Below are 65,254 nucleotides of genomic sequence, written 5' to 3'. Positions count from 1 at the left end.
CGGGAAAATTGCTAGAATTTGTAATTAATGAAAAGGGGATCGAAATCGAGCCGAATAAAGTCAAAACTATATAGGAGTTGCCTCCGCCACGCACTCAAAATGAAGTCCGAGGTTTTCTAGGAAGACTAAATTACATTGCTCGGTTCATTTCACAACTGACCGAGAAATACAACCCTATATTTTTTCTCCTTAAGAAACATAATCTAGGTGTATGGGATGAGGAATGCCAGATAACCTTTGATAAGGTCAAATATTACCTGTCCAATGCCCCAGTGCTGATGCCATCTAGTCCAAATAAGCCATTGATATTGTACTTGGCAGTATTTGGGAATTCCATGGTATGCGTGCTTGGCCACCATGATGAGTCAGGAAGGAAAGAAAGAACCATATATTATCTCAGTAAAGAGTTCACTGAATGTGAGATACGATACTCGCTAATTGAGAAGTTGCGTTGCGCCTTAATCTAGACAACCTGAAGATTGAGAAAGTACATGTTGTACCACACAACTTGGCTCATATAAAAAATAGACCCTTTAAAGTACATGTAACACCTCTAACTCATATCCGTCGCCGGACTAGGGTTAAATGTAATATCCTGATTTTGGGCCTAGTCGGAATAACGGTTTCGTGTCCACAAAATCTAAGATAGAAATAATTATTTTATGATTATTTTGAGGTCTCTGATATGATTGCATGATTGTGTGAAAATTTCGTGAAGAAATTTTATGCATAAAGTGCTTAAATTGAAATTAGGGACTAAATCGAATAATTTGTAAAACTTGCATTCTAGAAGTTTCTAGTATGAAATTGTTTTGAAATATTAATTAGGAGGTCTTAAATAGCAATTTTACCAATTTATAAGTCTATGGACAAAAATTGGACATGGATGGAATTTTTGGAAAGTTTAGTAGTAAGGGCATTTTGGTCATTTAGGGGTAAAATGAATTAAAATACAAAATTAAAAGCCAATTTTGCTCATCTTCAACCCCATGGCCGAATATAGCAGGGAGAAACCATGGCTAGGGTTTTTCAAGCCTCCAATCTCGATTGTAAGTCTGTTCTAGCCTCGCTTTTAATGATTTTTACGTTTTTGGAATCCCGGTAGCTCGATTAAGCTTATGCTAGCAATAATTCAACCTAGGGTTCATATTTGGAAAAATACCCATAGGTGAAATTTGTGTATTTTGGTGTTTTATGATAGAATATGAGGTTTTAAATTATGTTAGACAACTTGTACTACTCGGTTTTAAGTGAACGAGAAAAAGGGCTTAATCGGTAAAAATACCTAATAATCATAAGTACATGTTAGAGTGAGAATTTGATGTTACCATAGAAGGGAAAAATGATCAGAATGTCATAAAACATAAGAAAATAGGCTGAAGTTTAATTTACGAGCTTTGGGGCAAAAGTGTAAATATGCAAAAGTTTAAGGGCAAAACTGTAATTTTGCCAAAATATGATTTTGGGTCAATTTGTATAATGTGAGTCCTAATTAGACTATATTTTAAATGATAGAGCAAGGAAAACTAAAATTCGGGCTAAAATGGGGAAAATACCAAGTTGTGGACAAAATGGTAAAAGTAGCCATTTTCGCATACGAGGTAAGTTCATGTGTAAATAATGTAGCATAATTGTTATTTTTAAGTTATTGATATTAATTATATGATATGCTGATTTTTAATCGTGAAATATTATGCTTTGTGGTTAATGTTGAGTAATATGCAAATTATGTTTACTACTTGATAAATATGAATTGCTACTGAGTATCGGTTTCGATATTCCATGGAAGATGGCAAATGTGAGATTGAGGGAACAAAGCCCGTTTGAACCTTAGGAATAGATTAGGATACAAGTGACATGTCACTAGGATGGTTGAGCATCCGAACTCGTTGAGTTGAGTCCGAGTTCACTTATGGATGCGAATGTCCGAACTCGTTGAGTTGAGTCCGAGTTCGAGAGATGTAACTAGGCATCCGAGCTCGTTGAGTTGAGTCCGAGTTCACTTATGGATGCGAACACCCGAGCTCATTGAGTTGAGTCCGAGTTCACTTATGGGCGGGTTACATGGTAGCTTGGCTACATATTTGGCACTTATGTGCAAACTTTCCATGTATCCGAATTATATTCCGATGTGTTCAACGGGTAAAATTCTACTCAAATGGAGGAATACTCGAGATGAAAGGGATGTATTGGTAAGTGTTGTGAAATAAATACTTTGAACAGGTATGTACTTAACCCTCGGGTTGAAAACTCGATATAATAACAATATGGTAAGATGATAAATGAAAATGTGATATGAATGTCTCGGTGATGATTATGCAAATGATGTTTTATGTTTGCGTATATAGTTGTGTTACTTGCTATTTGCATGTGAGCTTACTAAGCATTTATGCTTACTCCCTCCTTTTCATTCCTTGTAGTGTTGACAAGCCAGCTCGGAAATCGGGAACGGCCGGAGGCACACTCACACTATCTGTATACCATCTTGGCATAATGGCTTGTATATTTTGAGTTTGGCATGTATAGCATTATAATCATTTTGTATATATGGTCTTATGATATGGTTATTGAGTGGTATGGAAATGCTTGGTAATGATTAGCCATTGGAATGGCTAATCATGATCATTTTTGGTGTTATGTATGCTAAATTGCTAGCTAATCCATGGAAACCATGAAATAGGTAAAATTTACCATAAAATAGATTCAGACAGCAACAGTGATGTGAGTTTGAAAAATCATTAAAAATATTATAGATACAATTAGATGATGAATAAAATATGGAATTGAAGAATTATGAGCCTATTTTCATATGGATGGAACAAAACAGGTATATGAGTTATATTTTATGAGATGTTTAAATTTTTGTGAAACAGGTCCAGAGCGATTTCTGGATCCCCTGTTCTGACTTTGGAAATTCACCATATATTTTTAAAAGATAATTATAAGTCATTATTTATATGTACAGATTCCTTATTGAGTTTAGTTTTATTAGAAACAAACAGAATAGTCATTGAAACTCTGTACAAGGAGATATCTGATTCGTAATACACAGAGGTCAGAGTAGTCAAACCCTGAAACAGGGGAGAATTTAACTAATAAACTGTACTAATTTGCTAGACCAAAAATTCTAGAAAAAAAATTAGTAAATAGATATATGAGTTTAGTTTTAGGGAAAATTTATGGAATTGGATTTTGAGTTTTGAAACTCGAGATATGAATTTTTAAGCGACTGTGACGCAGATTGCTAGCTTGACTGAAAATTTTAAAAATAAATTGTTTGAGCTGTTTAAGTAATGAATTAAGTCTGTTAACACCTCGTGTTCGACTCCGACGACGGTCTCGGGTACGGGGCGTTACATTAAAGGTATTACTGGACAAATCAGAACATTACAAAATCATAAATCATGCATCATCATATCATAGAAATTCATACACAAATAGTCCCTTTATAAGGTTTACGTGACTTAAACATGCTTTAGAAAGGGGTCGAGACAAAACAGAGCTTATACAAAACTTTTCGTAAATTAAACATTTTTCAAAGTTACAAAGGTCACACGCCCGTGTGAATAGGCCGTGTGCCTCACACGGCATTAGACATGCCTGTGTGTTTAGACCGTGTCAAATCAGAGCATACATATTGACTTAATCACATGGCCACAAGACATGCCCGTGTGTCTTGGCCGTGGTCGAAACTGACTTGGGTCATATGGCTAGCCACACACCCGTGTGCCTTGGCCATGCTCAAGACTGGCTTAAAATTGTAGGGTTTCCCAGGGGACACACGGCCGTGCAACATGACCGTATGTCGTACACGGCTGAGGCACACGCCTGTGTCTCTGTCCGTGTGGACAAAAATAGGCCATTTGAAAAGCCAATTTTCCACCCCTACAAACATCAAACCAAGCACATTTACACTATAATTTCAGCCAATTTCAATACTAAAACATACGTCATTCATGCCATATTATTATCAATCAAATTCATGCTTATAAACTACACTCAATCATATCAAATCATAAGCCAAAATCATATTAAATCATATGTTTCATAACCCCAATTCACCTCATTCATTCACATGCCAAAACCTTACCAAATTGACCAATTTCACTAGGCTATTCAAAACACATCATATTGTTCATATAGCATCACATGTTTCATACCAAGAACTCATTCATATACACAACCATAATCAAGCTAAATCACATGGCTAGATATATACATCACAAAACATAATCAAAGTACTTCTAGCCTATATATGCCATACTTCAATATTTACACTTTCAAGTTGTACCAAAATAGAGTTTGATAGTATGATGATGATCCTTGATGATCCCTGAGCTCCTGATAGCTACGATATCTATAAAATAATGCAAACACACACAAAGTAAGCTTTCAAAAGCTTAGTAAGCCATAAGCAAATAAACTTAACAAATAACATCAATTCATTCATATAATTTGAGGCAAAATACATTCACTTAAACATATATCTCTTTTATTTCATTTGAATATGATTCACATATACATATAATAACTCATTCTCATACTTATATCATATATTCATCAAGGTACATATACTTACCTTTCAATCTCAAACATGATATACAATTCAAACGTACCTGAGTCGGATACAAATTCACATAGTTATCTATTTTCTCGGAATGCCCTTTGAATCGTTCGGAATCATAAGGATACACGGATAGCTTGGAAAGTTCATACAATGCCAACGTCCCAGACATGGTCTTACATGTAATCAAATACCGATGCCTCTGTCCCAGGCAGGGTCTTACATGAAATCAAATACGATGCCAACGTCCCAGACGTGGTCTTACATGTAAATCATAAGTCGATGCCAACGTTCCAGACGTGGTCTTACACGATAACACATATCAGATCCTATGTCATGACATATGTATCCTAACTATTCCTAAGGTTCATACGGGGCTTTTTGGACGTCGGAACTTTGTTGAAACTTTCTCGGATATCTCATTCTCAACACATATAATCATTCAACATTGTTCAAAACAAGGGCGTAGCTAGGGGGCTGGCATGGGCCCCGGCCCCCTTAAAATGTAAAATTATATTTTTGGCCCTTTAAATTTTTTAAAAAATTTAAATTAGTAAAGGTAAAATTGCACTTTGGCCCCCCTTAAAATTATAAAAATTTGATTTAATCCTTTACAAATTTTAAAGATATAAACTATAGAAAATTAAAATTTCATCCGCCCCGCCTAAAAATTTTTTTTGGCTTCGCCCCTAGTTCAAAAGCATATAATCAATAATAATTCAATTCAAAAAACATTTATTTGTATATAAACTTACCTCGTATGGATTTGGACAAACGGAATCAATTACTCGACGACTTTCGACTTTCCCCGATTTAATTCCGTTTTTTTGTTCTTGATCTATATAAATTCAAATTTAACTATTTTATTTACGAAATTATTCAAATCAATCCACAAACACACATTTAGGGCATTTTACAAATTAGCCCTCATATTTTTACATTTTGACAATTTAGTCCCTTATTCACAAAATCACAAAATACACATAATTTCTTTGCACACATAACTAGCCGAATTCTCATACTATTCATATAGGTCCATATATTTCTTTTATTTCAAATTTTAGTCCCTCAATTTACAATTTTCATAATTTAGCTCGTTTTACTCAAATTCATCAAAAATCCAAAGACAAAATATACTAACCTAACACATATCTTTCATTTTCTATCATTTAACTTCACAAAGCTTATAATTTCATCAATGGCTCAACTCAAAATCATCAAAAAAATCAGAAATTGAGACACGATCTTAATAGTATACAAATCAACGATTACAAAAACATAGAAATTATCAAAAATCAAGTCAAAACCATACCTTAATCATAGATTTCCTTAGCCGAACCCTAGATTTCTTTTTCTTTTCTTTTGTTCAACAATTTTCGGCAATAAGAACACATAATAACCTTATTTCATGCTTTTAGTTTATTTTAATTAACATTAATATGCAATTTACCCATGTATTAAAACATATCATTCATATAAATAAATGGTCACTAATGTCCATTCATACTTCTAATGGTCTAATACCAACATAAGGACCTCTCAATTATAAAGACATATCAAATAAGCACTTTAGCAAATAGAAGGCCACTTTTACAATATACGCGATTAGGTCATTTTTACAAATTAAGCACACGAATGATAAAATTTTCACACGAAATTTTCAAACATGTCAATTCACATATCATAAACACAGAAAATAATATTAAAATATTTTTGACTCGGATTTGTGGTCCTAAAACCACTATTCTGACTCGGGTCTAAATCGGACTGTTACAGTACATGATAAAGTCGACTGCTCTAAATAGAAGGATGGCCAGATGACAAATTTTACTTTTCGAGTTTGATATAGTCTATGTAAACCAGAAGGCAGTAAAAGGGAGTGCAATAGTAGATTTTCTAGCTAGTAGAGCTATAGAAGATTACGAGCCTTTGAACTTTAATTTCCCAAATGAAGATATGATGTATGTTGCGACTACTGAAGAAGGTGCTCAAGAAGAACATCTTTGGAAACTGAATTTTGATGGGGTTCAAATGTTATGGGTAACAGAATCGGGGCAGTCCTAGTATCCCCAAATGGAAAACATTATCCCTTTACTAGTAAATTGGATTTTGAATGCACGAATAATATGGCAGAATACGAAGCATCCATCATGGGTATCTGTGCAGCCATAGAATGCAAAAGCAAAGTACTACAGGCATATGGGGATTCTGCATTAGTGATCTATCAACTCAAGGGCGAATGGGAGACAAGAGATCCCATGTTTATTGAGTATAGAGGGCTGGTCATGGAGTTAATTAAAGAGTTTGATGACATCACCTTCTGCTACCTCCCGCGAGATGAAAATCAAATGGCTGACGCACTGGCTACCTTAGCTTCTATGGTCAAAGTGAACAAACAAGAGGATGTAAAACCTATCCAGATGAGTATTTATGAGGCTCCGACCTATTGTTACAACATCGAGGAAGAAGAAAAGGATGACCACCTTTGGTATCACAATATACTGAGATATGTAAAGAACCATAAATACCCGAAGCAGACAACTGATAATGATAAAAGAATGCTAAGAAGACTGGCCAATAACTATGTCTTAGCCGGGGAGATCTTATATAAAAGAAGAAAGGAGCAGGTGCTACAAAGATGTATGAATGCTGTTGAGGCCAAACAAATCTTAGAAGAGGTCCATAAGGGTGTTTACGAAACACATGTTTATGGTTTTATAGCGGCCAAGAAAACCATGAGATTCAGATATTATTGGTCCACCATGGAAGGGGATTGTATCAATTATGCCAAGAGATGTCATAAGTGCCAAATTTATGGAGACAAAATTCATGTGCCTCATTTACCTCTTCATGTTATGACTTTTTCATGGCCTTTCTCTATATGGGGTATGATGTTGTTGGGTCGATCTTGCTAAAAACTTCTAATGGGCATCGATCTATCTCCGTGGTCATCGATTACTTCACCAAGTGGGTGGAGGTTGCTTCATATGCCAATGTCACAAAGTCGGCAGTTAGCAAATTCTTGAAGAAAGAAATCATATGTCGTATGAGATGCCAGAAAAGATTATATTTGACAATGCTTTGAATTTGAACAACAGCGCGATAGTAGAAGTCTGTAGTCAATTCAAAATCAAACACCTCAACTTGTCACCATATCGCCCAATAATAAATAGTGCAGTGGAGGCAGCCAATAAGAACATTAAGAAAATCGTGGGGAAAATGACAGAGACTTATAAAGATTGGCATGAGAAGTTACCATTTTCCTTCTATGCTTATCGAACGTCTGTCAGAACTTTCTTCGGGGCAATGCCTTTCTCTTTGGTTTATGGAATGGAGACAGTTTTGCCCATTGAAGTCGAGATTTCTTCCCTCTAAGTTTTGACAGAACTGAAATTAGATGAAATAGAATGGATCCAATCTCGATATGATCAGTTGAACTTGATCAAAGAAAAGAGGCTAAGAGCTATTCGTCATGGTCAAATGTACCAAAAACGAATGATACGAGTTTATGACAAAATAGTTCACCCCAAAGAATTCCATGAGGGGGACCTAGTATTGAAAAAGATCATTCCCATACAAAAGGACTTCAGAGGAAAGTGGATGCCAAATTGGGAAGGACCTTATATGGTAAAGAAAGCTTTTTCTAGAGGAGCACTGATTTTGACCGAGATGGATGGAAAAAACCTGCCTAATCCTATGAATTCGGATTCAGTCAAGAAATACTTCACCTAAAAAAAAGGGAGAGGCCAAGGTGAAAACTCGCAAAGGGCTTCTTGAGACCAAAGGGGTTTTGAGTTGAAAACTTAGAAAAAGGCAGCTCAAATTTGGATTAAAGATTGAACATGTGATGGTCGAGTCTTCTCAGAAGGAAGAGTGTTACATCTTGGGGTATCAACAGAGTACTTTAGATCTCTTAAATACATATCAGGCTCAAAAGAGTCCTCGAGAAGTTAGCGTAGAGAAGCTCATGCTATGATATCTAGGGCACCTAGTTTTATCTTATTCATTTTGTATTTTTAGCAACGTTTTCTATTTTGATTAATCCATTCATTTCGAGCCTTACTCCCAATAAATTTCAATATTGCCATTGTTACAATCTTTTTCAAGCATTTTTACATTGAAATAACGATTAATGGACTAATAATATTCAAGTTAAAGGAGTTCTGAATATTACTCTGAAAGGTTTTCTAAATAGTACAAGAATCTAAAACAGGACCACTAGTCAGAACTAACCAAATTTAAGAGTTGGAACTATTTGGGAAAGAATAATCTAACTTGTAATTATTTCTTTAGGTTTTCTGTCAAAGATACCACCTGAACAAGAGGGCAGGGTAATACGTCAGTGATAGAACCTTGGTAAACAACGAGCAGTGTCAACCTAAGCATTAAAAGGGGATCATTCTCGAAAAAAATGACATTTTGCATTCATGCAAACATCATTTATACACATTTAGTTAAGAGCATTTGATTCATTCTGATCATAACATCCTAATTGCTTGGCATAAATAAAGGCCCATGAAATGGTTTCTACAGATCATGTTCCCCAGAGAACGGTGTAACAGATCAGTGAAACCACATATCCTATACCCTGAAGTTGCAATAGAACGGATTGAAGTCATCATGACCAATCTTATCTCCCTGAAGTTGCAGTGGAGCAGATTAAAGCTGTAAATCTTATTTCCCTAAAGTTGCAGTGGAACAGATTAAAGTTACAAGTTATAAATCTTATCTCCCTGAAGTTGCAGTGAAGCAGATTGAAGATAGCGAATCTTATTTCCCTAAAGTTACAGTGGAACAGATTAGAGCTACAAGTTATAAATCTTATCTCCTTGAAGTTGCAGTAGAGTAGATTGAGGATAGCAAATCTTATTTCCCTGAAGTTGCAGTGGAATAGATTAAAGCTACAAGTTACAAACCTTATCTACCTGAAGTTGCAGTGGAGCAGATTGAAGATAGTGAATCTTATTTCCCTAAAGTTGCAGTGGAACAGATTAAAGCTACAAGTTATAAATCTTATCTCTTTGAGGTTGTAGTGGAACAAATTAAAGCTATGGGTTATGAATCTTATCTCCCTGAAGTTGCAGTGGAGAAGATTGAAGATAGAAAATCTTATCTTTTTGAAGCTGCAGTAGAGCAGATTAAAGCCGCAAATCTTATCTCCTTGAAGTTGCAGTTGAGCAGATTGAAAATAGCAACTCTTATCTCTCTGAAGTTGCAGTAAAGTAAATTAAAGCCACAAACCTTATCTCTCTGAAGTTGCAATGGAGCAGATTGAAAATAGTAGATCTTATCTCTCTAAAATTACAGTAGAGTAGATTAAAGTTACAAACCTTATTTCCCTGAAGTTACAGTGGAGTAGATTGAATATACGAATCTCATCGCCCTAAAGTTATTGTGGAATAGTGATAAACTGTAATATATACATATTTTTACCCTATGCTTGGCATATTTATGGATGATTTTTCCTTGGTTTCATTGAATTCAATGCTCCTAATCCTTTAAATTCATGTTTTATACTTAGGCAAACATTGGAAGGCGAAACGAGCAAGAAACGGGCCAAAAACGGACAAAATGGGCTTAATTCAGCATGGCACACGGCCTGGGCACTTCCACATGGGTGATTCACACACGGGTAGACCACATGCCCGTGTGTCATGGTCGTGTTGACACAAAACCAAGTCAGAATTACACACGGCCTGAGCACCTTCATACGGGCGTGGCACACAGCCGTGTCCTGTCAGCCTAAGTCTAATTCTACTCGGAAAAGGCCAATTTTGGGCTAATTTGGGCATTCCAAAGTCTATTTAAAGACCCTAAAAGAGGATTAAGGGGGCACACAGAGTAGAAGGCAGGAAATACTCAATAACAGCCATCAGGATCAGCTTAGAATGGGGATTTGCATCAAGACTGAAGATTTCTATCCAATTTCCTAAAAGTTTTTTGGGTTTCTTTATGTTTTGTTGTTTTCCAATTTTTTAGATGTTTTCCATTATTATGAACTAAACTCCCTAAATACCTAAGGGAGATGAAACCTAAGGCGGATCTTATTATTATTTGAGTTATATGATAAATACTTATTCTTATTCTTAATTGTGAAATTAACTCTTGCGTTAATATTCCAGGATATTAATTTAGGTTTTTGATGTGCTTATTCAGTGGAGTAAAAGTCCCTGTTTAAAAGTAGATCATTCATAATTAAGCGGAGTTGCATGCAATCCTAGAGATAGGACGACATAAATCTACCGGATTAGAGTCAAATCTAATAACGGAATCCATAAATTGAGTTAAAACGACAATAGGGGTTTTAATTAGAAAGAGATTTCAATTAATCAACCTAGAATCAGTTATTTTTAGTCTCGAGAGAGATATTAACATAAATCAAGGATTTCTACGGATTAAGGCAAGTGTATAAATCGTCTAATTCAGAAGTGATAAGTGAAGTCTAGGTGGATTCTTCCTTGGGTATTGTTTTCTCCATCGATTTTCCAAAAGTATTTTCAAACTTTTATCTTTGTCGTAACCTTAGTTAGTTAGATAGTTAATTTTAGTTTTAGAACATCTCTTCCATTCTTAGGCTAGATAATAAAAAGATAGTAATTTTTAGTACTTTTAGTCCTCGTGGATACGATATTACCGGTCTCACCACAACTGTACTACTGTTCAATAGGTGTGCTTGCCTTAGTCAAATTTTTAGTTAGTTTTACGACCATCAAATAGACTAAAGCTACAAGCTAGAAATCTTATCTCCCTGAAGTTGAAACGGAATAGGTTAAAGATACGAATATCTCCCCGAAGTTGCAGTGGAGTAGATTGAAATTAAAATTCCTATACCCTTGAAGTTGCAGTGGGTTGGAATGAGGCTACTTGAAGAAGAGAAGCACCAAATAAGTCGAGTTCGGCAAGACCAGGAAAAATTGACACTTTTTAAAGTCTTTGTTCTATTCCCGTTTCACAACAACGAGTAAAAAGAGGCAGCTGTAATAGCCCAATTTTGCCCGGGCCGAAACCAAACCAAATAAAAATAAAAACAAAAAAAATTTAACTGTCCAAGTCTAATTACAAAAGAAGCCCAAATGACCCAAAATAAAAGAAACCTTAACGGCCCTAATGGCCCAAAACACTTAAACATTTTCAGTAAAACAAAAACCCTAGACCCCTTGGCGCCGTTCATCAGGCCACATTAGCACGCTACTTGTCTCGAGGCCTAATGCGCGTCTACCGCCTTGCATCAAAACGGCAAAGGGCGCATCTTCTCTCCCATTTGTTGACTCCAAAGACACCTGCAAATACGAAAAAGCAAGAACAACAAACACGCAATGGCAACAAGAATAGTAGAAAAAAATAGAAAAATAACATTGTAAAAAGGCTATAAAAGCCTAAAAAACAGATTGAAACCCTCTTTTTTTTTTTGAAAAATCGAAATAAAAAAAAAACAAAGCAATAAAAAAATTCAAAGGTGATCTCTTTTTATTTTTCTTTGAATCTATTATTATATATATAAAAAATAAAATAAAAAGAAAAGAAAACTCACCTGGTGTTCATTTTTTGCCGTCAAAAGTCGAAGGGTTCTTTGCCTTTTTGGCGATTTTTTGGTCAGCTTTTAAAAAGCCGACCCTAGATTCGAGCTTAGGGAGCTAAAACAACCAAAATGGAGGTTTTTTTGTGTTTTTCGGCCACCGTGGATAGTAGAGCTGTCGCCGGCGACCGGTGGTCATCACGATGATGGCTCACCGGAACCAAAGTAGGCCGAAAAAGGTTGGAGAGAGAAAAAAGAGAATGAAGAGATTTTTTTTTTGAACTAGTGTGAAATGATTTTGTTTTTTGGAATTTTTTTACTTATATAGGCTTCCAAAACGACGTCGTTTTGGTGCGACCCGTGGCCCGAATCACTCCGCCTTTGGGATCTGCGTGTTTTTTCTTAAGAGGGGATATTTTCAGTTTTAATCCTTTCGCTTTTAAATACCCTTCAATTTAGTCCTATTTTCAACTTTTTTTTCTCTTTTAAATTTATCTACTTAATTTTTTTTTTATTTCAGTCCCCTAGAACTGTGCGTTTAGAGGATAACGGGATAGTTTTCTAGTTAGTCCCTCCTCCTTTTCACGCTTTTCACTTTGGTCCTTTATTTTGTTTTATTATCATTTATACTTGCAATTTTATTTAAATTTTGATTCAGTCCCTTATTTATTTAATCTTAGCCTTTCATGAAATTTATTATTATTATTATTATTTACTTATTTATTTATTTATTATTACAATTTCAGCCTTTCATGCATTTTTTATTTTACTATTATTTACTTATTTATTATTGTCTTACTTTTTATTTTAAATTTTATGTTGTTCATATTTGTATATATTTTTCACTCTTTATTATATGTTTGTACATTTTTTGCTCGTTATTTATTTATATTTTTTACATATATACATATTATTTATATTTACATTTGTTATTAAGCATATTTCATTTTTATTTTTACTTGTTTTAAATTACCTTATTTATTTTATTATTATTATGATTTGATTATTAATATTAATATTAGTACTATTAAAATACATTAGTATTATTATAGTATTCCTTATTCATTTCTCATATATAATTCTAATATTCTACCCATATAGCCATTTTATATTATATCATCATCATTACATCATACATTATGTTTAAATATAATTGGTCTGTTTTTATATTATATCCCAAATAAGATAAATACGCATTGTTTTAAATGTAACATTTGTTATTACTTAATGAAGGAAATTTTAAAATTAAGGCAATGTCCCGTATTTGGAGATTCGAGAAGTCGTGTCCTAACTTACGGGGTTCAACTTTCTCCTTGAATCTAGATAACTAGACACCCCTTTTAAAATTAAAACACATGAGATTTAAATAGTAATTAAATAAAGAGTAAGCTTATTTTTAAGGATTCGAGATGTCGTATCCTAACTTACGGGATATGACATTTTTGTTACTTCGAGATAAGAGGGCCTTTTACACACGTTTAGTTATTCAAGTGATTTAACTAAAAACAGCATTATGCAAAGTGGAATCATGTTTTTTTTTTAAATTCTCTTCAAATTTTCAATTCTCGACACTAAGACATCAAGTAATCAACTAGGTACCAATTTTGGGCGTCACGAGGGTGCTAATCCTTCCTCATGTGTAACCGACTCCCAAACCCATTTTTTGAATTTTGTAGACCAAAAATCATTATTTTGGTAAATCAAACCTTTTATTAAAATGATCAAATTACGAGGCGATCCAATCACACCTCATAAAAAAGGATTGGTGGCGACTCCATTTTTGTTTGTTTCAAAATAAAAGTCGATTTCAATAAAAATGGTTTCGAAAAACATGTCAAGAATTTACATAGTAAGCCTCACATGAACTTACCTGAAAAAAACAAGAAACAAATAAGACTTTGAGGATTAATCTATAATTTTTCATTTTCCGTGATTATCCACTGATTGGTTTAATGCTCGATCTATATGATAATTCATTTCAATTTATCAATTCCAAACATATTATAATAGTCTATTGTAGTCATATATTAATTCAATTTCATTTTTCAAAATCTCTCTAAAATTTTACATTTTATGCAATTTAGTCCCTAAAATCGAAATAGCTATATCTTTCAAATTTGAGCTTTAGTTTATAATCTTATTTCAATTACTTCCTTCTACAGCCCTTTATTATCTATAATTATAGAAATTTAACATCAATTTCAAATTTTACACACTTTAGTCCCTATGGTCAAAACTAACAATTAAACTTTATATACTAGTCCTTTTACACATCTAAGCTCAAAATCTAAAAAATTAAAACCAATTTCATCAAGCAGTCATCAATAGATTTTTAAAAACTTTAACAGTTTGAAAAATAATATACATGCTAGCTAAATCGAGCTTCCACGATCTAAAAAACATAAAATTTACAAAAAAACGAACTTTGAAATCCTTAGTATGCAAGACTATAAAGATTGAAGCTCCAACCCTTGTTTCCTCTCTAAAATTCGGCCAATAAGATGAACATGGAATAAAGAGTGACTATCTTTTTTTTTTCTTTTTAATATACATATGTTTATTCTTTTAATTAATTAAACTTGAATATAATTAACATAAAAAACCCCATCAAACCGTCCACTACTTCTAAATGGTCTACTTACTAATTTAAACTTTGATTTAATTACTATAGTAGTCCTTTAACAATTAAAATTCTATAAGAATTAACTATTACCACTTTTACAATTTAATTATTGTGCCTTAATTAGTCACTAATTTGGAAAAATTGTCTACCCAAAATTCATTTCACCTATATAATAACTCCATAAATATTTAACAAAAATATTTACGGGCTTGATTTACGGAAACAAGGTCCCGATACCTTACTTTCGACACCACTGACTTAAGGATCATTATGCTTGTTCCTTAATTAACTATCTAATTAACAAAATTACAGGACCAAACTCTAATTAAACTTCATACTTACAGACTCAAACATCGAAAATAAGATTCTGAAACCACCGTTTCTGACACCACCGAAAAAAAGACTGTTACAGATATCACCCGAAGATAAGATTAAAACATTTATAAAATTAACCCTCAAAGTCAATCCAATTGTTTATTGCAGTTAAATTGTCAACTATTTTTCATAATCAACACCATATTCAGATAAAGTAAAAGGAAATAAATATTAATTGTTGACCTAAACCAGTCGATAATTGCAAGAAACAAAGTATGACCAGAAATGACAGCAAAAATGGGCACATTTGCTGGTACTATGAAAAACAAAACAAAAAATAGGGGACAACAAATTGATTACACAGTTCGGTTTTCCTACATCTTCAGAGTCTAGCTCAGTGAGATGAATCAATTATATTTGAAATGAATACAATCAATGAACTTTATTCTAACACATCCAAGTGAAAAATCCTCACTCTTGTATCTTAAAGACTAAACCTTTCACCACTAGATTCTCTTCGTGAGAATTTAGTCTGAAATGCACTCATAAATCAACGTTCTTCTATGAACTGATAAGTACACTCTACTTAGTTCTAACTTACACAACCCTCTAATATATAAAAGTTTAAGACTTGCTAAGATAAAGATAAATTACAATCAACATCCCACTAAAATAGCCTCATAAAAAGACTTTACAAATATCCTTATAGAGTTCGGAATAAAACAAACATCTTCAATATAAGTCTTTTAACCAGTACTAATTCAATCTTCATATTTTATGGGATTCGACTACTTGATTCATTCTAATCCAATCTTCAAAGATTTGTTACTCCAAATTGACCTTCAAATATGGGTAAACACACGCCCACAAAATCATTAAGTTATATCCAAATAAGACAAGTTATATTGACTGTTGATGTGCTAGTAGAAGTGACTACTTCTATTGATACATCGACAACCACTTAATAAAAACATTTGCCTTGACAATAAAACCTCTATCAAAGTTGAACAAGCCTTCCATATTTAAAGCAAGAATCCATATTCACCAGGTAATATTTACTCCATCTTAATTTTTCCAAATCTAATCAAATCAATTATCCTTAATATAAGAATACAAAAGACTGTAAAATCAACTCATATCTTCATGGATTGCATATATCAATATATAATCAATTATCCTTAATGTAAGGTTACAAAAGAGCATAAAGTCAGCTTATATATTCATGGATTGCATATCTTAATACATATGATAAGTGGACCATATACGAATCCTTGAAAAATAATCTTACTTGATTCAATCTCTTTTCCAATGATATACACAAGATTAATTGCACATAATCTTCAAAAAGATGAGTAGTAATAATGGAGAGAATTATTTTCATTGACATATAGACAACCACTTCAAAAATTTGATTCAAACATCAATAATTTTATTTATTCTCTTAATTTTTTATTCACAGAACTTGTAAATTCCGTGTAACTTTTCAATTCTTCCTACATCAAGTTTTCAAGTTGTTCTTTTCACTCAAATGTCAAGTTTTTTGGTTGGTGTGATTCGACATCTTACGACACAAATCACCAGTATTTCAATAGGAGTCTAACTTTCATTTACTTAACCCCTCAACAGCATTATTAACACACCAGTGAGAGTGCAATGTATTAGGGACCTGTTCACAATAACATTCATGAATTCTCCTAATTTTAATATCAGATTATTCCAATTAAAGCAAAAGCTCTTTTCTCCTTTTTTTTTTTTTTTGGTCTTTTCTTCTGACTTTCAACAATACAGAGTCAAATTAACGATTCTTAATTTATTCTTAAAGCAAATCCTTAATATCTTACCCCGATTAAGGGGACTAAACTCTCAATTTCATAAGGTAAAAAGAAAAATTATCACAAATTTCTTACAATATTTACATATTCATCAATTTGATTCTAATTCTCAAAAGTCATCTAAAAATTATAAAAATTAAAAAATATAATTTTTTTAAAATATATAAAAGAACTTTAACTTCAAATATATGGAAATTAATTTAATTTTTTATAAAATAAATTATTTAATATGGAAATTGGAGTAAGGAATTTTTTTTAACCAAAGAGTGAAAATATTCCATAAGCACATAGCAACAGTAATGACTCAAAAGAAAAGAACATCCGCTGTACCATCTTCTATTGCGGTGGTAAAAGGTCCCCATAAAATTGAAATTTATTTAATAATTTGAATGCTTTGGTGACTTTACCATTTCACTTAAGGAGCTAGGTATTTTACTTTTTTTAAGTATCACTATTCAACTACTTTTAAGGGGTGATTTCAAAGTAGAATCATGGACAAATCTTGGCCATCCAATTTTTTTTTTTTAAAAAGTTTAAGATTAGGGTTTTATATTTTAAGATATTAAAAAATTTAGGTTTAGATTTTATGAATTATGAGTCGAGCATTTAAATTTTAGGGTTTAAATGGAAAACAATAAAATGATAATGTAACCCTATCTATGATGAATACATATTCATATTAATGTCTTTGGTGGAATCTATGAGTAGAATAAATAAAGAGCAGCCACTCAACCTGGTGACAGATGAATTTGTGAATAATGGTCAAAAGAAATCAAAGGTAAAAAGATTAAAATAAAAGAAGCTTGATCATCAAGTTGTTTTCATAATGGAGTACAAAGTGTACCAATATAGCATATTTTATATTTTAGTTATTTAGAGCAGACTGTTCGTCAAACTTGTTTTTCAGTTTAAAGTACACAAAGGTTCAATCTTATCCCAACCTAAATTTACCCTTCTTATATTGCTATTTCTTTCTATAAGTTATTAAAGTCGAAGTCGTCATATCATCCCATCATCCTACAAGTTGAATGTAATTTTATGTATTATGTTGCACAAATTCTTGAACTAATCTGTGAGTCTTTCGTTGTATTGATAAAGATTTGAAGTATTGAATTTTTTAAAGTTAAAAAATTGGAGTTTTACTTTGTAAAAAATTATGTATGTGATAAAGAGTGATAACGATTCGGTTTGATTGGGCTTTTTTTTTTAGATTTTTTGAGTTGTCCATTATAATCGATTTTTTCAAATTATTTTTTGGTTTTCAATTTTAGATTTGTTTTAACAATATGAGCTTAATTTGTTTTATGGCTTTTGAATATTATTTGACAAATTTTAATATATTTTTCATAAATATTTTGTAAAGACCAATATTTTTCAAGAACTTTTAAATTATTTTTATTATTTTAAATATAAAAATAGAATTGGTTCGGTTCGGGTCAAATTTGATTTTTCTTGCTTAGCCCTAATGTCTAAGCTAATTAGTAGGTTAATTAATTAGAGTTCAATTAAGTTATTCAATTAAATGTTTATAATGATGATGGGGAGAATATATTTGATGTACCGTCAGCATGAGTTTTATGCAACATAAATGAATAATAACATGACATATCATCATTATTGAGTAAAATAAAAATAGTGGGTGTCTTATAAATAAATACTAATAATTTTATTTAAACATAATTACATATTAATTAATTATAACTATTATAGATAAATATCAATAAATCTGGATTTAGGATTTAGGATCTTGAGTTTAGAATTTAAAGTATTAGTATTTATATATAATGTTTAAATAAAATTATTATTTATTTATAAGTTCTTTATAATTTTCTTTATTTAATAATAACTCATTATGTTATTAATCGTATAAGCCGAAAATTTTTTGGGGGCGAATAAAATTTTAATTTTTATAGTCTATATATTTATAATTTTTAAAGGATTAAATTAAATTTTTATAATTTTAGGGGGGCCAAAGTGCAATTTTACCTTTACTAATTTAAAATTTTAAAAAAAAATCTAAAGGGCCTAAATGAAAATTTTCTATTTTAGGGGGGCCGGGGCCCATGTCTGCCCCCCTGGTTTCGCCCCTGTTATTAATCACATATGGTACATGAGATTCATGTACCAACAATGCATCAAAAAATATTCTAATAATTTCTTTTGAGAAAAAATTCTATTAATTAATTCTTATGGAAATTGATAATATAGCTAATAAGTTATAATTTCAAAAAATATATAAAAATTTCTCCTTGTTTCTTTCCTCGGTTTCTCCTACTTCTTTTAGAGGGGTTAATTTGCTTTTATTCTATGTTAGATACAGAAATTTCAAGAAGGGTGAATTCGTATTTAAAAAATTGATACATTTTAAGTACAAGGTATAACTTTTACCACTCTATCTTTTTGTTAAAGTCTAAAATAGAATCTCTCCCCTGATTTTTGTGGTTAAACTAGAACTCTCTAACTTTTACAAGGCTCAACTACTAACCCTTTAAATCCCCTTAATCTTTTCTACCCAAAACATAATCTTAATTGTTTCGAACATTCTATTTTTGGAATGAAAATATTTACAAAATTCCCATGAATAAAATCAAACCTTATTCCATGGTAATTACATGAGATTCCTCTTTCTTATTCTTAAGCAGATCCCCGAGAGGGATGTAACAACCCGATTTAGGGCATAGTCGGAATAGTGGTCTCGGGACAACAAATCTGAATTTAGAGAGATTATTTTATTATTAAAATGGAGTCATAGCATGTTCATAATAGTGCACGAAAAATTTGGTGAGCTAATTTTAACGTTTGTAAACCCAATTGTAAAAAATGACTAAATCGCATAAAATATAAAAGTCCTAAATTTATAGCTAGAGGTGTCAAATAGTTAGAGAATAAAAATTGGGGGTCTTAAAAGGGCAATTAGGCCCTTTTAAAAGAGCTTGGCCGGCCATGAGACAAAGAAGGGTAATTGGTCAAAGTGTTCGGTAAGTGATGACATGTTATGTGATAAAATAATACCCTAAATGCCTAGCTGTCATTTTTTTTTCATCCATTCTTCCCTATTGACCGAAAATATCAGTCAAGAGAAGGGTTTTGAAGCTTGAAAATTTTAACAACTTATTCCTTTCACAAGAAGTGATTTCCATGTCCTTTGTTGATGATTTTTGTATTTTTGAGACCCTTGAAGCATGAGCTTTCAAATGAGGGGTATATCTTGCAAAATGGTTGAAGGTATAGGGTTTTTCCATGAGAGCATTTAGGGTGTTTTCTGAAATTTTATGGAAGAATATGAGTTTTAGTTGTGTAATAGACAACTTTTGTGAAATGTGTTACCATGAAAACACCTAAATGGACTATTTTGCACAAGTTGTAAAATGAATGATAAATGTGTGAAATAGAGAAAAATTTGGGTTCTATAAGAGTAAAAAGAGTTCAGCTAGGCTTAAGATGCGAAGAAATTCGATAAAAATTAATTTTCGAGCATAGGGGAAAAATTGTTATTTTATCGAAGATGTGAATTTTTAATTGCTTAAATTTATTTAGTGATTAAATGAGTGCGTTTTGCTATTATAGATCAAAAAATACCGAATTTGAGCCTAGACAGGGGAAAAACCAAGCAAATCGACTAAATTGACTAGTCGCCACATTTTGTAATCCAAGGTAAGTTGTATGTAAATAGTACAACTACATTGCTATTATATGTGCTTGAATCATTATAGTAGGAATTGCTTGACTGTGGAGTTGAGAATATTTAATGACATTTGAGATAGTAGAATCTTCGTTAGAACATTAGGAAGTACATTGTGTGACATCCCTAATTTGATCCTAGTCGAGATGTGGTTTTGGAACCACAAAATCGAGTTATAAAATTTATTAAATATTAAAATTCATATCTACTATGTGTGATAGTGCATGTGTGAAATTTTGATGCTTATATACTGTTAGTTGAAAGTGAATTTTAGTCAAAGGGCTTATGTGAGACATTTGTGAAATAGGTTAGGTAAATATAAAGTGATCTATTAATGCATGTATTCAAAAATGTGGACTTGCATGTCAAAATACCCATTTTTGGGATAGTGGCCGGTCATGATATTGTTTTATATATAATATGTATTTTTGATTTAACATTTTATATTACAAATGAATTAATAAATAAAAGGGAGATATTAGATAATAGTTAGTGGGAGGAGAAACCAAAGTTGGTTCATCCTTGTCCTCCATTGCCGGAGCTCAAAGTGAGGGAGAAGAAAGTTTTGTTGTTTGATTTTTGGCTTAGATGATGGCTAGAATGAGGTATGTATTGAATAATTCTTGAAAATTTATGCATAATTGAGATGATTAGTTCAAATTTTACTTATCCCATAGATTAAACTTAGGTTTTTGAGGTTGGAAATTCGGTCAATAAGCTTGAAACTCATAGTAGATATTTTTTTTGTGACATTAAGATGGTTGGTTATATATTGACTTATTAGCTTTGAAAGTTGAATGACATTGGTTAATTTGTTCATGTGGGTATTCGGCCTTGTGAATGTTATGGAATAAGTTTCAATTATGTACATATGTGATTTTTTGAATAATCGGTCATTTATCTAGTATATGTGTAAATGGTAAATTGTTTTTAACTTGAAAGTTGAGATTAGTGTATTTAAAGAGAGTTGCCGAATGTGGTCCTTGAAGTTGTTTTAATGAATAAAATGTGTAGTTGAGTTATAACATTCGGTTAAGGATTAAGGGTTCTAGCAAGTTTGGTATAATGTATAGTTGTAAATCACCTTGTATTTGACGTTTTTTTTAAGGATAGGAAACGGCTAATTAAGATGTTGTTGGATAAAATTCTAGTTAGGTTATGTTAAAGCATTCGGCATTTCTTATAGTATTGTATACGAGAGTGGGAAAAAATTGGTAATTATTCTAAGTGAGTTATGATCTTAATAGGAGCAAAATAGAATCGGCTATAATTATGATGGAGTGATTCGGTCATTGTTTGGCATAGGTGAAACCATTATGAAATTGCTACTTTGATCTTGGAATGAAAATTTTAAATGGAGGTTAAATTTGTTTGGTTAGGGCCGAATAGGGTTTATAAGTTAATGGTATGCTATATATATATATATATATATATATATAGTTAAATTTGTGTATATGAAAGCGTGGTAAGTAATGTGAATTTTTGTTTGTGCATGCGAATTAGGTATTGGTATAATAAGCATAAAAGTTAGTCATGGCATATTTTATAAACATATTATGCATTGAAGTTATATGATTGTCAAATGTGACTATTAAAGAAGTAATGTTGAATAAGTAATTAAACAAATTCATTTTTTAATTAAGCTCATGAGCAAAGAGGATCTAAATCAGATAAAGGAAAGGAGAAAGCAATCGAGTAGCCTATCCCAGATTGTTCAAATAAATCCGAGGTAAGTCTTTGAGTAATGGAACTTAGCTTAAGATTTGATAAACGATGATATATATTTATATGAACATAATAAATAAAATGTGACCTAATGGTTCTACTTGTATTACATATTAAAATAAATAAGTTTCTAGCATATAAGTTTAGTTATAATGAAGAATGATATGGAATACGGGTAAAGATGGGACTATGAATTGGTGTAATTACCTATAGTAAAATGATAAGGAATAAGTTACTTCTATGAGCCTTAGCCGATTGGTTATTAGAAAAGTGATATTTAAATTATGATTTGTATGTGATAATAAGAAGTACTTATATATGATGATATGTTTTAAACTCAAATGGTAAGTTCTTAAGTGTTTGGACTTGGAAATTTAAGAGCAAATTGTAATAATCTGCTTAGGACAGCAGTAGTAGCGTGATTTTTGAAAATCACCATAAATTGTTGGAGTGGAACTAGAGACTGAATAAAATATGTAATCAAAGATCAATGAGTCTAGTTTCTTATAAAATAAACAGTGCAAGCAAAGGAATTTCCTATAGAGAGATATTTAAAGTTGTGTATGATAGTGTCAGAATGAATCTGAAATCCCCTGTTCTGTTTATAGAAAATCATTATAAATAGTACAAAAATTTTTATAAGATAAAATTTATATTATTAGACTCCTTAATGAGTCTAGTTTCAAATGAAATAAACAAGAACATATTTTGAAATCTGTACAATGAGAAATTTGATTCGTAGTGAAGAGTGGTCAGTATAGTCAAACAGTAAAATAGGGGAAATTTTAAGAAAATTCTGGTTTTGATTGGCCAAACCAAAAATCCTGAAAATTCTATGGATAGAAGATATATGAGTCTATTTTCGGGAAAAATTTACGACACTTCATTTGGAGTTTCGTAGCTCCAGTTACAAATAATTTAATGATTGTTGCTCAAGAAAACAGCTTGTAGTGAATCTGTGATTTTGTTGTAAACATTGATGAAACTAATTGAGTTGCTTATAAGCTATTGCTGAATTGATGTACAAGATAAATATATAGGTGGTGAGGCCAAAATGGCTAAAATATAAATGTGTGCAAGTTATCCGAATGGCTATTTTATAAACGTAAGCAATGTATATGTAATATGTGTTGATAGTTTTATAAATTGAAGGTGTGGTGACTTATATGTTGTTTAGCCGAGTGGTTGTCATGAGAAGAATGTAAGTCATGTGTGTATTTTCTTATTTAGTTGGAAGTTTATTGAAAGGGATATATATATATATATGTATATATAAATATGTGTTAAAGTCGAATGCTATTATGACATGAAGTTAAGGTACATGCTATACGCTTATATTCGAATGAGGTTAATGAATTACAATGGTGATAGTTTGTGTGAAATGTGGTAACATGTGATTAAATATACATGGAATTTGGAAAGTATCCGGGTTAAGACTCGCTGACTGCGTGATGTGGCCTAATGGCTCTTGTGAAATGAGACTAGCTATATTGAGATACGAATAAGTTCGAATGAAGTGATACCTTATTAATTTGTTTCCGTGTTGGAAATATCGAAGGTATGTGAATTGATGTGTATACAACTTGTGAATTAACTAAGATGATATATCCGGCTTAAAGTCCCGCAGCTTGGTAATCGTAACTGGATTCGGATTTTTTAAAACCTAGCGAGGCTATGACTAAGTGCCTTGAATTATTTCAAACCGAAGACCATTTGTATATCTTTAAGATAAGGATTTAATTAGTTTCATAAAATTTACTAATTTGAGTTGTATTCGCAGGATGTGCAAATACAAGGTATGGATTATGTTTGGTCATTTATGTATATGTGATAAGGAATATGTTTGGTCCTTTATATACATTATCTGAAACTTTAATACTTGTCATGATTTGATTATTTGAAATATTAATGTGAATATGAACTAAAGAACTAAGCTCCTAAATACATATATACAATTATGTATGTGCACGAAATGAGTGCATATGATTAAGTGGTTAGAGGTATTGAAAGATTGAATTGGTAATCGGTAACTATGGAAACGGTAAGTGTACAAAGGTTAAGTATATGGTAAGTGATACTTACTTGCTATGTGAACTCGATTTCGTTTGTATTACAAATGTACTTGGGGAATCACTTATGAGATGGTTATAAGTTATATTCAACGAGTATTGACTCTATCAAATTGTTTATGTAAGATGAAAACATGAATATGTGCTTCCAAATATGGAAACCGAATGTGATTATAGTGTTATGTTTTAGTTTGGCTGATTAAACTAAAAGTAGCATTGATGTTTTTAAATGCAAAAGGGGTATATACTCTTAAATTTGGATGAAATAGATGAATTACATGTGCATACATAGGGTTTAATCTATTTGACCGAATGGTGATATATCTTGACATTTCAAAACGTGATTTGTGTAAGGCCTAATCTTAAGCGACTTAGTAATAAATCAACAATTACGGATGATCAACACATTAAGTTGGCCAGGTATGTATTATGTACTTGTGTAGGCTTATTAAGCCCATCGAGACTTCACTTGGATTTTGTGTAAGTTATAAATGTATTTAATCCAGCAAAGTTAATTGTTTTACTTAAGACTTACTAAGCCTTGAAAGCTTACTCTGTTGTTACGTTTCTGCTTTTATAGATTATCAAATTTGGCCTTTGCTCGGGGATCGTCAACAACTCGTCACACTATCACTATCCACCGTTTGGTACCGCTATGTTTTGGATTATTTTATGGCATGTATAGAATAAACTAGTAGCGGAATAATATTCGTTAATGTATATAAGCCATGCGAAAATGGCATCTTTTGAATGTGTACTTATAGAAGTTTAATTTTATCCTGGGTGTATTTAGCATTTATCTAAATGAATGATCTTTATTCCAAGAAAAAAGTAAAAAAAAAATTTACTGTTCTGACATGAGTTACAAGTCTGGTAATACCCCTTTCCTATTCTGACAACGGTTACGGGATAGGGGTGTTACACATTGGATATTGATGCTGTCGAAACCATTTTTTTGAAAAAAGGCATTGACTTAATTTTGAAAATGAAAACGAAAAAAAAAGGGAGTCGCCACCGATCTTTATTAGGTGTGATAGGATTGCCTCGTAATTTGATTGTTTTAAAACGTTTTGTTTTACTAAAACAATGATTTTGGTCTACGAAAATTGAGAAAACAGGTTCGGAGTAGGTTACGTACGAGGAAGGATTATTACCTTCGTAACGCCCAAAATTGGTACCAAATTGATTAATTAATGTCTTAATGTTGAAAATTGAAATTTTGAAAAGATTTTAAAATACGATCCCTTGTTTATTAATGTTAATTTTACAAAAATATTTGAATAAATTGAAGCGGATGCTAAAGACCTTCTTATCCCAAAGTAATAAAATGTCACATCCAGTACGTTAGGACAAGACAGTTTAAACCCCGAAAATAAGATATAAATAACATATCAAATTTTAAAATTAATAGTAATAGAAAGATTTATAATAACTAATAAAAAGAATTTAACACGTTATCATATAAAACGATATAACTAAATAACATATAAGAAATTTAAAATAAATGATATAAATGTATATATACATAATAATTTAAAATACAAAGTATATAAAAATTTAAAATAAATAATACTTATAATAGTTTAAAAGAAATAATATATGTAAAATATTTAAAATTGATAATAATCTAAAATACATTATATGTTTAAAATAATAATAATAATAATAATAATAATAATAATAATAATGAAAATGAAGGATGATAATAATATAACAACAATGTAAATAATAATATAAAAGAATAATGATAGAAAGTGGAATATGCATGATATATAAAAAATGATAAACGTGAAAGTATCAAAGGAAGTAAGTGACAATGAAGAATATAATAATGATAATAGTAAAATTTGGCGTAAATAAGAGGTTATAAACAATTATATTTTTAAAAGAACATATATAATAATAATAAACAAGTAACTAGCTAAATAATAGATAAATGGAATAAAAGTATGCGATAAAAAACATATATAAAAGAATACCCATAAAAACGAGCTATAAAAATAATTAATTAATTAAATAAAAAATTAATGTAGATTCTATTTTAAAAATGAAATGAAACAGACACATAAAAAGATTAAATAAAATATTAAATAAAACAACCCTTTTTAAAAATAAGAACAAAAATAAAGTGAAATGAAAAAGAAGTTAAACTGACTAAGGATGAAAATGAAATCAAAATAAAATACGGGGTATAAATTGCAAATGATAAAAAGAAGCAAGGCCCAAAATAAGGCACGCTAAAAAGACAGGGACTGAATGGGACAATATCCCTTTTGTCCACATGCGCGTGACTATCAGGTGGACCGAAATGGAATAGAAACAAAATTAAAGGGATAAATTAAAAATAAGAAAAAACTGAATTAAAAACACTTAAAAATGCGGAAGGGCCTAGATGGCAAATAGACCATCTAGTCTAAAACACGTGAATCCTAGGCAATTCGGGTCGGGTCGATTCGGTCCAGCTTAAAACGACGTCGTTTTGGCGCTGCAGGCAATTGACCAAAACGACGTCGTTTTTTACCTTTATAAAAGCCAATTTTTTTTAAAAAAATTTTATTTTCTCTCCTTTCTCAAAAAAACAAAATCCCTCCTCTTTTGTTCTCTCTGAAAATCTGAAGTGTCGGCCAGACTCTGATGGACCGCCACCGGCGCCAGTGCCGCCTTATACGACGTTCAAAAGGTAATTTTTTTCCTTTTTACTCTTATATACATATATAAACAGTTTTGAAAAAAATAAAAAAATAAAGAAATATATGTATATACACAAACAATTTCGAAAGAAAGGAAAATAAAGAGAAAACATAAAAAATAAAAAAGACCTACGCTTTGAATTTTGTTTTTGTTTTCTTCTCTGTATTTTTATTTTTTTCTCTTCAAAATCTGTCCAAAAATTACATCCAATTTTCATGGCTTTTATAACCAAATAAATACAATATATTTCATTACTTTCTTTCATCTCTGCTACTGTTTCTTATCTACTCTGTTATTTCTTTTTCCTTTTCTTTGCCTTGTTTACAGGTGCAGCAAAGTAGGTTTCAGGTCTCAAGCGCCGAGTGCGCTGTGGAGGCACATGGAGGGCGTGTCCCAGAGTGGTTAGGCTGTGTGAACCACACGGGCTATCAATACGAACATGTCGAAATGGTCATATGGGCGTGTTACCCTTCCACACGAACGTGTGCCCTGTTTTAAAGGCAATTTCTTAAGGTTGGTTTAAGGACGCGGAATGGTTTTGAATAGTTCTCAACGATCGATTTGGGACTCGTAGGCCCATAATAAGAAGATTAAAGTAGAAATTGAAAAAGTTTTAATTTGGACCGAGTCTCGATAATTTAAGATTGGTTGTATACATGAGATCAAGTTAGGTAATGCTTTGTACTCTGCCTTGGCGTGAGTTACGGGTATAGGGTGTTACATTTAGTGGTATCAGAGTTATGGTTTAGTCAGTTTTAGGACTAACCTAGCGAGAGTACGAATCTAGCTATACATGCCATAGTATGATAATTTCTGACGATTATAAATTATGTTTTTATATAGTAAATAGATCCTGATAGAGCCACAGCAGGTGACGTGGAAAGTAATGCGCCGGCTCTCGCTAAAAGGACTGCACCAGTAGAGAGTTAGTCCGCAACTATGGGCCAAGGTGGAAGGGCTAGAAAGCCTACCTCCGTATGATGGACGCTTGGTACCTAGAGTTTGTTCGTGCGAATCCGAACACTCCACTTCCCCCACCTCCTCTAATTCCTCAGTATGCCCCAGTAGCTCCGCAAGATGCGGACATGTTTAGAAGAAATAAGCCTCCGGTAGATAAGATCCGGAAACAAGGGGCCAAGGAATTCCGAGCTAGCATAGATGATGACCCGGAGTGAGCAGAGTTTTGGTTAGAAAATACCATTAGGGTATTTGATGAGCTAGCATGCACATTGAAAAGTGTGTAAAATGCGCAGTGTCACTTCTACGGGATTCGGCTTGTCAGTGGTGGAACATTCTCGTGTCTGTCGTGCCGAGAGAGAGGATCACATGGGAATTCTTCCAAGAGGAATTCAGGAAAAAGTATATTAGCCAAAGATTTATAGACCAAAAGAGGAAGGAATTCCTAGAGCTAAAGCAAGGCTGAATGCCAGTGACGGAATATAAACGTGAGTTTGTGAGGCTTAGCAAGTATGTACGGGAGTGCGTATCTACAGAAGCCACCATATGTAAGAGGTTTGAGGATGGACTCAATGAAGATATCCGAGTGTTTGTTGGCATCTTAGAGCTGTGGGAATTTGTAACACTTGTTGAAAGAGCCTGTAAGGCTGAAAAGCTGATTAAATAGAGGAGGAAAGTAGCTTTTGAGTCGCGGGATTCAAAGAAGAGAGAGATGGGAAAATCACATCAGTCCTCATCCAAAAGATTGAGGGAGTTCACTACCTGATCAAATGCTTCGGTGGGGTATTCGAATAGGGACAAAAATCGGCAGAACATAACTTCTGAAGCCCAGACCACTTCGATCGTAAGTGACGGTAGCACTCGACCAAATAGGCCAAAATGCTCACAATGTGGTAGGCGTCATTTTGGCGAGTGCCGAAGGAATGAAAGAGGCTATTTCAAGTGCGGATCATTGGAACACTTCATCCGTGATTGTCCTGAATTAGATGAGAGATAGAGAAAATAATATGTGAAAGTGAGTAGTGCTCATTTGAGGGGTAGGCCTTAGAAGAACCTCGCAAGTGGGGCTAGCAGTAGAGGCACGCCAAGTGATGCTGCGGTGAGGTCCAAAGGTAGAGCGCCTACCAGGACTTATGCTATACGAGCTCGGAAAGAGGCAGATTCTCCTGACGTGATCACTGGTACCTTTTCTATCTATAAAATATCTGTTGTTGCTTTAATTGACCCAGGATCTACCCACTCTTATATTTGTATAGAATTGATACCTCATATGAGTATGTTAGTAGAGTCGATTGAGTTTGTAATAGAAGTGTTCAATCCTTTAAGCAGACATGTATGTAAAAATTGCCCTTTGACAATTAGAGGTCATTGTTTTTCAGTTAACTTGATGTTATTTCCATTTAATGAGTTTGATGTAATCCTTGGGATGGATTGGTTGACTGCTTATAGTGTTGTAGTAGACTGCGGGAAAAAAATAATTGAGTTGAAATGTGAAGACAAAAATGTTCTTCGAGTCAGACCGGATGAGTCGGATAATCTGTCTGTAGTAATATCGTCTTTGACTACCGAGAAATATTTGAGGAAAAGATATGAGGCTTATCTAGCTTTTGTGTTGAATACTCAAGTGTCTAAGTTGAAGATTGAATCGGTACTAGTGGTTTATGAGTTTACAGACGTGTTTCCGAAAGAATCACCCGGATTGCCTCCGGTGAGGGAAGTAGAGTTTGGAATTGAGTTGGTCCCCGGTACGACACCCATCTCGATCGCTCTGTATAGGATGGCTCCAACAGAGTTAAAAGAGTTAAAGGAACAGTCGCAAGAGCTAACAGACAAGGGCTTTACGAGACCAAGTTTTTCCCCATCGGGTGCTCTGGTACTTTTCATGAAAAAGAAAGATAGGTCGATGAGGTTATGTATGGACTATAGAGAACTCAATAAGGTAACAGTGAAGAAAAAGTATCATTTGCCAAGGATTGACGACCTGTTTGATCAATTAAAGGGAGCCACTGTATTTTCCAAGATTGACTTGAGATCCGGATACTACCAGTTAAAAGTAAAAGAGCTAAATGTGCTGAAGACTGCGTTTCAGATAAGATACGGGCATTATGAGTTCCTCGCCACGTCCTTTGGTTTGACTAATGCCCCGACAGTGTTTATAGATTTGATGAACCGCATTTTTTGACCGTATCTAGATAATTTTGTCGTCGTCTTTATCAATGACATATTGGTTTATTCGTGTGATGAAAGCAAGCACGCAGTTCATTTGGGAGTTGTATTGCAAACTTTAAGAAACAAGAAATTGTAGACCAAGTTCAGTAAGAGTGAATTTTGGCTTAAGGAGGTTAGATTCCTAGGACACATTGTATCTGGAGAAGGGATCCGAGTTGACCCAAGCAAGATCTCGGTTATTGTGGAGTGGAAACCGTCGAGGAATGTGACAGAAGTCCGAAGCTTTTTAGGTTTGGCTGGATACTACAGATGGTTTGTAAACAGATTCTTTATGATAGCTATGCCGATAACAAGGCTACTGTAAAATAATGTCAAGTTTGAATGGACAGAAAAGTGCCAGCAGAGTTTCGAGAAATTAAAGGCTTTGTTAACCGAAGCCCCAGTATTAGTACAACCGGACTCGGGTAAGGAGTTTGTGGAATATAGTGACACCTACTTGAATGGTTTGGGGTGTGTGCTTATACCAGAAGGTTAGGTTATAGCTTACGCTTCAAGGCAACTGAAGCCACACGAGAAAAATTACCTGACGCATGATTTAGAGTTGGCTGCCATCGTATTCGAGTTGAAAATTTAGAGACACCATCTGTATGGTGAGAAGTGTCGAATGTTCACTGATCATAAGAGCCTTAAGTACTTGATGACTCAAAAGGAGTTGAATCTAAGGCAACAACGATGGTTAGAGTTAATAAAGGATCACGAGTTGATTATCGACTACACCCGGGAAAAGTGAACGTGGTTCTGATGCATTGAGTAGAAAATCATTATTTGCGTTGAGAGCAATGAATTTCAGTATGGCTTTGTCTGATAATGGTTCAGTTCTAGTAGAGTTGGGAGCTAGATCGACGTTTCTTCAAGAGATCCGTGAAGCCTAGAAAGGTGATGAGAAACTATAAGCCAAGAAGACTCAGTGTGAATCGAGAGTTGAATTAGATTTTCGTATTAGTACCGATGGTTGTATAATATTCAAAGATAGAGTTTGTGTACCCAATGACAATGAACTTAATCAAAAGATTTTGAGAGAGACACATAGTGGTTGTTTGTCCGTCCACCCAGGTAGTGTGAAAATGTACACCGACCTTAAGAAAATGTATTAGTGGTCAGGTTTAAAAAGAGACATTTCAGAGTTCGTGTTTAAGTGCCTAGTGTGTCAGCAAGTGAAGGTTGAACACCAAGTACCTTCGAGTCTACTTCAGCCTATCATGGTCCCCGAGTGGAAGTGAGATCGGATCACTATGGATTTTGTAACGGGTTTGCCAGTGATCTCGAAGAAAAATAATGCTATTTGGGTTATTGTAGATAGGCTAACAAAGTCGACACACTTCATACCTGTGTGTACTGATTACTCCCTTGAGAGATTAGCCGACTTGTATGTTTCTGAGATTGTGAGACTACACGGGGTACCCATATTGATTATTTCAGACAGAGACCCGAGATTTACCTCGAGATTTTTGAAAAAGTTACAAAAGGCATTGGGAACAAAGTTGAGTTTTAACACAGGTTTCCATCCGCAAACTGACCGTCAGTCAGAGAGAGTAATTCAGATATTAGAGGACATGTTATGGTGTTGCATCCTTGAGTTCCAAGGCAGTTGGGAAAAGTATCTACCGTTGGTTGAATTCGCCTATAATAACAGTTATCAGACAAGTTTGAAAATGGCGCCTTAGGAGGCTTTGTATGGGCGAAAGTGTTGAACGCCCTTATATTGGATTGAGCTAAGAGAGAGTCAGATTCACAGGGTCAATTTAGTCAAAGTGGCTGAAGAAAAAGTTAAAGTAATTTGTGACTGCTTGAAAGCTGCCTCGGATAGACAGAAATCCTACATGGACTTTAAATGAAAGGAAATTGAATTTCAAGTTGGTGATAAAGTCTTTTTAAAAGTGTCCCCGTGGAGAAAAGTACTCAGATTTGGTAGAAGAGGCAAGTTGAGTCATTATTTCATAGGGCCTTATGAGGTTATCGAGAGAGTAGGTCCAGTTGCCTATCGATTGGCTTTACCACTAGAGTTGGAAAAGATTCACGACGTGTTTCATGTGTCCATGCTACGTCATTATAGATCAAACCCTTCGCATGTGATTACGCCGTCAGAGGTTGAGATTCATTCGGACATGACATATGGTGAAGAACTGGCCAAGATTTTAGCTCAAGAAGTCAAACAATTGATAAATAAGAGTATTGCACTTGTGAAGGTTTTGTGGCATAGATATGGAGTCAAGGAAGCCACATGGGAACCCGACGAGACTATGAGAGATCAGCACCCGTACTTATTCACCGGTAAGATTTTTGAGGACGAAAATTTTAAAGGGGAGAAATGTAACAGCCTGATTTAGGGCCTAGTCAGAATAGTGGTCTCAAAACCATAAATATGAAGCCAGAGAGATTATTTTATTATTAAAATAGAGTCATAGCATGTTCATAATAGTTCACAAAAAATTTGGTGAGCTAATTTTAACGTTTGTAAACCCAATTACAAAAAAAAGACTAAATCGCATAAAATGAAAAAGTCTTAAATTGATAGCTAGAGGTGTCAAATAGCTAGAGAATAAAAATTGGGGGTTTTAAAAGGGCAATTAGGCCCTTTTAAAAGAGCTTGGTCAGCCATGAGACAAAGAAGGGTAATTGGTCAAAGTGTTAGGTAAGTGATGACATGTTATATGATAAAATAATACCCTAAATGCCTAGCTGTCATTTTTTTTCATCCATGCTTCCCTATTGACCGAAAATATTAGCCAAGAGAAGGGTTTTGAAGCTTAAAATTTTTAACAACTTATTCCTCTCACAAGTGATTTTCATGTCCTTTGTTGATGATTTTTGTATTTTTGAGACCCTTGAAGCATAAGCTTTCAAATGAGGGGTATATCTTGCAAAATGGTTGAAGGTCTAGGGTTTTTCCATGAGAGCATTTAGGGTGTTTTCTAAAATTTTATGCAAGAATATGAGTTTTAGTTGTGTAATAGATAACTTTTGTGAAAGGTGTTACCATGAAAACACCTAAAGGGACTATTTTGCACAAGTTGTAAAATGAATGATAAATGTGTGAAATAGAGAGAATTTGGGGTTGCAATAGGAGTAAAAAGAGTTAATCTAGGCTTAAGATGCGAAGAAATACGATAAAAATCGATTTTTGAGTATAGAGGCAAAATAGTCATTTTACCGAAAATGTGAATTTTTAATTGCTTAAATTTATTTAGTGATTAAATGAGTAAGTTTTGCTATTATAGATCAAGAAATACCAAATTCGAGACTAGACAGGGGGAAAGCCAAGCAAATCGACTAAATTGACTAGTTGCCACATTTTGTAATCCGAGGTAAGTTGTATGTAAATAGTACAACTACATTGCTATTATATGTGCTTGAATCGTTATAGCATGAATTGTTTGACTGTGGAATTGAGAATGTTTAATGATATTCGAGATAGTAGAATTTTCGTTAGAACCTTAGGAAGTATATCAGATATTCATGCCATGACATTTGGGATCATTTGTGTATGGGCTAGTGTAAGGCATGTCTGGGACATGCATCGGCCTCGAGACGTAAGCCAGTGTAAGACATGTCTAGCACATGCATTGGCTATGAAATGATAGTCAATGTAAGACCATGTCTGGGACATGGCATTGACTTGAGATGTGAGCCAGTGTAAGACCGTGTCTGGGACAAGGCATCGGCACCTTACCCATGTTTGAGGTTTGATGAATACCTAGTAGTATTCCGAATGGTTCAACGGTAAAAGCTATGTTCCTAAACTAATGAGCAAAGTATAACCATCTTGTGAGTGGCACAGGTACCTAATTGGTATGTATGAGATATGAGTTCATTGTATAATATGTGACTTGTTTATATGGTAATGAGTAAGTTATGTCTTTGCCTACCTTGGTATTATGAACATGTTGATTATTGATATATTGTTGTTGTATATTTACTTATATGCAACTTACTAAGCTTTTATGCTTACTTCCTTTTTTTTTCCATTTCCTTATAGTGCCGCCTAACTAGTTCAAGGATCACAGAAGTCAGAGATATCGATCACACTATCAACTGAAGTATTCGGTATAGTTGGATTTATATTTTTGAATATGGTATGTATAGGACTTAGACTTTATTATTTTGTGTCTTTGAAAATTGGCCAAATGTGTTGGCTTGGGTTGGAAACCCTTCAATTTGTATTAAGTTTTGAATAATAGTTAATATTCATTTTGAATTTATAAAAGATGCATTACCATGGTTAAATGAATGTCTATTATGGCTGAATTGGTTATATGAATTGTGCTTGTGTTGGTATTGGTTGACATGTGTATGAAACTAGGTATGTAAAGGTGGCAATGAGGCTTGGTAAATAGCCTTATATTGTCTACATGGGTAGACACACAGGCGTGTATCTAGGCCGTGTATGACACATGGTCTGCCCCATGGGCGTGTAGTCCGGCCGTGTGTCCCCTGCACATAAAAATTTCAAGTCAGTTGTATGGTAATAAATACACGGGCAAAGACACAGCCGTGTGTCTCAACCGTGTGAAGGACACGGCCTAGTATACGGGTGTGTGCCTTGGCCGTGTGACATCTTGAGCATGCTGACGTCAGAAATAGAATATCCATATTTTTGCACACGGGTTAGGACACGGGTGTGTCGTGGCCTTGTGAGGGACACGGGCCATTGACACGGGCATGTGCATGGCCGTGTGAAAACCCCTGTAGGTGTGAATTAGAAATTAATTCTACAGGGGTGTGGGAAACGAGCGTGTCCCAGAGTGCTTCGGTTGTATGAGCCACACGGGCCATCAGCACGACCATATCAAAATGGTCACACGGGCGTGTTACCCTTCCACAGGGACGTGTGACCTATTTTAAAAACAATTTCTTAAGGTTGGTTTAAGGATCCGGAATGGTTCCGAATAGTTATTAACGATTGATTTGGGACTCATAGGTCCATAATAAGAAGATTAAAGTAGAAATTGAAAAAGTTTTAATTTGGACTGTGTCTCGGTAATTTGAGATTGGTTGTATGCATGAGATCAAATTAGGTAATTCCTTGTACTCTGCCCCGGCGTGGGTTACGGGTATTGGGTGTTACAAGGTATTAATTGATCCATGATTGATGTTACAACTTTCATTTCCTTTTCGTTTGTTTCGAGAAATATATTGATCAATCCTGATTCTTTCTTTTCCCATTGATTCTTTTCAGATCAAGATGTATGGAGCCATGAATCTAAATATGTGTCTATATCGATCTTGTTCCTGGATTAACGAAAATGTGCTAAAGCTCTAATTGTCTTTTCCATTCTATTAGTCTCTTCCTTTTTGCATATGGCATCGCCATTCCTTTTGCCGTCATCCACTAATTTAGAACTTAATTTGAAAACCATATTTCGACCTAAATGTTTTCAGGGTGCCCCTAATAACCAACTAATGGTAATTGATTTTCCCTGTGTCTACCCAAAAATCTTAAGTGTGCTATTTACTACAAAGAGAAGATAATCAAACAATAATTCAACCTCTAATAGTCATGTGTTTGCAAGTTGAAGATCTAAATTCAAAGAAATATGAAAGATGAATAATTTTACAATAAGCTTCCAAAAGTATGTATAAGAGAAAAAGAAGAATTGAATAATTTTCTTTAGAAAACATTTTTCTTGATTGTTTCTTTCTTACATCTTGATGTGTCTTTAAGTTGTATTTATAACAAGTTATGAGTTTGTGGGCATTTATAGCCATTGGGGGGTGAAATAGAGCCTTTGAAAACATTAAATTTGAGTTAGAAAAGTGCCCTTACAACTAAGGTCTTGAGGCTTACCAACAGGGTCTTGATACCTCTCATAAAAGTAGTCATGTATAGTCATTATAAGGCTAACTCTTGAGACTTACAAGCCAAGTCTCAAGACTTGTAAGACTTGCAAGTTAAGTCTCGATGTTTGGCTCTCTAGAATTGGATTAAGGATACTAACTTGCTAGTCTCATTACTTGCAATGTTGGGTATTGAGACTTGGCTGTCAAAATGTATTAAAAACATTTTAAACACCTTGGAACACTTTGGTATTGACTCAAAAATAATTGGTTAATTATGAAACACATTTGGGAGATGTTTTTGAGTATTTGCAAGTCTTTGAAATGCTTTGAAAATGTTTGATCACTAAATGACTTGGTTAATCAAATTTTATCTTAAATGTCGTTGTTATATCAAAAGTTTGAGACATCAAAGCTAACATCTTAAGTGAAACCACAAACAAGAGGCAAATCTATCAAATATCGATGTGAAATGAATGTCAGATTTTTTGCTCAAGATCACTCTTTTTTTTTTCAATTTCTTACCCCAAGTTTAAGTATTTTTCCTATTAAAAATATTAAGTTTTAAATTTTTTAAATAAATATAAATAAAAATAAGACTACTAAATTATAATTTTAATTAGACCAAATTTATAAAAAAATATATAGTTCAAAATTAGTTTCATATGATAAGTACTAATAGGAATATTAGGCATTGCATGGTTTAATTTATTTATTTTAATATAATGATATTCTTATAAGGATACTAGATGCATAAATAGTTTACTTTGATCTAGAACTAGTGGATAAGGCAATTCTCCAATGGTCACTACTATGCTATTCAATAATATACCACCATCATTGAACAGACATTAGCATTTTATAATGGTATTCTTAGGCACTCCCTTGTATATGGACGATGTTACCAATTTCTAAGTTGTACCTTTCTTCAACTAAAGTTTGTGTTGATATTGAAATCATTATATTAATGATACATCGTTGCCTATAAGACTAGTTAATCCTAGATTCATTTACTTTCTATTAATAATTTGTGTTGATATTGAAATCATTATATTAATGATACATCGTTGCTTATAAGACTGGTTAATCCTCGATTCATTTACTTTCCATTAGTAAACTTTCTACTTTCTTAAAGCACCACTAATTGATTGGCTCAAACCTTGATGGCTATGTAGTTCTTATGGTTGATTTCTTAGTATTGTGAGTATGGAATTGTTCACCAGTATTTTTGGAACTTTGTTTATTTATCGGAGCATGCTGTGGTTTGATTTGGTTTATGTCCATACTATTGGTTGAATCACTATTAAAAATTTCTCTAAATTGTTAAGTATGAGTTGTGGACATGATTTGATGGTTTATTTATGCTATTAATACTTGAGTAGCATTTTAGGCTTGTGTAAGTACCCTAGATGTGTTTTTTCTAGAAACTCTACAAGTATGGCAAGAAGTATTAATATTTCTAGCCTTGTATTGGTACTCTACAGGATTTGTTTTGGTACTTATGTCCCAGCGTACTAGTACAACGTTGATAATGAATTGTTTGCGACTTCAAAAGTCGAGGGTATCAAAATAAGGGCTTAGGGTATCGATACCCTAGGCAAAATTTTGGTACCACAATTTTGAAATATCGATACTTCTTACTTGAGAGCTTAGTGTTTTGCTTGTATCAATACCCTCGACCCTGGTATCAGTGCTTGGCTCACAAGGTCACTTTTTAGGGCCACCAACAACATTTATAAGACATGTTTTAACTCAAAAGATGTTGATTAATGTCCCAATAGCTTGTAACATTTCATACTCAAGTTGGATCATCAGACTGAGTATGTGGTGTTACACTTATACCAAACCTTCTTAGCACGTTAACATTGGGACACTCTATTATACCTATTCAGCCCTAATGAACAAAAGGTAGTGTGCATGACCTTGGCATTAAGTTGAGCCTTCTTTTTGTCACATTCTTCCTACTCATCTTCATCATCAAGCACCTTCAAATCTCCATTTGAGATGATCCTCTATATATGGTAGTGATTGGTTTGAATGAATAACATCATCATTGTCTTCCAATATGAATAACACTCTCTATTGAAATAAGGAAGTCTAACAACGGATTAACCCTCTCCCAAACTAGTTGAAACAAAATTTTGTGTCATTTTCAAACTTGGTATTTTCTCCTTGAATCACCTTTCTTGGTGGTGAAACCTTTGTTGGAATACTAGCTCTGATATAAATTGTTAAGCTTCAAAATACCAAGAGGGAGTGGATTGATATTCTGAAAATTTCTACAAAAAAATTCTAAAATAAAAGAACAAGAGAGAATAGCTTGGGCATTTCGATTTATAGTGGTTTTGGCCCAATTTCCTACCTTAGCTTTCCACCACTAAAGATTTCCTAATTCACCAACTTTGAATTGATACCTTTCAAGGAAAAAGTATAGCCTTTACAATGTCTAACTTTTAAAAAAAAAATCTAAGATAAAACATCCCATCTAGTTTTTGTTGCTAAACTAAAACCCTCTAACTTTTGTGGTTCAACTAGAAGCCCTTTATAATCCACTTAAGATTTTACACTTCAAAAACTTTAAAGGATATTCTTTACAAGAAGAGAAGATGAGCAAAGTAACAATGAACCCCAATTAGGTGTCTGTTCGGAAATTGAAACTCGAAATATAAAGATATGAGAGAAAGAAAAGATTTGACAATAAGCTCTTAATGGATATGTATAAGAGAAAATAAAAAAAAAATGAAGAACTAGAAGTTTTTCTCTTGATTAGGATGTTTGGATATTAGTTTCTTAAGCCTTGAAATGTTCTTGATAATTATTTATATCAAGGAAGTGATTTATAGTTGTTTATAGTCGTTGGAGATATTTTGGAGCCATTCGGAGTATTAATTTGGGTATTAATTGCAGTTGCAAAACATGTTTCGATACATTGTTGCTGGGTATCGACACCTGTCTTTAAAAATATGATTGTTAGTCTCACATTTATTGGAATTTGAGGACATGTTCTGATACCTCATGGATTGGTTCTGATACCTCATAGCTTATGTACCAGAACCTTGCTTGAAATTTGCATTCTAAGGCTACTGACTTCATATGTTCTGATACACTTAAATAAGTATCAATATTGATATTAGACTTGTATAAAATCTTTTTTAAATATTTAAAAACATTTTAGCATTAATTCAAAAATATTTAGATAAGTTAGAACATTTTTGAAACAATTTTTTTAAATGTTTTGCTAGCCTTTGAAATGCTTTGAAAATATTTGATCACCAAATGACCTAATTAATAAAATTGATCTTAAATGTTTGATCACCAATGCATTCTTTGTTGTAGGGGTTATGAAAATAGGAATCATCTCCTTTTTTTTTTTTTAGTGTAATTTTCCTAAGAAAGTTTAGTGTGAAGTAGTGATTGCTTGGTGTGCTTATATTTACTTGATTTGGAGCTGGGAGAAGAATAGAAGGCAGTTTTTATTGACTAGGGTATTATAGAGTAATTGCATTGTATAAAGTGGTGAAACCAAAAAACATTTTGGGGGGCCGCATGAAATTTTAGTTTTTAATAGTCTATATATTTATAATTTTTAAAGAATTAAATTAAATTTTTATAATTTTTAGAGGTTCAAAGTACAATTTTACCTTTATTAATTTAAATTTTTAAAAAAATATAAAAGACCTAAATAGAAATTTTCTATTTTAGGGCATCGGGGCACTTAGATTAGCGTCTGATTGAGTAGGATATAAGCTGATCTGTTTTTCTTTTACAAATTGATTTTTGTACAGACCTATGCTTCTTTTGTATATTAAACATATGTAGATTATACACAGCTTCAACGTCTAAATATCACATTTTTTTTGAAAAACTGAAAATTAAAAATTAAAATGATATTTAAAATATCTTAATTTATTGAATTAAATATATAATAAAGAAAAATTATAAAAAAACATGATTATTTATATTAAGGAAAATTAAAAGACTAGTTTATCCTTAAATTATATTAATATTATATTGAATATTAGGGTGGGTTTAGATGGGCGGTGATGTACAGTGTGGTGTGTTTAATTTACTTTTTGTCTTATGCTACAGTATCGTTATAGTATCTAATCTCACCATCACTACTGTTTTTATACTAACTTCAAATAAACGCATCGCTCATCCAAATCCATCTTCATCGGTCGTCCAAACCCGGAAATGTTCCTAAGAAATTTAACTGGCAAATTATAATAACCTAATTGTGTAAACGAGCCTTACAGGATTTTCCACCATTTTCAGGCGAAACAAATAGAAAGAAGACCAGAGAAACAATACTGATTATTAAAACAGTGCAGTATTTGTCATGTCCTTTAGTAGGAAATAAAGATTCTATGCTTCTCTTTACTCTTTGCCTGTAAATTCCAAAGAAAAATGGAACATAACAAAAGGAAACGGAAATGGAAAAGAGATTCGATTGTTGACCTAAAAACACAAGTTGCAAATAATACACAGGCGACAAAAGGGACAGACATTATCAAAGTGTCACTCTCAGTTTAATACTTTGAAATAACCTTAGTTTATGTCTTGTTAAACTTCCAAGTCTTATGGGGGCACGTGGTTGGCTAACACAGTGTCAAAGATGGGGGCACGTGGTCGGCTAACACAGTGTCAAAGTTCTCTCCACCTTTCGATCAATGAACCAGCAGTTGACGTTTGACAAAAAATTACTGAAGTGGAGAATGGGATGCTAATGTTGTTCCCTTCATATTCGTTGCCGTAAAGACAAGTGGGATATTGAAAATCTTTAATGCCTTAGTTTTCTAGGGTCTGTTTGTTGCTGCCTTGAACACGAAATCATTGAACAATGTGCCATTATAATTTGTTTTGTATTGTCACGATTAATAAGACAAGTGACATAGACTAAGTCAACGATTATGTTATGTAATGCTTATGAGGCTTATGCAATGGATAACCAAATGACTTAGGGTAAAAAAGAGGTCCGAATCACACACATCACAAATCCACATGCATGTTGTAAGTAGGATACCCGACCCGACCCGTTTCTTTTTTGTGACGAGAATGAGATAAAGATGGTGACAATGTCGAGAACAACATATAAAACAAAAAATAATGGTGTTGTGTCTCTCAACCGTGAAGAAAACATTAAATGAGAATAATAGTGTAGATTTTTGTTTAGTCTATAAGTCTAGTTTCGAGGCATCTTTATGGTAGAGAGGCCCAAGCGTTGAAAAGAGATCTCTTTCTGTCCCAACAATTGTAGTTAAGCCCTGTGTTAAATGTTGTTGTGAATATGAAAGTAAATAGTAATTAAAAAATATCGAACAAATTGCAAATTCATATGGTATTCATTGCATAGACAATTTAAAGTTTAAGAGTCTTTCATATGCTTAACCATTAGTTTAGGTGATAAATGTCACTTGAATTTGTCAGGATCATATTTAAAACAATGAGCCAAATTGTAAAATGTGTTATTATTATATGTATAGAAGTGTCAATAAATTTTAGAGAGCTATTTTTTTTTTCTTTTTAATATGTTATATTCAAGTTGTACATACAGTAGGTACAAATATATTTATAATTTAGTCCACATGTTTTAAATATGATCGGCATCATATCCGAAATGATATTTAACATCTAAATTGACAGTTACTCGATAGAAAATTTTATTAATATAAAACTGATATTTCAAGAGCTATATTATATTTATATTTACATAATTTAGTAAATAATCCAACAATAACATACAATAATTTGATATACCGCAATTTTTTCACTTGATTTCTTTGTTGAAAATTGTCCCAATTTTGTCAAGTACGTGAAAAAATAGTTAAAAAAATTTATTGTTATTGATTAATTAAAAATAATTAAAAAAAAAACCTTATCTGGTCTTCTTTTGGTATACATGGTAAAGTCGACAAAGGATTATATAATAAATTTTGGGCTCCACTTTCTTTGGCCAATACATTATATTAAACTCCAGCTATTGAATAAACCATTTGATTAATAATGTAAAAGCATAAGTGGCTAGAATTACAGGGAATGGGTTTACCGACGGTATGGTACGTGATTATGGAAAAAATTGTATCTTAGAGTTTAATTAATATTTAGGTTGATACACACATTTCGAAGCTGAACTAGGGTATTTTAGATGGGATATTTGTTTTGCTAAGTAAATGTTATAAACAGGCCACAATAAATCTAATAACCCAAATGTGGTCAAAGCCTTGATTAGTAATGGGTTAGAAGATTTAGATATTACAGTGCTTAGAAAGGTCCAGCAAATTTTAAAATCTAAAGGATAATAGTGGATTAGGTATATACCTAAAGAAGACAATATAATTGAAAATAGTTTGCTAAGCAGGATTTAACATGGAAGTCATGCTTACATGTCCTAATAAAATTAATTTTTTAAATAAAATTGTATTTGAAAACTATAAATGAATTTCAAAGTATATACATTACAAAACAAATAACTTATCTAATTAGCTACATCACCCTTGAACCCTACTATCTAATTTCTTCTTAAATTATATTATTAATTAATAATTTTATCAAAAAAATTAATGGTGAAAGATTGAAAAGAACAAGTCCTAGCACCACAAATTGGATAATCTATTTTCCTAGTCAAAATAGAAGCTTCTTGCACAAAAATTCTATCTCAAACTTCTTTTCTTTTTATATAGTAAAACATTAAATATAATGATCTCTTAAATTTTTAAGTGGGAAAGAAAAGCCACTAATAGATTCAATTAAAGAAGGCATTCTAGAAGATGCATGCTATAAGAATATAGAATTATCATTAAGGGATGATAATGAGAGAATCGGGTTAAGTAAATCATAAAAAAAGAAAAGAAAAGAATAAACTACTAAAATAATTAATTTTGTTTCCCTCGAATTACATTTTAGTTATTTATATTTAAAATATTACGTTTTAGTCACTTACGTTATCATATTGTAACATTTTAGTCATTGAGCATTAATTGCTATTAACGGTGTAACAGTAAGCTGACGTGGCACGTTAAATCATCATTTCAAGCGAAAATTTTCAATTAAATTATACAATTGGTCCTTATATTTTTTTTATTTTGAGGAATTTAATTTTTTTTCTTTTACATTAAAAGAGATGGAAAATGGAGGAAAATAGAGGGAGGAGCATAAGAGAATGGAAATTAAAGAAAAAAAGTTAAAAGAACATAAAAGAAAAAAATAAATTGATCAAAACGAAAAAAGATATGGGGATCAATTATATAATTTAATCTAAAATTTTTGTTTGAAATAATAATTTAACGTGCTATGTCAGCTTACTGTTACACGTTAATGGAAATTAACGACTTAGTGACTGAAACATAACATTTCAAACGTAAGTGACTAAAATGTAACCTAAAAAAAACAAAAGTGACTATTTTAACAGTTTACCAAAAAAAAATCATAAGGCATGTAACTATTTGAGGGATAATTAAAAATATAATGCGTATATCAATTTTTAATTTTATTTGTGAAAATAAAGAAAATTTAATTGGTTTATTCTACGTAAATCATGTGTGTATAGATCAATTTTGGTATAAGACAAATAAATTAATAATAATTAACTCTAATTATAGTTATTCTAATATAATATTTATAATTACAATTATGATTATACATGTAACTTAAAAAAAAACCCTCGCTTATGTTGATTGAAAACCATATTATTTTTAACATGAGTATAATAAAATATAATGTAATTTGTTATTATTTGTAATTATATAAAAATCAACTTGGAACTGAAAAAACAAAAGAATGGGGGATTGTGGCCTTGTAGCCCATTAGGTCAAATCTTTATAAAGCCACCAAATAGATTGAAAGGCCTTGACAGGCCATTACAAGGATGAGTTTAGTGGGTTGTATATATCATATAAAAATTAAAGGTAAAATACAGAAATGATCACTAAATTATTATCCGCGTTTTATTTTGATAATTAAATTTTTAATTTTTTATTTTGGTCACTGAGTATTAATAGACATTTGAAATTTTACTGAAATATTGATGTGAGTTTTTTAATGATTTAATAATAATTTTAGTTCTATAATGTTTATAATTTTTTAGTTCAAATTCTAAAAAAAATTTAGCCCTCAATAATTATAAAATAAAAATATATATAGAATGTAAGACAATTGAAATAAATGAAAACATTTGTAAAGAAAAGAGAATAAATTATATGAAAGAAAAATTAAAAAATTTATATAAAAGTCCTCCATCGTAGCACCATTGTCAACACAAGATGGCTGATGAGGTCAATTTTCCACTTTTTTCATTTATTTTACTTAGAAATTTTATGAGGAAGTTCTTTAATTTAGAAGTATTATTAATGTATGAAATCTCATAATTTGCATGCTTGGCCTGTTTCTAAAAATGGAACTTTTTTATTTTTTAGGTCAAGCCGAACTAAGATTTATATAATCTTGGAGTTCATTACTGGTGGTAATTATTTGATAAAATAGTAAGTATTGTAAATTAAAATCGATTTTTTTTTACTAATTTTATTATAAGTTCTGATTATATATGTTTTTTTTTGACACAATGATTAGAACTATCCATAACTCCTCTCCAACTCATAAATAGTAAAATAATGCGTTTCAACGCACTCGAACTCATGTCCTCTTATATTGACAATAACATTCATGACAATCGAGTTAAGACACAGTCAACAAAATCAATTTCATTTTAACTATAAGATTTTTTTTGTTTCAAGATGATCTTAGTGAATAAATTCTATAATTTTTAAAACATAAAAAAATCTATCTACAATAATTATATAATTTATTCCCTTTTTGTCTTTTTTTTTAACAAATCTTTTCTTTTATTTCAATTGTCTCTTTTTATTAAAGGCATCCTATTAAAATTGTAACACCCCAAACCCGGCTTAGACGTTATGGCCGAATCTAGCGATGTTACATGATAGTGCTTTAGAAATCGCAATGACGTTAAGACCATTTCTTCGTAGGTACCTCTTTTCATTATCTTATGCTATCTTCTAAAACGTGTCATTTGTTTTCAATCATTAACCATTTTTTAAAACGTTAAACTTTGCGGAAGCTTTTAAAACCATTTCGTATCCATGGTAGTTTTGTAAAACATTTGATTCTTTTGAAAACCCGAGTTTTCCTACTACTAGCAGTAAAAACCGTAAAACATTGCAAAATCCCAAATTAAGCAAAAATCCGTAAAGGCCTTAATTATATCAAATTTTCCCCAACTATAAATTAAATCATAAGTAAACAGAAAATAGTCCAAGTGGAAAATCGTGTGGTCACCGCTAAGTCCTCCGTTGCTTCGATCCGTCTATTACTAGGGATTACTTGAACAGATAAAATAGAAAAGAGTGAGTTTTTGCAAACTCAATGTGTAATCCCCACAGATAAAACATGCATTCAAACATACATCAGAATACAGTCTGGGGCCGGAGCCTATTACAGAACCAGTCTGGGCCTTAGCCCACTCAGATACAGATGTAGAATAGATCATCAAAGTCCTACCCACTAGCCTCTACACGCCATCTCCGTCCAACCCTACACACCATGTGGGGATAATCAACCCACCCATCCCTACACACCAGGCTGTATCGAAATGCGGCATATAATCAGATAATTGCAGCTGAGCTGGCAGATATCAGGCTTAAAAGCTTTTCAGAATACTTCCGCCAATACAACATCAACCCAACCCCGATGCAGTGCAACATTACATAAATGGCATGATAAAATGCAGTCTATCAGATTACTCAAACAGTTTAGATTTACATGCTAAGTATCATATGTTTAAATCATACATCACATAATCAGATCACGAAATTAGGGGTCTAAGTAATGCTTACCGACCCTATGACAGGTTACAGTCGACTTAGGAGACCCGTGCAACCTTACAGAGTTTTCCAGAAAAATGGGCTCACATCCCCATGTGATCTGCCCGTGTGGGCCCACACGGCTTAAATTGGCGTTGGTCGTGTGGATCACACGGCCCAATTGGTTGAGCCCATGTCTTGTACTCGGCCTCACCAATCATCACACGATCGTGTCATATGCCCGTGTCTTGTGCGCATGACCTGGCTCATCGGTCACATGCCCGTGTATTGCTACATGGCCTACCACACGCCCGTGTGGCGTCGACAAAATCATTTTTTGGCTTTCGCTGATTCTTGTTTTCTATGTTTTCGGGTACACACCTGTATTGTTTTTGTTGCCTAAACAATCCCGAGCACTCCAAAACCTATATTTGATCAACATTTCACTCAGTTAAACACTCAATCATCGAATTAAAGCCAACCCAAACGAATTACCCAATTAAGGAGCGATTGAAACTTATGCCAATGCTTCAAATTCGGTTTGCTACTAAGCAGTACGAGAAAAGTCCTGATAACAGAGGTATGATGCTGTCAAATCATTAGAATAAATAATCCCAATCAAAACTTAGCCTCATAATTCACAACCCCACAAGAGACAAGTTACCGAAGTTACACAAAGAAGCATCACCGATGAGGGAGAGAGTATGATTGTCGTCCAAAACAAAGTAGCAAAAGAAGGATGAAGAGAAAGGAGAATTTCGGCTGGGGAAAGGAAACAAAATGACAAAACGGAAAAAAAGCAAAACTAACGTCAGTTTAGGGAAAAATTAAACAAAAAATAATATTCTGATAGGTATTCAGGGAATCCCTTACCTACTCATCCACTAACGCACTACTCAGAGTTTTAGACCAACCGTAATTCCATCTGATAATCGAGAAAAAATATAAACTCCCTTGCTTGTGTAAGGATTTAAACTCCAAACCCCCAACATACATCTAAACCACCAGACGAACATACCCATTCTGATATGGTTTTACAAATACTTAATTATAAGCCTATTGAACAAAGTTAAAGCTTTATTCAGAAAAATCCCAAAATTTGCCAAATGAAAGGCTTGAACTTGAGACCTCTCACACACACTCGGAACACTTAACCACTGAAGCAGATACATAATTGTGTGTCATAAATTCACAAAAACAAAAACATAAATTTTTGGGGCGTTACAAAAATTTTGTTGGAAAAAATCCAATTTGAAAACAATTTTCTTGTACAGCGAAAAAACAAAAATTTGAAAATGGAGTCGGTTAGTAATATTTATAGTAACAAACTTTTCTTGAAAAGTACTTGTGCTTTGTCCAAGATGAATCATTGACGTTCTCAACTTTCAAACGAACGGTCTTCTCCGTTGTTCTCATACCACAAATCTTTTCGAGTGTGTGCTCAAAAAATTACGAATAAAACACAAAACCAGAAATATTTTTTTTTTTGCTTTCAGTAAATTTGTATATTTTTAATCCTACTAGTGTCATCTATTTTTAAGGAGAGATAGACGATCCCTAGTTGAATTAGTAGAATACAAACAATACTTATTTAATAGAAAAACCAATCCCCTAGTTGAATTAGGAGAAAGGGGCGGCTAACCCTAGTTAAATACACTAGGATTGTTGCCCCTCGTACATATTATGAGGGGTTTTGGGTCTTTCCTGTATCGAGTCTAATTATACATGCTTCTTAGATTTTTAACCCAACACTTTATAATTTAATCCAACGCGATGCATTTATTTTATTTCAAAAATAAATATTATTAAATTAATTAATTATCCAATTAAATAATTTTTTCAACTCAATTCTAATTCACTAAAATAATAACAACTTTACCGTAAAAGAATTATGAGAAAATATATTTAATTTCTACATTCAATGGATTCTCAATGAACAATTATTTTAATTCAATTTTCAAAATTTAATTATTTACTTAAATAATAATTCTAAAACTTAAATTAATTCTCAAGTCATTTCAATACTTAATGGAGAACCACATTTATTTTCGAATGTAACACCTTTCTTTAACTTTATCATTTCTATCTATTTTTGTTCATTTGATTTTAAATGCAATTCATTTTTTATTTTAATAAGCAAATGGAGGGACCCATTAGACATATGTAATTAGGGCTCAAACGATTTATAATTAAGTTCTAGTTTTTTGCCTATTAATTATAAACTTGGCTTTTTACTAAATAATACAAAAAATAAAATTAATAACTAAAATGGTATGCCCATGAGAGTATGTTTGCTACAATGTTTTGCTGGTGCCGCTTGACAAATTGGCGGCACCAAACTAAAATGTAATTATCTAAAGTATTCAGGGATCCGATACGCAAATTTTTCATTTTGAGTGGCTGTTGGGAAAAAAAGTGAAATGTTTCTGCCTGACAGTGTGGTGGCACCAAACCTTAAATATGTCTAATTGTCTTGTAAACCCTCCTTACTTATTATTTTCTTTTTATTCCCCTTCAATTCACTACATTGTTTTTAAACAAGCCCTTATTCTATTTTTGTAGTTAAATAAGCCCTTAATTTATGATTTTTACTCATAAAAGCCCTTTATTTTAATATTAAAGTAAATATATTTTACCCATATTAAAAGGCTTTTTAGTATATTAGCCCTGCCAGACTGTATGTTGTTGAACCTGGCACCTGCATTGCAGAAATTGTTTGATTATTTTCAATGCTTAAGAATCGATGAAAATATAGATGGAACCCTAACATACTAAAAAGCCCTTAAACTATTATACTTTGTTTAAACAAGTTTCTGTACTATTTTTATAGTTAAATAGGCGCTCAAGCTATGATTTTTACCCATGAAAGTCCTTAATTTAATATTAAGGTAAAACTATTTAAAAATTATATAAATTAATTCACATTTTATGCTTATGTGAATTTGATAAGAATAGTTTATTAAATAAAAAATAAAATTTAAAAGTTCTTGAGCGTAATTATATACATGACATTCTGTGACAGCCCTATTTTAACCTTAGTCGAAAAGTGGTTTCGGGACCACAAAACCGAGTCATGAAAATAATTGAATATTATATTCTATGTTTCTTATATGTGAAATGTCATGTGTGAAAATATCGTGTTTTGATTTCTGTCATTTGGATGTGAAATTAGTTAAAAAGGACTTGTTTGAGAAACCTTGAAAATGTGATAGACAAATGTGCAGTGGCCAAATATTATATGTTTTAGTATTATGGGGGACTTGCATGTCAAATGGACCATTTTGAATATAAATGGCCGGTCAACACATGCATGCAATCATGTGTTTTCATATCATTATTTTAGTTGGTGGAAATTATATATTAAATAAAGAAATAAGCATTTTATTATAATGGTTTTATATTGTGAAATAATAAATTTATAATAGAAAAGGGTGATAAAAGCAAAGTTCCACCCATCCTTTCTTCCATTTTGTCGAAACCATAAAGAAAAGAAAAGAAAATGAAGCTAAGGCATTCAACTATGGTGAATGTATAGATTAAGGTATGATTTCATGTGATTCTTTTGAATTTTTTTTTGTGGAATTGAGTTGGTTTTGATGCTCTTAACATGACCCATGTGCTAATTTTTGAATTTGTGATGCATGAAGCATTTGGTTATGTTTCCTATATGTTAAATTGTTGATGTTTTGAAGTTATGTGATTAGAAATGGTTATAGATGAGTATGAACTAAGTAAAAATTTCTATGAATGGTTAATATAGACAAAAATCTCAATCGGCTATTATGGAGTAAGGTGAAATTATGTTTAATTTTTTTTGGAAATAAATAATTTAATTGTTAGTAAGTGTTTTATGGATGCCGAATGTGGACTTGAATTGGGAGGTTAATAATTTGTTGTTATTGAGTTATATATATATATATATATATATATATATATATATATATATATACATTCGGTCATGGAGTATTTGAGATGAATTTAATTATTGTTTTAGTTAAATAATAAGATAAACATGGACAAACTCAATTAGGTAAAATTTAAGCTCTTGGATTTAATTGGGAGGATTGAAATACTCTAGGGAGTATTCAGTTAAGGTATGGGAGATAAAATGTTGAGGTAAGTTGGGTTGTGTCATTACCGAATGCACTTGATATTAAGACATGGTTTAGTTAAATGTATTTGACATGAAAAGAATTGAGTTGCCGGATATGTGATAGTGGGAAGAGAAATTTAATTTGCTTGACTACAATTAAATGAATGTCCAATCTAGGTTTGGTATGATGTTACTATGAAAATGTTATGACAAGCTAATCGAATTTAAGAACTATGTGCAGTCAGTCATGTTATGTGTTTAATTCATCAATGATGAAAGTGTCGTATGATATATGTGTTTGAAATTAATAGATTTTGGGTTATGATGAATTGATAAGATGATTGAATTAGTTTATTTGTTTAATTAAACTCAAGATCAAAGAGAGCCAAGTTCGGATAAGGGGAAAGCAAAGGCTGTTGAGTAGTCGATCAGAGCTATTTGTTCGACAATAAGGTAAGTTCTAAGCAATTAAGACTTAGATTACTATGTATGCCGAGAGTACACATAGCTCATGAGATGTAAATTCTATATGTGGAGAAATGTCGAATAGATAATGTATTATTGAGCCGATGGCATTGAATTAATAGGATATTTTTTTATTTTTTATTTTATTTATTTTATTTTTGTTATACTATGTGTACATATATACATGAATGAAAAGGGCACTATGTGTGCGAATGGGCAGCACTATATGTGCGTATGGAAAAGCTAGCACTATGTGTGTGAATGAATATATGCACTATGTATGCGAATTTATTAACCGAGCACTATGTGTGCGAGATCGATTGTGGGGGGCACTATGTGTGTGAAATGAATCAGGGAATATGATCGTAGTAGGGTGTGAAATAGAACACTGATTACCATCATAGGTAATTAAGAAAGTGAAATGTGTATGGAATTTATATGTATAATGTCTTGGAAGAAGAAATAAGAGTATGGGGTATACGGTATCATGAATGAATAATGTAGACAAATTAGATTTAAATGAAGTTCTGTTGTGATTTATTTATTAAATTGCTTATGACTTACTGAGTATTATCTCATTGGAATTGTTTGTTCATCTTTATTTAGATTTTGGATCCGTTGTGAGCTCGGGACTATCACTGAAGTTATCACACTTATCGTCATCATTTTGGTATCTTTAAAGAAGCTTTAAGTTTAAAATGTGGCATGTATAGGATAGACAAAGATGAGTTTTGTATTTTGAATGATGTAATTATCATTTTGATGAGCCACGCGAAAATGGCACATGATCTAGTTTTGTGATCTTATAATGTTATAATCTTGTTAACTAGCATGCGTATTTATGATATGGATGATATGTTATATTTATATAAGCAAAGTACCTTTGTATGTTTAGTAAATTATATTAGAAATTGAAAGTGATTCCTTGAGGTTTGTATAATGGTTTGAATGTTGGTTTTTTTTTTTTTAGTTTAAATGTTAAAGGATTTTTATACTTGGTAAGCTTGGTTAATTAAGTTCTATAATAATAAGACTTACAAATGTTTTTATTAGTTGAAGTACTATTTGTGAATGAATGAATCTTATGCTCAAGCGGATCGGCTAAGGGTAAGGTTTATACCAAATGAATAGTAAGATTTATATTTGCATGATGCTATTCTATGAGATCTTGACTATATATATTTATATATATGCGCATACTCTAGTATATTGCTTATTGGATTTTGGTTGTTAGATATGAATATTTGATTATATTGGGGCTGAGTTAATTTCTTATTTATATGTATGTAAAATGTTCTAAAGTTGAGTTGTTTTCGTAATGCCTTGTGACCCTACTCTGGCGACGGTTACGGGCATAGAGGTGTTACATTTTAATTGGTATCAGAACTACGGTTTAGTCGATTTTAAGACTAACGTTGCGCGTGTGAGTCTAGCTATACATGCCATATGTGAATATATGATTGTGTGATGACTTCTGACAGTTAAACTTTTGTTTTCGTTTAGTAAATGAAACCTAATCCCGAGCGAGCCATAGCGAACGAAGTTGAGAGTATAGCGCCTACTCCCGCGCAAGGGACAGCGTCTGTTGATTCTCAACCATCTGCGAGCAATCAAAATGATAGGGCTAAACAAGCCTTCTTTTCTATGATGAATGAGTGGGTTGCTCAATATGCTCGAACAAACCCGGCTGTATAACAACCCCCGAACTTGAATAATCCTCTTCCGGTACCTGTAATACCAGTGACTACCGACCCTTGGAGATCGAGTAAACCCCCTGTTGGCAAGATCAGAAAGCGTGGGGCCAAGGAATTCAGAGCCACAGCTGCTGATGATGCCGAAAAGGCCGAATTCTGGCTTGATAATACCATCCGTGTTATTGATGAGCTGTCCTGTACACCCGATGAGTGTCTAAAATGCGCTATATCTTTATTACGAGATTCGGCCTATTATTGGTGGAGAACTCTGATTTCGATTGTTCCGAAAGAAAAGGTTATATGGGACTTCTTTCAGATAGAGTTTCGCAAGAAATATATTAGTCAACGATTCATTGATCAAAAGCGTAAAGAGTTTCTTGAACTTAAACAAGGTCGTATGACTGTATCTGAATATGAACGTGAATTTGTGAGACTTAGTCGTTATGCACGGGAGTGTTTTGCTAATGAAGTTGCCATGTGTAAAAGGTTTGAAGAATGATTGAATGAAGACTTAAAGCTACTTGTGGGTATTCTTGAAATAAAAGAGTTTGTAATACTTGTTGAACGAGCTTGCAAGGCTGAAGAGCTCGGAAAAGAGAAAAGAAAAGCTGAATCTGAAGCTAGAGATTTTCGTAAGAGAACGGCGAGTAAAACTTTTTTCTCGGCTACGAAGAAGTTCAGAGATGATAGTAACAGATCAAAGAAGACTGTGGGGATTTCTATTCGAGAGTGACCGTCAGTAGATTCTCGAGCTACTTCAGTTGCTAGTGTTGGCAACAATCGACAAGATAAACCAGAGTGTCCACAGTGTGGTAGACGATACGTGGGCGAGTGCTGGGGCAAGTCTAATAACAGAGCCTGTTATAGATGTGGTTCACGAGACCATTTCGTTCAAGACTGTACGGAACCTGTTGGGAGAAATAATATACAGAGTGTGAGATCGTGGTGCAATAGTTAGGGGTAGATCACCTAGAAATGCATGAGGTAGGTGTGGTAATCTGAGAGGGACTTCTGACACAACAGTTCGATTCGAGGCTCGTGCACCTGCCAGAGCCTATGCCATTCGTGCACGGGAGGAGGCATCCTTCCCTGATGTTATTACTGGTACATTCACTCTCTATGATACTAATGTGCTTGCTTTGATTGATCCCGGTTCAACTCATTCATATGTATGTGAAACTTTGACATCCAGTAAGACTCTCCCTGTTGAGTCTACTGAGTTTGTGATTTGAGTGTCAAATCATTTAGGCCGTTATGTATTAGTCGATAGAGTATGCAAGAAATGTCCTCTGATGATTCGAAATTCTTATTTTCTGGCCGATTTAATGTTATTACCATTCGACGAGTTTGATATCACACTCGGTATAGATTGGTTAACTGTGCACGATGCTGTAGTGAATTGCAAACGAAAGATAATTGACTTGCGATGTTCAAATGATGAAATAATTCAAGTTGAGTCTTCTGATCTGAGCGGGTTACTAGCAGTGATATCTTCGATGTTGTCTCAGAAGTATGTGAAAAAGGGCTGTGAAGCTTATCTTGCTTATATACTGGATAGTAAAATGTCAAAGAAGAAGCTTGAGACTGTACCTGTGATTTGTGAATATCCGGATGTTTTTCCCGAAGAATTACCGGGATTGCCACCTGTTCGAGAAGTTGAGTTGGGTATAGAGTTAATACCAGGAACGACTCTGATATCGATAGCTCCGTATCGTATGGCACCAACCTAGTTGAAAGAGTTGAAATCTCAGTTGCAAGAGTTGACAGACAGAGGTTTTGCATGCCCGAGTTTCTCACCTTGGGGTGCACCAGTGTTATTTGTGAAAAAGAAAGACAGAACTATGATAATGTGTATTGACTATCGATAACTGAACAAGGTGACTATAAAGAATAAATATTCGTTGTCGCAAATTGATGATTTATTTGATCAGCTAAAGGGAGCTTCAGTATTTTCAAAGATCGATCTACGATCTGGCTATTATCAGTTGAGAGTCAGAGACTCGGATGTGCCTAAGACTGCTATCAAAACGAGATATGGACACTATGAGTTCTTAGTGATGCCGTTTGGGCTCACTAATTCCCCTGCGGTTTTCATGAATTTGATGAATCGGGTGTTCAGACAGTATTTGGATCGGTTTGTGGTCGTATTCATAGATGACATTTTGATTTATTCTCGCGATTAGAATGAACATGCCGAACACTTGAGGCTTGTACTACAGATTTTGTGTGATAATCAGTTGTACGCGAAGTTTAGTAAATGTGAGTTCTGGTTGCGCGAGGTTAGGTTTTTGGGGCATGTTGTATCCGCATTGGGTATACAGGTTGATTCAAGTAAAATTTTAGCTATACTAGATTGGAAGCCTCTAAGAATGTTTCTGAAGTTCGGAGCTTTTTGGGGCTTGCTGGGTATTACCGACGATTTGTAAAAGGTTTCTCGATGTTAGCATCACCGTTGACAAAGCTGCTTCAAAAGGATTTCAAATTTGAGTGGTCTGAAAAGTGTCAGAAAAGTTTCGACCAGCTAAAAACTCTCTTGACGGAAGCTCCAGTATTAATTCAGCTAGAATCCGGTAAAGAATTTATGGTTTATAGTGATGCCTCATTGAACGGTTTGGGATGCGTTTTGATGCAAGAGGGTAAAGTTGTCGCTTATGCCTCGAGACAGTTAAAGCTTCATGAACGAAATTATCCGACGCATGATCTCGAGTTAGCTGCTATTATGTTCGCTCTAAAAATTTGGCGTCACTATTTATTCGGAGAGAAATGTCACGTCTATTCCGATCATAAAAGCCTCAAATACTTGATGACTCAAAAAGACTTGAATTTGAGACAACGGCGATGGCTTGAACTACTGAAAGATTACAAGCTTATCATTGATTATAATCCGAGAAAAGCTAATGTGGTTGTTGATGCCCTTAGCCGAAAATCAGTGTTTGCTTTGCGAGCGATGAATGTACATTTGTCTATGTCCGCTGATGATGCATTAATAGCGGAACTAAAAACGAAACCAACATTGATACATCAAATCCGGGAGGCTCAGAAAGTTGATAATGATGTGGTAGCAAAACGAGCACAGTGTAATTTGAATGAAGATTTAGAGTTTTGGATTGATGATGATGATTTTTTGAGATTTCGAAATAGATTGTGTATTCCGAGAAATTCAGAGCTTATTTCGACGATTTTGAATGAAGTTCATAACAACCGAATGTTAGTTCATCTAGGTAGCACGAAAATGTACAATGACCTGAAATGTCAGTATTGGTGGCACGGTATGAAACGAGACATATCTGACTTTGTTTCTAAATACTTGTTATGCCAACAAGTGAAAGCTGAACATCAGGTGTCTTCGGGTTTGCTACAGCCGATCATGATACCCGAGTGGAAATGGGATCGTGTCACGATGGATTTCATATCCGGTCTTCTGTTGACATCGAACAAGAAAGATGCAATATGGGTTATTGTTGACAGATTGACAAAGTCATCTTACTTTATCCCTATTCGTACAGACTTTTCATTAGATAAGTTAGTGGAATTGTATGTTTCTCAGATTGTGAAATTGCACAGGGTGCCGGTTTCTATTGTTTCGGATAGAGATCCCAGATTTACATCGCGATTCTGGAAGAAATTGCAAGATGCTTTGGATACCAAGCTGCATTTTAACACTGCTTTTCATCCCCAGACAGACGGCAATCCGAGCGAGTTATTCAGATACTTGAGGATATGTTAAGATGTTGCATTCTTGAGTTTTGTGGCACGTGGGAGCGATACTTGTCTTTGATTGAATTCGCATACAATAATAGTTTTTAATCGAGTATCAAGATGGCACCATACGAGGCTTTGTACGGTCGTAAATGCCGTACACCATTATTCTGGACCGAGCTCAGTGAGAAAAAGATATACGGGGTAGATTTGATCTAATAGGCCGAACAGAAAGTGAAAGTAACTTGTGATAGTTTGAAAGCAGCATCGGATCGACAGAAATTTATGCAGATTTGAAACGAAAAGACATAGAATACCAGATTGAGGACAAAGTGTTTCTTAAAGTTTCACCATGGAAAAAGGTACTCAGATTTGACCGTAAAGGCAAATTGAGCCCGAGATTTATTGGACCGTACGAAATTACAGAACGGATTGGGCCGGTTGCTTATAGATTGACTTTGCCACCTGAACTTGAAAAGATTCACGATGTTTTTCATGTTTCAATGCTCCGTCATTATAGATCCGATCCCTCAAATGTGATTAGTCTGTCAGAAATTGAAATTCAGCCTGATTTGAGTTATGAGGAAGAATCGGTTCGTATTTTGGCTCACGAGGTGAAAGAATTACGGAATAAGAAAATTTCGTTAGTTAAAGTGTTGTGGCTCAAACACAGAGTTGAGGAAGAGACTTGGGAGCTTGAAGATTCAATGAAAGAACGTTACCCTGACCTTTTCACTGGTAAGATTTTCGGGGATGAAAATCCCTAAGGGGGGAGAATTGTGACAGCTCTATTTTAACCCTAGTCGAAAAGTAGTTTCGGGACCACAAAATCGAGTCCTGAAAATAATTGAATGTTATATTCTATGTTTCTTATATGTGAAATGTCATGTGTGAAAATATCGTGTTTTGATTTCTGTCATTTGGATGTGAAATTAGTTAAAAAGGACTTGTTTGAGAAACCTTGAAAATGTGATAGGCAAATGTGCAGTGGCCAAATATTATATGTTTTAGTATTATAGGGGACTTGCATGTCAAATGGACCATTTTGAATGTAAATGGCCGGTCAACACATGCATGCAATCATGTGTTTTCATATCATTATTTTAGTTAGTGGAAATTATATATTAAATAAAGAAATAAGCATTTTATTATAATAGTTTTATATTGTGAAATAATGAATTTATAATAGAAAAGGGTGATAAAAACAAAGTTCCACCCATCCTTTCTTCCATTTTTTCGAAACCATAAAGAAAAGATTAAGGTATGGTGAATGTATAGATTAAGGTATGATTTCATGTGATTCTTTTGAATTTTTTTTTTTGTGGAATTAAGTTGGTTTTGATGCTCTTAACATGACCCATGTGCTAATTTTTGAATTTGTGATGCATGAAGCATTCGGTTATGTTTCCTATATGTTAAATTGTTGTTGTTTTGAAGTTATGTGATTAGAAATGGTTATAGATGTGTATGAACTAAGTAAAAATTTCTATGAATGGTTAATATGGACAAAAATCTTAATCGGCTATTATGGAGTAAGGTGAAATTATGTTTAATTTTTTTTGGAAATAAATAATTTAATTGTTAATAAGTGTTTTATGGATGCGAATGTGGACTTGAATTGGGAGGTTAATAATTTGTTGTTATTGAGTTATATATATATATATATATATATACATTCGGTCATGGAGTATTTGAGATAAATTTAATTATTGTTTTAGTTAAATAATAAGATAAACATAGACAAACTCAATTAGGTAAATTTTAAGCTCTTGGATTTAATTGGGAGGATTGAAATACTCTAGAGAGTATTCAGTTAAGGTATGAGAGATAAAATGTTGAGGTAAGTTGGGTTGTGTCATTACCGAATGCACTTGATATTAAGACATGGTTTAGTTAAATGTATTTGACATGAAAAGAATTGAGTTGCCGGGTATGTGATAGTGGGAAGAGAAATTTAATTTGCTTGACTACAATTAAATGAATGTCCAATCTAGGTTTGGTGTGATGTTAATATGAAAATGTTATGACAAGCTAATCGAATTTAAGAACTATGTGCAGTCAGTCATGTTATGTGTTTAATTCATCAATGATGAAAGTGCCGTATGATATATATGTTTGAAATTAATAGAATTTGGATTATGATGAATTGATAAGATGATTGAATTAGTTTATTTGTTTAATTAAGCTCAAGATCAAAGAGAGCCAAGTTCGGATAAGGGGAAAGCGAAGGCTGTTGAGTAGTCGATCAGAGCTGTTTGTTCGACAATAAGGTAAGTTCTAAGCAATTAAGACTTAGATTACTATGTATGCCTAGAGTACACATAGCTCATGAGATGTAAATTCTATATGTGGAGAAATGTCGAATAGATAATGTATTATTGAGCCGATGGCATTGAATTGATAGACTATTTTTTTATTTTATTTATTTTATTTTTGTTGTACTATGTGTACGTATATACATGAATGAAAGGGGCACTATGTGTGCGAATGGGCAGCACTATATGTGCCTATGGAAAAGCTAGCACTATGTGTGTGAATGAATATATGCACTATGCATGCAAATTTATTAACCGAGCACTATGTGTGCGAGATCGGTTGTGGGGGGGGCACTATGTGTGTGAAATGAATAAGGGAATATGATCGTAGTAGGGTATGAAATAGAACACTGATTACCATCATAGGCAATTAAGAAAGTGAAATGTGTATGGAATTTATATGTATAATGTTTTGGAAGAAGAAATAAGAGTATGGGGTATATGGTATCATGAATGAATAATGTAGACAAATTAGATTTAAATGAAGTTCTGTTGTGATTTATTTATTAAATTGCTTATGACTTACTGAGTATTATCTCATTGGAATTGTTTGTTCATCTTTATTTAGATTTTGGATTCGTTGTGAGCTCGGGACTATCACTGAAGTCATCACACTTATCTTCATCATTTTGGTATCTTTAAAGAAGCTTTAAGTTTAAAATGTGGCATGTATAGGATAGACAAAGATGAGTTTTGTATTTTGAATGATGTAATTATCATTTTGATGAGCCATGCGAAAATGGCACATGATCTAGTTTTATGATCTTATAATGTTAAAATCTTGTTAACTAGCATGCGTATTTATGATATGGATGATATGTTATATTTATATAAGCAAAGTACCTTTGTATGTTTAGTAAATCATATTAGAAATTGAAAGTGCTTCCTTGAGGTTTGTATAATGGTTTGAATGTTGGTTTTTTTTTTAGTTTAAATGTGAAAGGATTTTTATACTTGGTAAGCTCGGTTAATTAAGTTCTATAATAATAAGACTTACAAATGTTTTTATTAGTTGAAGTACTATTTGTGAATGAATGAATCTTATGCTCAAGCAGATCGGCTAAGGGTAAGGTTTATACCAAATGAATAGTAAGATTTATATTTGCATGATGCTATTCTATGAGATCTTGACTATATATATTTATATATATGCGCATACTCTAGTATATTGCTTATTGGATTTTGGTTGTTAGATATGAATATTTGATTATATTGGGGCTGAGTTAATTTCTTATTTATATGTATGTGAAATGTTCTAAAGTTGAGTTGTTTTCGTAATGCCTTGTGATCCTACTCTGGCGACGGTTACGGGCATAGGGGTGTTACACATTCTTAACTATTCTTTTGAAAATTTTGATTACTTTTTTAGATTTTATGTTGATGTTAAAGTGTATATAATTTTTATTGCATCAACAAGAAATTAAGATAAGAGGTTGAAATTCAAAATATATTTACTTTAATATTAAAATAAAGGGCTTTTATGAGTAAAAATCATAGGTTAAGAGCTTATTTAACTACAAAAATAGGTTAAAGGCTTATTTAAACACAATGTAATGAGTTGAAGGGGAATAAAAAGAAAATAAATAATGAGGGTTTACAAGGCAATTAGCCACATTTAAGATTTGGTGACGTTACACTGTCAGGCGACACCCTTTCACTTTTTTTCAGCAGTCACTCAAAATGGAAATTTTGCATATCAAGTCCTTGAATATTTTATATCATCACATCTCAGTCCAGTGTCGCCAATTTGTCAAGCGGCACTAGCAAAACACTGTAGCAAACATTCCATTTTGGTAAATAATCTCATGGGCATGCTATTTCAGTTATGAATTTTATTTTTTGTATTATTTCAATAAAAAAACATATAAACGCATTTAGTCACGAAGTCATTCGACTATAGTGTCGTGACTGAGCTCTCCCCAATTACATACCATTACAAAAACTCCTCAATTAGCCCTCAATATTTTATCTCATGGTAACTATTACATTTTTCTTCATGAAAAATCAATTATTATCAAATAGTAATTAAGTCATTTATCACAAAGACAAATAACCTATGACCACATTTGCTTTTCATCTATCATGTAACGTCAATGAGAGGATATCATTTACCCATTTCTTGGGCTATGAATTCTATTATTGTGAATGATGCTACATACTACAGAAGTCATATACCAAACGCACCAGCTTTCGGTTCCTTATTTATTTGAACTTAGGCTTTTACTTACATAAATGTATACAAGTCATGCATACATAGTCCATCATCCACTTAGGATTGAGGGATGTCACACTATAAACGTCACAAGTGAATAAATTCATAAACAGATCCAAAATCTATCCTACTTAGGTCATATCCCATGTATTGATAGTCCAGTCAGTCACATTTATATTTCTATCTTCTGGGAGCCATCCGCTCTAATGCTTAAGACAAAGCATCTCCCAAATTGGACTTGACAGATGATATATTAGTTTTTCAATTGGTTTGTTCATTTCCAGTTAGACTAAAGACATGTTTAGGTTCATCTACTAATATAAGTTGTCTTTCCGTATTACGATCCAGCCACATAATACCGCTTAGTATTAATTAAACATTAGATAATCAATGAGCTAATATTTGGTTCCATTTTGCTTTGCATGCAATAACCATTGAGGACAATATACAAAAGGGAATTTATGCAATTAATGAATAATTTTATTAAATCAATCTATCCGAAAAAATATAATTATACAAACAAATATACGACACTTACGGTACTAGATCCAACAAAATTATCATTTTGTAAATTTTAAAAGAATTACAAAATTTTTAAAAATAATTATTTTTATTTTTGTAAATGTTGAGAGCTAAATTTATTGAATTTATTAGAATTTGAACTAAATAACAAATTTTGTAAACATTGAGGGCTAAATTTGTTGATTTTTTTTATATTTAAGATTAAATTGATAGAATGTGTAAACATTAAAGAGCTAAACTTGTTATTAGACCAATAAAAAAACCCACATCTAGTTTCTTCAAATTTCATTAATGTTTGGTGACAAAAAAAATTTGATTTTAAGTAGTTTAGTGATAAAAATAGAAAAAAAAAGTTAAAAGTTCAATGACCAAAACAAAACGCTGGCAATACTTTAGTGACCATTTTGTACTTCACCCAAAATAAATATATAATATAATATGTAAATATTAAAATTATATTTTTATTTTAAAATTTTAATGAAAATATATATATAATTATTAAATAGTAAATTACAAATAGTATAATTTATTTTAGAAGTTAAAAATATGGATAATTCTTACAAATATAAATGAATTTAGACCAAATTTGATGATCATATTTCAAATCACATGTAATTATAATCCTTATAGTACACATAAGTTGCGAATTTAGTGTTTATAGTCTAATTTGAACGATTTTAATCTTTATACTTTTTAAAGTTTAATTATGGTTTTTTTTACAAGGTTGAATTATGGAATTAGTTTATTATGCCTATGTATAAAAATTAAGGTCGATTGAGTCTTAACTCGATTGTTATTGACATTGTTGCCAGTGTAGGAGGACGTGTGTTCGAGTGCATTGAAATGCATTATCCTCCTATTTAAGGGTTGGAGAGGGATATGGGTAGTTCTAGACATTGTATAAAAAAAAAAGATATGATAAGAACTATAATGAGATTAATGTTAAAAAATATATAAAAATAGAGTAAATTACACTCAAGGTCACTAAACTATTAGTACGTTTATGTTTTGGTCACTCAACTTCAAAAAATTATAAAATAATCATTGAACTATTCAAATGTTTTTATTCAAGTCACTAGGTTGTTAAGTTTTTTTTTTAAAATCCAACTAACGAGCTCCAAGCGACAATTCGATAATTGGTAAGGTGGTTCATTCCCCATCAACAAGTAAAAGGATATACATTAGATCCAAGTCGATGACGGTCAATGTTGGAGATTGGAGAAGAAAGTTGTTTGGGTTTTGAATTGGTGGCGTTCAATGTTGTTTTATTAAAAAAAAAATTAACTATAGAAGAGAAGGGGCAAAAAGAGTTTTTAATTGGTGCATGCAGTGCAAACATGGAAGACCATACAATAACGATTTTAATAACCCAGTGACTTAAATGGAAACTTTCAAGTCGTCTAGTGATAATTTTGTAACTTTTTGAAACATATATTTATTAATAGTTTAGTAACTTTAAATAGAATTAACCCTAAATATTAAGTACGAAATTAAGCTTACACATAATAACACACACCACCCATTTAAAATCATTAACAAACTAGCTAAAAATAAACACCTTCTAACGTCTACCATATTCCAACAATTAAACATATGTGTGCCTCACCGGAACCTTCTCTGCACCAATACTTCCGCCGTCCGATCATCTTGAAAGACACGTGTACGGCCAACACCCGCAATCGGAACTCGATGAACACCCCCCCTTCATTACAGTGTTCTATATAAACACCTCGTACCATTCGTAAAAACTCAAGGAAAGATTTAACGAAGAAATCAAAGCAGAAACTGCTTCCTTCCTCTTGAATTTTAGCCTTATATATCTTTATCTTTCTCCCCAGCCAACGCTTTACTTCGCAAGTTTTCAAACAAGAAAAGCAACAATTTCAATGGCTCCTGAACTTCTTGTTGTAAGGCGTAGTAGCATTAGGCAAAGGGTTGAGGAAAGTCAAATCGCCATTGGTGGTCTGGGGAGCATAGGCTGATTCTTGAGAACCAGGGTTGTATATCAACCCGTTTACCCGCCGGTGAATCAGACTCAGTTCGCCATGGCTTATTACGTCATTAACTATTCTAAGCTCTGTCTTTGGGAGGTACTTTAATTTATAGCTCATATTAGGTGAAAGTATCTCTTTCGTCCTCTCAATTTTCATATTAAGTAAATTAGTCCAAATTGATAATTAATCACAACAATAAATTATTTTATCAAATTTATATGATTTTAATTGGTATAGTAATAAATTTAAATTTTAAAATTTACATATTGTTGTCCATTTATATATTTTATGTAGATTCTTTTTGAATTATTTAGATTTTATTAAAATATTACACCTAATTTAATTTAGAATCAAGAAGAAATTGTTTGCATTAATGGTGGCTTAGGAGTCCTTTCCCCAACCCAAATTTTTTATTTTTAAATTTCATTTCTCTTTAGAAATTTTTGAAGGCTCCTCAAATTTTTTGAAGATTATTAATTAAGTTCTTATAAAATTTTGGAAATTCTCATTAATTTTAATTTTAAATTTTTTAAAATGATTGGAAATTCTCATTAATTTAAATTTTTAAAAGAATTTAATTTGATTCCCAATTTTTTAAAAAACTCATTAAATTGTAAAATTTTTGAAAATATTAATTAGGTCTCTAAACTTACTCTCAAGATCTGTCATTGATTATATCAATTAAAATTATGTAAATTGAAAAAAAAATAATTGACATGCTTAATTATTTTAGCTGCTCATTTTTAAATTGACAAAGATTAAATTATTTTAATTTTTAATACCGAACTAATTTGCTTAATATCGACATATAGAAGTATCATAGAAATGTTTTTACCTTTATATTAGAATGTAACTTTACGATTTTTTAAAGGGATCACAGTATAAATTTACCTTCTTTTTTTTTTTGTTGCAGTTCGTGGAGTATAGTAAAATGCTATACCTGGACGGCGACATACAATTATATGACAACATAGATCACTTATTTGATTTGCGAAACGGGCATTTCTACGCAGTGATGGACTGTTTTTGTGAGAACAAACAAGAAGCCACACCCCACAATACAACTTCGATTACTGTCAACAATGTCCCGACAATATCAAATGACCTGACGAGATGGGTCAACAGCCCCCTTCCCTATACTTCAACGCAAGCATGTTCATCTTCGAACCCAACCTCACCACCTATAAAAAACCAAGTAATAGTGAAGGGAAGGCAGAACCGGCGAATTTGCAACCGTTGTTAATGGCGGCAGAATTCTCAGAAGTTGGCCAAGTTAAAGACGTGACGGCACCATCAGCCGCTTAGAAAAACTTGGATAGCTCTCTTTTTAGAACAATAAATAAAAAACTACAAAGAGAGGGTTAAAACGAAAAAAAAAAAAAGCAACTTCTTATAGATGTTGTAAAAAAAATACAGTAAAAAAAGGGAGAATACCCCCCCCTTTTTTTTTCAAGGAATGAAAGCTTCTGAGTTTTACCAGAGCGGTTGTTATTTACCAAAATTTGTAACTTATACAAAAAATTTTAACCCTATATCAATAATAAATAAAATATGCTTTTTTTTTAGCACATGGTAAAATTATCCATTTTGGTGTTAATTTCTTTTTGTTGTTTATGGCCGGTGATAGAAACCATGGAACAATTTATTGTTGGGACTGACTCGAATATGACTAGTTTCAGTTGGGATGAAGTTATAAAAGTTTTGGGATGTAGGAGTTAAGCTTTATATTTTATGAGAGTTAAAATATAATTTTATCGCTTTAATAACTTATATTTTATATTTTATATAATTAAATTAAAATTTTATCATTTTTGGGAGGTTAAAATGTAATTTTACTATATATAAAGTTTTAAAGAATTAAAAGTGAAAACTTTCATTTTATGAAGCTAGACCTTGTCGACCTTTGATACCATCCCTGAGTCTTAATCGTTAAATAGACAAGTGCACCTAATTTGAAAAAAATTAATTGGGATGATATATGTTGGGGATAAACTCGATTAAGCAACGAACAAGTAAAATATTGATTGAAAAGATCGAACACAAATATTTTACGTAAAAAACCCCTCTAAAGATGATAAAAAAATCACGGGTAAAGATAATTTCACTATAACGGCAAAAACGAAGAGTACAAAGATGGAAATAAAACTAAACTCGAAAATAAGAACCCTTCAAAACGTAAACACAAAATTCCTGAAAAATCAATAAAAGCTACTACCTAAATGTGTAATGGATTAATCTTTCTAGGGTTGTAAAAGCCTTTATTTATAGGTTAAATATGTAGGTTAAATAATCTTTAAAATAATCTACACTAATCAGAGTTCGACTGAAACAAATACTTAGAGTTTAACTAGGAGAAGAAAACCAAGAAAATTGCAAGACACTTTACCACGTTGTGACGTCCCCTATCGTGTCGTCGCGACGTCGTTTCTACTTCTCCCATGTTTCGTCGTCGTGACGTTGCTCTTTG

The 65,254-nt window shown here is 32.6% G+C and overlaps 1 protein-coding gene and 1 pseudogene across 1 annotated transcript; both read left to right on the top strand.

The window, feature by feature from the left end:
• Positions 1 to 6,690: 6,690 nt before the first annotated feature.
• On the top strand, positions 6,691 to 28,192 carry LOC108477789 (uncharacterized). Its single transcript, XM_017780280.1, has 3 exons — positions 6,691 to 7,242; positions 27,345 to 27,428; positions 28,073 to 28,192. The coding sequence occupies exons 1-3, from the start codon at positions 6,691 to 6,693 to the stop codon at positions 28,190 to 28,192; spliced, it is 756 nt and encodes a 251-aa protein (XP_017635769.1).
• Positions 28,193 to 54,992: 26,800 nt separating this feature from the next.
• LOC128285463 (galactinol synthase 1-like) lies at positions 54,993 to 64,365 on the top strand (annotated as a pseudogene).
• The last annotated feature ends 889 nt before the right edge of the window (positions 64,366 to 65,254 follow it).

The sequence above is a fragment of the Gossypium arboreum genome, chromosome 12 (genome assembly GCF_025698485.1).
Source record: "Gossypium arboreum isolate Shixiya-1 chromosome 12, ASM2569848v2, whole genome shotgun sequence".
In the NCBI taxonomy this organism is placed as follows: Eukaryota; Viridiplantae; Streptophyta; class Magnoliopsida; order Malvales; family Malvaceae; genus Gossypium; species Gossypium arboreum.
Note: the sequence above shows the minus strand (reverse complement) of the source record. Positions and strands in the feature narration are given on the sequence as shown.

Bases quoted from the DNA above. Each gene is read 5' to 3' on its own strand.
- LOC108477789 (XM_017780280.1), top strand. From the start codon at position 6,691: ATGGCAGAATACGAAGCATCCATCATGGGTATCTGTGCAGCCATAGAA. The intron at 7,243-27,344 runs GTCCATAAGGGT...CCTTGTTTACAG, and splicing joins CCAAACAAATCTTAGAAGAG to GTGCAGCAAAGTAGGTTTCA. The intron at 27,429-28,072 runs GTGAACCACACG...CTAATTCCTCAG, and splicing joins TCCCAGAGTGGTTAGGCTGT to TATGCCCCAGTAGCTCCGCA.